General features: G+C 43.0%; 2 protein-coding genes across 2 annotated transcripts; both read left to right on the plus strand.

The window, feature by feature from the left end:
• The first annotated feature begins 5212 nt into the window (after window positions 1-5212).
• LOC133011487 (cathepsin Z-like) lies at window positions 5213-8210 on the plus strand. Its single transcript, XM_061079212.1, has 7 exons — window positions 5213-5292; window positions 6110-6238; window positions 6662-6825; window positions 7293-7472; window positions 7553-7703; window positions 7790-7952; window positions 8088-8210. The coding sequence occupies exons 1-7, from the start codon at window positions 5213-5215 to the stop codon at window positions 8208-8210; spliced, it is 990 nt and encodes a 329-aa protein (XP_060935195.1).
• Window positions 8211-14045: 5835 nt separating this feature from the next.
• nanos1 (nanos homolog 1) lies at window positions 14046-14803 on the plus strand. The gene has a single exon (XM_061080157.1). The coding sequence runs from the start codon at window positions 14120-14122 to the stop codon at window positions 14801-14803; it is 684 nt and encodes a 227-aa protein (XP_060936140.1). The 5' UTR covers window positions 14046-14119.
• The last annotated feature ends 57286 nt before the right edge of the window (window positions 14804-72089 follow it).

Below are 72089 nucleotides of genomic sequence, written 5' to 3' on the forward strand. Positions count from 1 at the left end.
AGCGACGAATAAACAGAACAACAGCGAGAGAGAGAGAACAGGAACAGAAAAGAGCGGCGCCGCCTGGATCTCAAACATCGTTGAGAGGAAATCCACAGGAAGACGTCAGTGTGCTGCTCCGACTGTTTGATGGATAAGTTCTCTCAGGGAAGTGCAGAGAAGAAACAACACAGCAACAGCGTGAAGATATGTCAAGAATTATTGCTAAAATAGGAAATGTAATGTCACATATCACAGGCTCATTGACAGTATGAAGGCTAAACTATTTGGCTTTAAAATGACTGGAACCATTTCAGGAAATAAGAAAACAAAAGCCAACAATAAATGCAAATAAACCCATCTGCAGGCCTGTGTGTAGCTTAAATACTGTGTGTGCATGTATGTGTCTTTTACCTCATGTTTTCCACCCTTCATGTCTTCACTTTGTCCAAACTTGGTCCCACGCTTGGAGGAAAAGTCCACATTCAGTCCTCCAACGATGAAGAAGAGTAAAACAGTCCTTTTAAGTTCTAATTGGTCATGAAGAAGAACACTGAGCCACAGGTTCCTGGTCACATGGTGCGATGTCTGGTGACGCTCTGTGAGGCCTCCATCGATACACCGTTAGCACCACACTAGCAGCGATGCTAACCGACAGCTACCCAGCAGGCTAACAGTTGTATACAGTTGTAAATCTGACTTTTTACAAATGAGTGAAGCTTCTTTAGTGACGTGAATATCATCATCTGGTTCACTTTGCTATCTGTTAGCTGTTGTTAGCATGAACACAAACACTGCTTCATCCACCAGGTGCAGCAGGTGAGACACTCTCCCGCTCTCTCTCTAAGCCCCGCCCCTTCACCAATCATATTGTTAGAAATGGATCGAGTCTGCCTCACTTCCTGTTGAGGGATGTGTCTTCAACCAAATTAAATTATGCTCACGTTCTTAAAGTAACAGATTTTACAGTGTCACAGTTTTTAGTGTAGAAATTAAGGATTTCTACTGATGTGTAAACATTAACTCTAGGACCCTAATACTATATATATATATATCCTAACTCTAGAGCATTTATACTTTATAAATCTTTCCTCAAGGGCTTATTATACTATGAATATTTTATCTCTGGGGTTTTTATGCTCCATACATCCTAACTCTGGCCCTTACTATTACTACTACAACTATTTAAATGGTACTTCCTCGGGCTATTTCCCGTTGTGCCACGAAGTTTCAATAAAGCCAGTGTAATTCTGCTAAATGACGTACAAACAGCAATGGAACTGTAGAGGTAAAAACTACATTTAAATCAAAATGAAAAATTAGGATGGGAAATAAAGCAGATAAAGCTTTTATCTAATTTGATAAAAAACTAAACTAACTTGAGTGTGAGTGGTGTATTTCTAAAGTGAATCCCTGAGCTCGAAGTCAGTTGTATTGAGTGAATACTTTTTTATAACTTGCTTGACTTGTTACTGTATTTCTTACATTAACCGCTCATGTTTCACCAATTGGATGTATATATGATGTAATATCAGGGTCCTCCGTCGTCCACTCTGCTTATCCTCTCTTATCCCCCTCACATCTCGGCCTCCACAGGGGCCGTCAACATTATCGGCTTTATGACATGACTGGTAAAGATCAGTGGGATTCCTTTTGAGCCCCCATTCCTCAGGTTTAAGTCCTCTGACCATAGTCCAACGTGCTATTAAAAACCATTTATGAGTGAAATGTACTTAACAAGTCTGTCATCGCTGCGGCTTTGTTATCGTCAGTTGAGCCAATAGAATGTGAAGTGGCTCACCGGGTGACGAAACCCCCGACGGTGAACTCTGAGGCCGGGGGATTTGGCGCTGGTGGACAAGTGGTTTCACTGGCGAGGCAGGAGCTCGGTACGGAGCCTTTGAAAACTCCTCGACTGGAAAATGTGGTCGCTTTGGAGGAGACGGGAGATCAGCACAACGAGCGATGACAGAGTCACTGGACATTGTGCAGGATCTTAAAATCTCATTTTTCAAGTGGTGAGATTTGCGCAACATATAATAAAATCAATGGCCCGGTTTCTAAAGGAGTTTGAGGATATTTTCCAGTTTAAAGATACCGGGAGATACACTGGATGACACAGCTTTCCCTGTGATCACAGACTTTTAATCAAGATGGATGACGTGTCTCTACTTCCCGGCGATGTAATGGAATGAAGCCAAAATATTTCATATAGAGGCAAAGTCTCCATATCTGGTCCTTATACAGATCTTTGGTCCTGCCGATACACAAGCTCAACTAAAAATCTCACTAAAAATCAACCATCAAAATACAATACTTAATAATAATAATCTTCTTTTCAACAAACTTACCTTCATGTTTGTTGCTTTTTATTCTTTACTGCAGCAATGTGACAATAGATAAATGTGAAGCTGATTTACATTTGAATCCCCTTTATATTTGGGAACTGAAGTTCATTCGTGACCTTGGATGCAACTGTTGACAAAACAAAGCCCCTTTAATAACTGTTGGAGCTTCACATTATATTACGTGATCTTGGAGATGAATGGAGTTGTCATGTATTTGTAGATGTTAATATTTCTACCTTCGGTCTGAATATATTATTGTGCGGCTCAAGAGGAAATGATTAACATAATATACAGTTTCCAAGAACATGAGAACGGTTGTAGAATAGATGTATGAATGCTAATATACAATGATACCAAGGACATTTTCTAAGTATTCCCTGTTGAAATAAAATGAATATTCACTGATTTGGCAACAGTTTTCCTTCTGATAATATACATAAATAATACGTAATTTCATAAAGAATGAATGAGCCATACATTTGTAGAAATTGCGACAAGTAAATCGTTTCAAATTGAAAAAGAAAAAACACAACTGTGGTGCAACTTCACCGCGATGCAACCACATGCATGGAAGTCGGGTGTAAGGTCAAAACATGGGATTTGTATTTGTGTATCATTATGAGAAAAATAAGCTGTTACCTCAACAGTAAATAGATATTTTTCTGTCTTAAATCTGACCCTGAACAACAAGCTGCGTTCGTTTCTCTGCTCCGTTCAATACTGTATCTGTAAAGTCTAAGGAAAAGCCTTGGGCTGCCTGTTTAAAGCTGCCTTCGGCTTTTCCTCTGAGTGAACCGTCCAGTTATTTGACGTCCGCTCCTTCCTGACAGTTGACAGGTGAGTGGAGAACATGTGGGGGGGGGGGGGGGGGGGGGAGGCTGAGGGATCTTCCTGAGGAAATGCCAGAAGAAACTCAACTGCCCTCCAACTTTCCCACGGATCAGCGGACACGGATATTATACACTCCGCTCTCCGCATGCACGCATAGAAATACTTACCAACTATTAAGTGTTCACATGCACACAAACTCACACACACACACACACACATAACACGCTCACTTATACACAAATCAATCACCTGGCTTGCGAGCTCGCTAATGATGTTGTTGACGTTAATGAGGAAGGGGACACGCTCATGAAAGCAGCTAACGATGCTAATCATGGAGATATCACACTGATGCCCCTGTAACAAGCCATCATGTCAGGGACTGAGTCATTGATTAACTAGGATCTGATGTGGTTTTTATGTGCGTGCATGTGGAGCACTGTTTGATTTAAGTACAAGAAACAGCAGATTTAAAAAAAGAATACCATCTGCAGCATGTGGAGGGTCTCTGAGGTTATTTACACCCTGAGGAGCGAGTTCGGAAAACACACCAATTATGAAAAGTAAACTTATCGCATACCCTTTTAGCCAAAATTAAGAAATATTCCTATCACATCCTGTCTGGTATGGTGGTGTCCTTTAGGCCACACATCCACGCTTTACCCATATTGTTTATCCTTTGACCAGGAAGGTCTTGGTCAAGCCGGGATTTGAACCTTCTTGCTGTGACGCGGTGGTCAAACCACTGCAACACTCCACCACCTATAAGCCAAACATATTCTGTAATTTATCAAAAGCAACCATTAATTTCCCTGCTCTGAGAAATCTATGACTCTCATATCTGAGAGCCTTGTATTCTTTGTTTTTATTTCTCAGTGAGTCATGCTCCACGTCATGAACGACCTCTCTCAGCCAGCTGTCTACCCAGTGTTGCATCCTGTACGATATGAAGAAGAGAATCACGTTGGATCAAACGTTTATGGCTACTGTGTGTGCTATGTGTTTCGTAACATTGAGCTTGAGAAGGTGCGGCTTTAACGCCTCATCAAAATAAAGTAGAATAAAATATCATGTTTCCATCGCTGCAGATCAGAGCTGGAGCCGATAAAAACCTGCAGAGTCATTTCACCCTGGAGAGAATGCTGATTGAATTCATTCCTATTGCAGACAAAAGCCAGATGTTAGTGGGTGTTAGTGGTTTTACCAGTGGAAAGAGGGGTTTCGTTTACCATAATGTTCCTGAGATGGGGGAAACACTTCGCCCTACATCCCCCAAAATGTTGGATTATTCTCGAAACACCTTCACTTGAAATTCAAAACATGGATTGATACATCTGAGGACAGACAGTCTGCTTGTTGAGAATCTCATTTAAAAACCATGCTCAATAATCTGCTGCTAACAGCCTCCAGTCTCATGGTTCTTCGGCTTCCCGCTGGATTTCTGATCCTTGCTGCTGGGATTTGCTCTCGTTCAGCCTCAAGAGCATTAGTGAGCTCCAACACCGGTGATGTTCGGTGATAAAGTCCGGCTCACACCCGGTGTTCCACTTCATCCCCTAGGTGTTTGATGGGGTTGAGGTCAAGGCTCACTTCCATTTCTCCCACACCGAACTGGGAAAGTAATTTCTATATTTTACCTGGGTTTGCACGTGAAGGTATTGTCATGTCGAACGGGTCTGAGCATGAACAGCATGCCTAACCTACTTTAGACCATGTTGTTTGTATAGCATCATCTCGTTGATAAAAATCAGATTTGATGATCATATGAACAAATAAATAAAACAAACGCTCATTGATGGGTGAGAAGAAAAGAAGAAACGTTAATTGGAGAGGAGTCAAACTTATTTGCATTTGAGCCTTTGGTTTCCAGCTCACTGGAACTAATATCATTTCACGTCCTCCAGTTGATTGCAAATCTGGGATCGGGTTTCCTTTCTATATCTAAATATTAATAGTCTCCATTACAGGAAAATTACTTTCATCTCCGACTCACATGGAGGGATTAGATTTTAATCAGCGCATTAAATATGACTTTCTATTCCTGCAGATGGGTGAGGATGGCGGGCGGGCAGTCAATTACCATCATGCTCTGTTTGCCTTCTCGCAGTGATAAAGTCTTTGTTGTCACACGGAGGCTGTGAGAGCATAAACAAAAAGACAAAGTGACGTGTGGGGATGAGGAGACATTCTGATGAGCTTCTGTCAGGGATCAACGCATCCAGATCACTCTGAATCTAAAAGCTTTTAAAGAGATTTAAAGCGTTGACTTTTGTTTCAATCCTCAATAACAGCTGCTTCAAAACATCCGGATTCTCACAATTAAACTGGATTGGATTAAATTTGTTGTATTTTTTTGTTGCTATTGTTATGGTGAGGAAATGAAACCACTTTCTTTTCTTCTTTTCACTTAATTTCACTTCACGTAATTTTATTGTTCTTACAGCAGACACTTGCATCATGTCGACCACTGACGGGAAATACAGAATATGTCTGGGTGATTCGGCAAAAGATTTTACGAAGATAAACATTTTAATTCCAATAATTGTCTGAATATATGTGACATTATTCATATTTTGGCTGCAGAGAGAAGGTTATTGTTTTAATCTCTTCTTTCATGGCAGAGAATGACAAACTCAATAATTTAACACCCCTCACTGCACTTACACTTGATTATATTGTGATAATTATTGAAACCCATAATAATCTATCTTCTGCAGTATGTACATATTATATTATATTCTCATTTCTATTCATTCTGTATTATTCCAGCAGATTTCGAAGGTCAAGATGGATGTCATCCTTCAAAGTGAGATTTTGATTTCCCACAATGCACGTGTGAGTGGCGCCCAGGTGAGATCAATGAAGCCTGATGTGCTCCTCCTCTGCTGGTGGTGCTGGTGAGGTATTTAAACCAGGACCCAAGTGATCTGTGGTTAGTGGTTCGATACCCTGAGATTCAACATGTCTCAGTTCGTCCTTTTTATTTGCGTGCTCATGACTCTGGCTGTTTCAGGACGACACTTTTCTAGAGAGAGGCCTAGTTGTTATCTGCCGGTGCCCAGGGAACCCGACTATGGAGTGAGGTGAGTTGACTGGTTTTTGACTGGAAGGCTCAACTTTGCACATTTAACTCTGCAAATTGAGTCAAAAATACTGGTTTCAAGTTTTTGCCTGTAATTCAGTTTGCCCCTTTACCCTGCAGACCTGCTCATTGTGATTTCATGTCATTAACAGCTTTCCTTCTAATGCTCCTCATTCACAAGTTGGCTGGGGTTCAGTTCAGACTTGGCTGAAACGTACACACTTGACCAAACATTCCTCAACTGCTACTTTATTTGTGACGAGACATGTCAGAGCGCTGTGCTGTGAGCTTTCTGTTTCTGCCTCACCATAGTAACCTTCCTGAGGCGTGTGCATGTACAAGCTGACAGGGTGTCAGTGGAAAGCTGCTGCTGCCCTTCAATCTCCAGGTTCATAAAAAAAAACACAAATCCTGTCTCTCCCAGAACTGCAGCTCGTCCTCATGAACTCCTGAACCTGGCTGTGATGCCAAAGTCCTGGGACTGGAGGAATGTAAATGGCGTCAACTACGTTAGTACGACTCGCAACCAGCACATCCCTCAGTACTGTGGCTCCTGCTGGGCTCACGGAAGCACCAGTGCCATGGCCGGTAGGTTTTATTTTACTTGCCCACTTAAAGATATCTAACATCCTGCCATCACCCTAATAAATGGATCTGATTTGAATTTGTTTGCTGTTTTTAAATTGATCTGCAACATCTCTTTAGAAGCTAAAATGTTAAAGAGGGGGTTTTCAAGATTTTGTTAGGAGCCAGAGGTGTAAACTACCACAACTACTTTCTGGAAAAGACATCGTCATTAACCTTTAAGAGTTTGGACGACTGTAACCTTCAAAGTTTACTGGAGTTTTTACTCTAACCAGCTCCTCATTATCTGAATTTGACGCTCACCCATTTGCACTGAAGTATTGCTGGGAGGAAGATGTCTGACAATGTCTCATAGTGTCAATTAGATCTTGTACCAACTGAACAGATGGGAATTCCACTGATATTAAATCACTCGTGCAAAAAAAACGAATATTTCATCTGTGTGGAACTTTACTCTGCCCTGTGTGTAGATCGCATTAACATCAAGCGGCGAGGAGTGTGGCCATCTGCGTATCTGTCCGTCCAGCATGTGGTCGACTGTGCCGACTCCGGCTCGTGTCATGGAGGCGACCACGGCGGCGTGTGGGAGTACGCCCACAAACATGGCATCCCCGACGAGACCTGCAACAACTACCAGGCCATTGACCAGAGTAGGAACCCAAACTGATTTTGTTTTTCATGACTCATTGGTGCATTAGAAAAGCTTTTAATTAAGTTTCTCTCTCTCCAGAATGCAAAGAATTCAATGCATGTGGCACTTGCACGACCTTTGGAAAGTGCAACACGGTGCAGAACTACACTTTGTGGAAGGTGGGAGACTTCGGAGTCATTAGTGGACGGGACAGCATGATGGCAGAGATCTACACTGGAGGGCCAATCAGGTTTTTAAAGCTTAAAAGTTTAATTTCCCTAAAGTGAGTTGAGGCTTTTCTAATTGCTTAACAACATGCATGCTTCCTCCCTCCAGCTGTGGAATCATGGCCACAGAGAAACTGGATGTGTACAGCGGGGGTCTGTACTCTGAGTTCGAGGAGTCTCCAGACATCAACCACATCGTGACAGTGTCGGGTTGGGGAGTCGAAAATGGAACCGAATACTGGATTGTGCGAAACTCCTGGGGAGAGCCATGGGTGAGTCATGACAGTGTCTTGAGTCCTGCATGGTTCAGTAGCTTTTTATGCAAACTGGCTGCTGGACTGAAATATATAAATATAGTTGGTGCTTTTTGATTTATAATCCACGTGCCCTTGCCTTTTTCCTCCCAGGGTGAGAAGGGCTGGCTCAGGATTGTGACAAGCGCCTACAAAGGAGGAAGTGGAAGCCAGTATAATCTTGCTTTGGAGGAAGACTGCATGTTCGGAGATATGATTGTACCCTCGGCTTATTAATGGAGCACCATGTATCTAAATAAACTATAAAACTGAATTTAAGATCTGTGGTATCGTGATTGTACTTTTTTGTCCTACATCAAGACTTTATGATCAAAGATTCAGTACTGACCCATCTCAAAGGTCAAATAACAGCTAGTGGTGTTTTCTAACAAGATTTCCCCGCAACAACAAGCGTATGAATATGCAGCTTTATTTAAGATTTTGTGGCCTGGCTCCAGACAAATTACATTTGAGCTGACTTTAGTTGCCTGCTAGAAAACATCTGAGCAGAACTTTTCTGGATCTAAAACTCAATCTGTTTTGAGGAATGTGAACAGCAAATAGAAGACTGAGTTTTGGCCTGTCTACGCTGGAAGCCCCAAAATATTGCCCCTGAAGATGATGGGTTCAGAGATGCAACTACTGTTCTATTCAGACAATTCAGCAGCTGCTCTTTCAAATCGAAAAATAAATATTTGTAGTAGAAGCTTTTGCTTTGCACAGTGATTCAAACCTTGTCCTTCAGGAAGCCCTTTTTAAATGTGGCTTTATTTGGGTGTAGATTTGGTAAAGGTCAATTTGTAAGTGCATCCAAATGGAGAAATGTTTAAAAGCAACATTTGTCCTTGAATGACACGGCCTCTCCTGTCTCTGAGGCATCCGGTCACAGGATGACTGAACCGAGCCGCTTGCTTTGAAAAGCCGAACAATATTTATTTGTTCTACATCTCTGAGCGTGATAAACAGCCCTCCTTTTATTGACTGACATGCTTTATTACCTTCAGTGCTGTCATGCCTCTGCACTAACGTTCAGTTTAATCGCCAGTTATCTCCAGTGGCACACGCCGCGGCACAATGGCATCCTCCGAGTTTATATGCAATTATGAGGAGCCCATTTTCTTGCCGTTCAGCTGGGGAACAAAAGAAAACACAGCACTCAGATATTAGGTTTCGTGGGACGTAACAATAATAAAAAATGAATAAACACAAGCGGTAGTGCTTTGCTGCTGATATGGAAATGCTTCCCATTAACTGCAGTTTCCAATCTTGGGGGGGGGACAAAGGATAATCAAACCTCACGCAGCACTGTTAGCTTCCAGCTCCAAACCAAAGCAAAACCTTAAGCCTATAAAGCTGTGGCGTGTCCGAGTGGAGGCCCACTGCAAAAACAAATATTAAACATAATTTGGCTCGCTCAAATATTACGTGATCAAGCGACCCCCCCCCCCACCCTTGAGCAATTGTTCACGTGAAATTAAATTTTTGCTCTGATTAAATTTCCTGCATGTCTCCTCATTTGCATAGTCACCAGCACAGCTCTAATGGCTGTGAATGGAAACACATGGAAATCTGTGGCTGAAGAAGAAGAAAAATGCAAGTTGCAACTGCACGTGAGCCGTTTTCATACCGAGTGATTCAGCATTCATCTTCATTAGAGCAATTGATATGGCGAAATGGATTTTTCAGCAATTCCTGCAAACCCCATTATGCATTGTTTCAGTGATCAATACGTTGTTCTGAAAACATGAGGATTGAGGGGCGGGGTGGGGGGGCGGTTGTTGTATGAAAAAGAGTTTTACTGATTACCGAGGCCCTTTGGTGCTGCCAAGGCCTGGATTATCATTTTAAATAGAACATCCCCTTCTAAATTATCATTAAGCAAGGCATTCTGATGATGATAATAAGAATGAAAGTTATTTCTAATCATGTCTCCATGGCAGCTGCCCGTAGCAGCAGAGGAAGGAATATGCAGAAAGCTTCCCTGAGTGTGGGCTTTGTGTAATCCTTCCCCTCGCATTCACTCTCCCAAGGCCACTGCTGAAACTTGCCTCCCCAATACAAGCAGCCGAGAACAAAGAATAACCAGACAGCCACAGAGCACATTCTGGTATTCCACGGAAAAAAAGAAAAAACCCGCTGTTCCCTGATTCCGCCTGTGAGGCAGCGAGACACCGAATCCGATGTTAAAGATTAAAAACACGCCCCAAAATGATACATGTAAATTATTGCTGGCGGTATACGAGCAGATGCGATGGCAGATTTATTTTCTTTGTGCGTTCCGCGATACCATCAATCATTCATTTATTGTGTCAGATATGAATAGAGCAGGCTTTTCAGCCCCCGAGTCTGACGAGTCTCGCTGTGTTTGTGCAGAACACGAGGACGGGAGCCCGGTGCCGAGCGGCTTGATCCCAGTGCAGGAAGCGTCAGAGGGAAATGAGCTTTGCACGAGGTGGTATAAATCACACACTATCACAACCCTCACCTCAGCACCGGGCTCGGCTGACCGGCTCTGCACTGCATAAAACATCTGAAGCACAAACAGCAGAAATTAGACTTACACACGTGTCATATATTTGCTAATGAGCCCGTCCAGGAAACACATCTGATCATTAAAAAATAAAGTATCTTCCTCAGTCAGCCGAAACTTTCCACGATGATCTGTGATTCTCCACCGTCAAGGGAATAAAGAAAAACACTCACACAACAATCACTTAGTCAGTGTGATCCCTAAATCGATTTACAGACCCCCCCCCTTGCTGATGTTATGCATCATCCCACTGCTAATCTCACTTCCTCGTCCAATATACTCATGCAACCTCAAGGCGGCTGCAGAATTAGCTTTGGTTAATGGACGAGTATTAATCCCTCTTAGTCACAACAAAATTAAGGAATAATGTGGCCATGAATATTTCAGCTACACTGCAGCAACACAGGAATCAGCTCGCACAATCTGCGCGTGCTTGCACGAAAATAATTGGCGATTACATATATTATTTAATGCTTCATCATAAAATTCATATTTTGCAGCGGCTGAACAGGGGCCGCGGAGTGAAAAAATCCAATGAGCAGTCAATACTATTTCAAACTAAGTTGCTGAACAGACGGAACGGGGGGGGGGGGAAACGGCCTCTGCAGCATCAGAGGTCGCAGAACCCGGGCTTTTGTTTCCGCTCGTATCTCTCCAAAGGTGCAGCATTCTTATTAGATCCCTTAAAAATAGATGCCAGCCTTCCAAGTCAGTGAGTTTGCGCAGCCTCCCCCTGGAAGTTTTAATTAGAACACCAGTCACTCGTGTTATCGTTGTTTCAAGAGGGCCGGCTTCCACATTCCTGAGCCGCTCTACTTCATCACAGGATCAGAGGCCCGGGGAGAGTGGACTGTTCGGGACAGCTGCTTCGAAAACGCTCCCTCTGGATTTCACCTCAACGAGTCAACATGGATGGATGGACGGGTGGATCATGTCTCTCGCTGATGGAGAGGCAGCGTGCTGTAATTTGACAGGATTATTACTGAGATGTATTGTGAAATTTATAGCCGCCTAACAGGTACTTCATAATGAAAACAAATGGTGCAAGACGTCCTAGGATCAGCAGATTATCTGAGCGCATGCAATGAGGTTTTTCCAGACATGTGCACATGGGACACAATGGAAACAGACATGAGAAAAGCTTGTAGGGACTGAAAAAAACACTTGATTGGACTGTGATTGGTTCTTCAATGTTAAAATTGATGTTTCTGATCAGGAGAAGATTGAAGCCACGATTCATAGTTTTCCTTTTTGAGATATTCACGCATCTTTGGCTTTGTTGACAGGAAAGTGCAACCAAGCTGAACCTGTGTCAAGCAAAACTACAGCAGTACACTATGTTTTTTAATGTTAGCATTTAGGCTACATCCACTACTATGTTTTGAAATGCCTTATACTGAGGTATTTGGAACCACTGCAGGTGCTGTTTTACTTTGAAAACTCGACAGCTGTGTTTTAGTCTGGAAGAGCAAACACTGAGATGTTTGGGAAAGAAAGGTGCTGTCATCCATGTTCACTTCCCGGTTCTGGTCAGCCACGACTTGGCTGCAGAACAAACCCTTTACAAACACTTACTGCCAGTAACATTTCCACCTCATCGTAGGTTCAAGACCCGAGAGTGTCCGCACACCAGGGACACACCCACACAACTAAGGGCGAGGACATTCTCGACCTTTCCTAAGAAAATGAATCCCTCATCTCACTCTTCACCATTGTTTAGATTTGTCTGCAGTGAAACCAGCTGCAGAGAAGACAATCTGATCGTTGTACAGTGTAAGTGAAGGGTCACGTGATCCCTGTTTTCAGGCCTGTTTGAATGAAATGAGGATTATTACAGATGTGGAGCTGGTGTGGACGCAGATTGTTGTGTTGTGCGACTGTAGCTTTACAAATCAAACAGTCCATTGGAGACACTGGAAACAGCTTTCTCACACTTTCTGGTCATATTTGTCTCCAGTTCTGATAAAACCTGACAAAATGCAGGAGAGATACGAGCAGAGGTAATTTAATGAACATAGTGATTTGTCATTGGGGTGAAATTACCTTTATACAACAAATAATTTGTTTCTACACAGACATTTTAATGGTTTAGCTCAGGATTCATAACAGATTCCTGATTAGACCTTAATCCAGATGTATTTTAATGAGATTTGAGGCTAAGGGAATTAAAATCCTTTAATATTGTGTGTGTGAAACCTCAAAAACTGGAATCCATTAGATTGGGATGTTTATATATTTTGTGTTATGTCTCTGGGATTAGGATCAGATGTATAATCACAGATTCTATGCTGTTCCTGAAATGAGTCTGAATCTCTGCAGTTCGGTCGTGTCCTCCTGTCTCTGATCCTCCTAACGACTTCTGAGGACCCATCCCGGTTGACTTTTGTCCTCCAGTCAGTGGACATCATCATTACTGTAGGTTTTTTTGTTTGTGTCCCCTCGTTCACTGAGGAAGGATGAGAGAAATGAACTGAGCCGTCACTGCACTATGCTGCCCCCTGTTGAAACCCTCCTCTGCATGTTTACACCCTGATGAGGGATCCATTATGGAGGGATGGGATGTTTTGTCTGGTGTTTTAACAGATTTCATTTCACACCAGGGCACAAATAACACAAGAACACGAATTCAAGACACACTGGGATGCTTTAAGATGTTTGTTTACTTCTATAATTGTGGCAGCGAACTAACAATTGATTCTAGATAGATTATACAAAGTGGTAAATGCATATTTCTAAGAGTTCTTGTGATTAAACATGTCCCTGTATTACACCTATCTATACTGGTGTGTGTATGTGTTGTGATATAGCAAAAAGCATAGATAATGAACCACCTTCTAACTTGTTTTTCTGAACCTGATTAGTAATGGAGCCATAAATCTCTTGTGCACCAGGAAACATGGAAACGTGAGGCTTTGTTTAATCTTATCGATTCAGCTCCAAAGTAATATGATGCATCAGCACAGATTATTTCTCCCAGGACAGTGAAGGGGAAGCCTGGCTGCATGGAACAAAGGGGCCTGGCTGCTGGCACACAAAGGGTTAATGTGTGTGTGTGTGTGTGTCTGTGTGTGTGTGTGTGCGGGAGTCGCATGTTGTGTTGATGTTATTCTCGTACAATGATTAACGATACTGAGCCACGAAACATGCGCAAGTGTAGTGTTTTGGCACCGAGGGAGGGACAAAGGACCGCGCTCTCCTCCTCCTCTGCCAGATTGGAACCGTGGCGCATGGAATTATGTAATTTAACCACATCCAGGCTGTTGTTCCTTCTCCAAATCATAAACTATTACAAAAAACTTCATAAAAACAACCAAATAGTCCAAAGGCCGGGACGATGACTGATGTCCACAGGGAGACAAACGTGAGGTTGTGGAGGAAAAGGCGCCTGCAGCTTTCAACCTGATCCCAAACTTGGATTTGAAGGGAGCGCGCCCCGCCCTCCTGCTCCTTATAACCAGAAAGCCTGTTTGCAGAAAGGCTCAAACACAAGAGGAACACAGGAGAAGTGTACATGTGCATGAACCTCTCCCGGAGAAGCACTCTGGCTACAAAGACTTTACGGATTACACTGGTTTGTTTCCAGCTCTCCAACAAAGAGACCAGAGGAGAACCAACCATGGATTTTCTCAACCACAACTACTTGAACGCGCGCAGCCCTTACGACTACACCTTCAATTTCTGGAACGACTATCTGGGTCTGACCACGCTGGTGACGAAGACCAACAAGCTGAGCATGCCCCAGAACCCCAACTCCATCACCGAGTCCCTGAAGGCGACCCTGGGCCTGGACGACTCCCCGCCGTGCCCGTGCGTAATCGCGTCCGGCGCCGGGGACGTGGTCGGGCACCTGGAGTGCTGCTGCGGGTCCGGGAGCCCCCCGCCGACCTCCATCCTGGACCTGAAGGAGCGCTTCTCCATCCTCAGCCCCTTCCAGAGCCAGCTGGGGGGGCAGCTGCCGGAGAGGGAGCTGGGCTTCGGGGGCAGCTTCGCCGGGTTCGACCTGTTCGGCGTGGAGAGGAAGATGCGTAAACCCGCGCCCCGGAGCAAGCAGGAGCCCAAGATCTGCGTCTTCTGCCGAAACAACGGAGCTCCGGAGGAGGTGTACGGCTCCCATGTGCTGAAGACCCCGGACGGCAGGGTGGTCTGCCCGATCCTCAGGGCTTACACCTGCCCCCTGTGCAGTGCCAACGGGGACAATGCCCACACCATCAAATACTGCCCACTGTCCAAAGACCAGCCATCCCAGCGACCGTTAAAGGGAGGGAGGGCAGTGGGTGGTAAGAGGATGAAAATATTCTAAACAAGACAAGACTATAAAAAAAAAGTAAATTTAATTGCACTGAACAATTTTCCAGATGACTGTTTTTAATTTCGGGCTCTAGGCTAGCCTCTTTATCCCAGTTTCACAAACATATTGATTTTATCCTTTTATTTCTCTAAGATCTCTTATATTTTTATAGTTCATTTATCCACATAGAATAATTTTATGCTTTATACATTGGATTTTTATTTTTCCTTTCTATAGTTTGTAGTCATTTGAGCGTGTGCATATGAATACACCTACGTATCAATAATCACAAAGTGTGAATACATTTTAAAAAAGAAAGTATTTTGGTCACGTAGGGAAACACACTGACATTGGCAAAGGGGATGAATGTCATATTTCTACCAAGTATTTTTGTACGGTGAGCCAAGCTCGCTGCGAATTTTCCTTTTCTCGTCTTAGAAAACCAAAGTTACGTTTGCCATTAAAGAAGCTGAAGAATGTGTCATTAGTGAGAACTTGTGTGTGCGTCTGACCGGGAGCTGTAGAGGAGGAGGTGCAGGAGGAGGCTCTCTCTGGTCCCATCTGCCTTGCCCAGAAAACTCCACAACATATTTTCCAACTTGCTTTTAAAAAGTTGACATTCAATCTGTGAGGCAGGGGAGACAAGGAGGGTAAAGACAATGTGGCCTCTGTTTAGGGCTCATATCCTCCAGGGACCATTATAATCAGTTGTTGAAAAAGCCAAACCCTCTTTTCCAGTCGTACGTGACGAGGAAGTTTTCTGACTTCACAAGCGGTCAGAGAGGAGAGAAGCTACATGTTCTTTATGTTTACATTCCCACACGAGGGCCGAACACACTGGATCTCCTTTCCTTTTTTCTTTTCTTGATTTGCCCCTGATGTTGTTTTCACTTTAGAGTCTCATGGGCAGGTCTGCTCTTTACAATATGAAAATGGAGCGAGTCCCTTTTACCCCCTGTCACGCTGAATGTGGAGAGGGGGGTGAGAAAGAACAAATGAATGTCAGTAAACAACAACAAACAACAAACCTGTTAACCCCATTATTTCCTTTTTATTCCCCTTAAAGAATCCAAAAAAAGATGCAAACATGTTGTGAATGTATGATTGAACGTGTCACTTGCAGGACTGCACATTTCTGACAGTTTTGTTTACCAAAGGAATTCAATTGCATTGAAGAGCGAAGAGAGATTTGCTGTATTGTACATAAAGTGATGTTTATCCAGTATTTTAACATTACAAGTGACTTCAGAGGGCGCTACCTCAACAGGATTTTGTACTTACATGTAAAATGTCAACAGCAGTTTATTGATATAGTGCTGCCATTTATAATAAGGGTTTTTTGATAGTATTTTTGATCTTTGTATAACATAATTGTATTTTCATTTTGTTGCATTTTAACATGACGGAAGTGAATTTCCAAGAAGCTATAAGCATCGCTCGCCACAAGGTGATTGTCTGTAAATAATGGTGACACCCATACTTTGGAAAGTTTAGTTGTTCGATGTTACAGTCTTGGCGGAGTGTGTGACCGAGTGGATTATTGAAAAAGGCTGACGAAAAAAATTTGCCACTTTTAACAGAGGTGTTGTTTTTTTTCTCCTTTGGATTAAATGAATAAGAGAAAAAAAGAGAAAACACTGTTGAACTTTGTTATTTATATTTTACCACAATTTTTCCTGTATGCTGCTGTGCAGAATAACAACATATGAATTCACTAGAGAAATAAAAACTTATCAAATATTTGCAGCTCCGTGGTCGTGTTCTTGTGTTGAGTCCACATGTTAGAGCCTCTTTTAAACACAGCAGCGGTGCCAGCGTCTCACGTTACACAGCCACTGAGTGATTTAGTGATCCGCAGATGGACTGATGAAACCTAGCAGGGGAAGTCCAGTAAAAACACATTTGCAGCGGTGCCTCTGCTTTCCCTAATTGGCCGAGCTAACTGACGGCCTCACTGATTAACTTAAAACACAGACTGTGTGTGGATCAGCTGTTAAAACCCTCCTGCTTTAAGAGTTACTCCAGAAGAGAAACTTTCCCTTTAATCTTCGGGAGCTTCTGGACAAACTGAGCTGATCTGCTGCTCTCGCATGTGGAGGATTTGTCTCTGAAGGACAAACACAGTGCAGCGGTTGTTCCAGCTCTGCCCACACTAACATATCTTGGCCTCGGCCGCAGCATTCAAACAGATCATGTTTGCACTGAGTTGGATTGAATGCCCCGGCCTGGCCTCTCCGCCTGCTGCCGACCGGGGCTCAGACACATCCAGGAAGCTTTGCTGCGGCTCCTTGCTTCTCTACAGTTGTGCTTTGGGGGCTCGTGCTCAAAACAGACTGCAGCCGGGTAAGAAAACAATGAATAGAGTCGAACCATGATGAGTCTGTGAAAGTCTTTTCTGTGTGAGGGCCCGTCTCACCGGAGGAAAACAACATCAGACGCTCGTAATTGCTGCTGACGCTGCGTATACGGCTCAAAAACACACATCTAGACGACTGTACATACATTAGCCTGAAGCATCCGGCTGGTGTCATCCACACCTCGGCTGTTCCTCCCTCCCTGCTCCCCCCCTCCCCCTCCTGTCTTCATGCATCTCTCCAGCTGAGGCTGTGGCATTAAAAATGGATGACTACTAAGTGCAACAGGGATTTATCTCTGCGAGGAACAGTGGTGAAAAGGCCTGGCGGGCTAGCATCCCAGGCAAACACAGCTAACAGGTCTTATTCCCTCTACGCCACAGCTTCCATTAGCCGCTCTGCAGACAGGCCCCATGTAATCTAGTTAGTTGCACCATTTATGAGATATGTATCTATCATGATCACATAATATGTCCTACCCTGGCTGGCTGGCTGTTTTTTTTTTATCAATACACAATTTGTGCTCACAACAGATCTCTCTGCAGAGCGTGATGGGTCAGGTTCATGTGAAGCAACAAACTCATTACTCTAAAAGTAAAAATGAGCAAGGGAAGAGTTTGAATTCAAAGGCAGCAGTAGTTATATTCTTTGCTTTGTTCCATGGCTGAACCTTTTTAATACAGGTTTATATGAATCGTCAATGTTTAGGGTTGCTCTTGTTTAATTTCTTTGTTTTTATTAGCACATTCGATCCAGGATTCCTCAAAAATGCAGAATTTAGAAATTTTTTATCTTGATGCACTCACTGTAGCAACACGTGTATTAGCAAACCATGATTTGTAACTTTCACAGCCACCCCCACAGTGTTTCCATGTTCCCCCTGCTTGTACTGTAATGATAGAGACGCCCTGTGGAGGACAACAGCCCCAAGCTGGGATTCACTGCAGTAGAAAACAAGATGACTTTTTAATATGTGTTTTTATTATATTGACCTTTTCTTGACCCCCTGGCATCAAATTGGAGAATCAAAGTTTTCTCATTATCTAGCAAGTGAAATGTCGGAGTGATCCATGTACTTTTTTTACAGGAAACTATATGTGTATGTAAGGAATATTCTCCATCTAGGCCATGTTCTCAAGTACAGGACACTATACAGGCCATTAACTAATGAAACTGGCTTTAAGCTGAATAAAACTACTACATGAAATCTTACTTCAAAAATCCCTGAACCTACTATAAAGCCGAACGGACTTGTTCTCTTTTATTCTCCGGGTGGAACCAACCCTGAGATGACTCGGCTCCATCGACCTAATGGACCATCCACATGGCATCCTTCACTTCCATTCACCCACATGGCATCAGTGTGTACGGCTGATAATACGTTAGAGAAGCCCTGAGTTCATTCATGGTCTCACCGTTTACCAGAATACATTTGTAATAAGAATGCTGCTGTTGCCTAGCAACACCCGGAGATGAAATTGGACAGCAGCTGAGCATGAAAGTCATTCCACACAGCGAGAGAAAGACGACGTCGTCTTTACTTCTCACATGAAACAGTTTTTATAGCTGAATTGGTGCGAATAGGATTTTAAATTGCAAGAAAAAAAATCTTAAAAAGATTTTTGGCCTTTGTTTAGATGTGTTAACTCTTTGCTGCCCCGTGTGGCGACAAACGGTATTACAAAAACACGGATACCTGCTTTGTGACACTTCTTCCAGTTGTTCAAAGCCGCCGGTGTGGAAGGAATCATAATGACGAGTATGGTGTTATTGAACTCTCTGTCAACATGGCTGCGGCGAGCGGGCTCCTCCATTAACAGCTCCGTCCCTGTGAGGGCAGATCACAGCTTTGATGCCCTAATTGAAATTTCACAAAGGATTTATTTGAAACCAGAACCCGCTGCTGTTTAAGTGAGGCCGACAGGTTATTAAGTTTCTCTCACAGCATGATGAGCTTATTTCTCAGTGGCCGTTTCGCTGGTGCAGATGCACTGTCACTTGAAATAATCCTCCCAGTCACTCGTGCACATCCCGCGGAGGAATCTGTGCAGCCGGAGCATCACTGAGTCGTGCTAACATTTGCTCAGTGAGTGCTCTGGAGTGTGTTTTCTTAAAGAGGCTGTTCTGCATTTTGAACCGGTGTCTGGCTTCACTCTCCGTCGGGCTCGGGGCGTCCTCAGCTCAGCGGGGGACATGTTTTCTGTTTACATCTCAGAGTTTGGGAATTTATAAATAGTTTCACGAATCCAGAATTCAATTTGCTCCAGACGCCATAGTGAAAAACATCGGCGTTGTGTTTGCACAACAGCTTCCTCCAGGCTGTGATGATGAATCCAGCTGAAAGGACGCAACAGGAAAGATTAAATTATTGATTACAGTTACTAGAACACATTTATTGATCAGTGAGGACCATTACCTTTAAATGAAGTTATAAAACTTACAGAGATTATCAAAACTTAGAGTCGCAGTTCTTCTGTGCAAGAAAACATCTTTTGTCAGACGACTGTAAAGATTATGAGAATCTTTTGATGATTTTTAGCTGCAAGATTCAAGGTTTCTTTACTCTTGTGCTGCAGGAACCACATATGGACAAACCACATGATGACGTAACATCGATCAACAATACAAATATATCACAGTGGGACACAGTAACGATTAAAGTACACAATCTGTTCCCACAACAAATATCTGCAGAGCTTAATGGGCAGATTGAGTAATAATGACGCTCAGTGGAGTTCATATCTCTGCTGAGGCCCGACAGCTCAAATCAAGCTGCAGCAAATTTCACACATATCATACACACTGGATTCTTTCATCTAGATTAAAATGCAAAATACGTTTTTCATGGTAATTTGTTGAGAAGTTTTTATGTTATATTGCTTCTAACCAACAAATAGACTAACAGACAGAAGTGGAGAGAATCTCCTTTTGCCTGAGTTAATAAAAGTTCCCTTGTCCATCTCGCCTTCAGTGTTTTAATAATTGGAAATGAAGATGAGGGAGCAAAACTTGATTTAATTAAAGGGCAGCGTTATCAGTCAGGTGTCTCCTCAGAGCAGTTATCTCCAGGACTGAGGCATCTGGATCCCGACTGACGGGCGATAAAGATCCAGCTAATGCTCTGCAGCAGCAACTGTTAATCTCTGCAGCCGATGGGACTCGGATGATTCATTAATTTACGCAGCAGCTCATCGGGGACGCCACATGAAATATCCTCTGGTTAATGTGCTGCGGTGCAAAATTAACTTTTCAGCCTCGGTTTTATTTGCTTGACTTTCCAGTGACATCAGGTATAAACTTTAAAATGAAAAAGGATCAAACTGCTCTTTCCCTCAAACCAACAACCCTCTGCTCTGTTGTCCTGCTGTGTGTCGTTAAACCCAAACAGCCCATTTACATCCTCGTCTTTATCCTTTGATAGCAATGATGAAAGGAGAGAATTCATTACAGATCTGGAGAATTTGTTTATTGCTCCAATCATTTCCCAGAATGCACTCGGAACGAGGACGGGTCCCGTCGCCTAGCAACTCCTGGGGATAAAAATCAGAAGGCAGCCAAGCATGAAAGTCATTCCTGAGAGTGAGGTAAAGAGGATGTCATCTCCAGCCCTCACTTTATGGCCTGGTGGTGATTTGGTGACGCTTATCTGCTCAAAACTGTCTGGAGAAAAAAGTTAATATTATTCAGAGACTGGTGATGGAGATGTGACTGATCCAGGGACAGTTGCTGCTGTTATCTGAACCGACCGAACCGGGAGCGAGGTGAGTTTAACCGGAGTTCAACGCTTTTCTGCACCGAGCCGTAAACATTTTATCACAAAGTGTGAAAAAGGGCGACATCAGCTCCGGAGATGTGCATTACTTATGAATGTGTGTTTACCCAGAAGCTCATTGTTTAACTGAGCAGCCGGATGTTCGTCCAATTGACTGCAAAGCTTTTTAAACTACACAAAAGTGAGTATAAATAAACTTAGGCTGCTAATAATCTCATTGATCAATCACATGAGTGAGGTCAGGACATTAGAGTCCCGGTTGTTTAGACCTCTGCACCTGTGAGGCATGAAAGTGAAGCCAAATCCTCCAGACTGCCCCCTGGTGGCTCGCTGCAGTATGGCTCATCAACCCCATCATTTTCAACCAAGTACAAGTACCTTGTGTTTTCTTGTATCAAAACTTCAAACCCTACATTCAACCCTACATTAGTTCACATGCTACAGATTACCTGATTTCTGAGTGTGCTGTTGTCATCAGCTGTTGATAATAGTGGTGTTGTTTTACAGTGTAATGGATACAGGAAGCTAATCTACATGAGTAAAGTAAAATATGTCAGTTTACATACATGTACAGTCAGATTTAGTTTGACAGCTCAGTCACTTTCCTTACAAACACGTCTTATCTTGGGTGGATCGCTTGGGTACTGTCTGGAAAAGGTTAGCACAGAAACATATACATTAGGATCCAGTACGGATGTAATTACAGCACATAGATGCAGAATCCATGGATTCATCTTGATTGTTTGAGTGGCTGATCTCCTGCAGACGCTTCACATCCATCACATCTCACACAAATAAACAGCTGTGCCACAAGTCAACTTCCACTGCCCAGTACGAACACTGACCTCGGCCCACTTGGCTTCTCCCACCAACACGATGCTGCAACTTTCATACATTTTTCCACTGCAATAATTCATATGTGATGTCTGTCTTCTTGGGGACATTTAGAAATATTTATGTATTTATAAGAATTTGCAATGGCAATAAAGGATGTCTAAGTGATGTAAACTAAATCTGGGGATATGCAGAGAGATATTCTTTCAACACGTTTCAATAATAATGTTTCAGGTGTCCGTTTAAAACCATGAGTCCACATGAGTCATGGAAGGACCCTGGAAGTAGCTCATCTAAATGGAATGTGGCACGTTGTTCACGTTATCATTTGTCACAGCTACAACCTGAGCACGGATCACACAGAGGGAAACTCTGGACAGTTTCAGATGGTTGTAAAAAGACAAAAACACACACAACAGTTTAGTTTGTTTGTGCTTTACTGTGAAGGAATCCACGTCAGAATGATTTGAGGTGAATCACTGTGTATATTCATATCAAAACACCCAGACACTGCATTTGTAAACACTTTCTGTAAGAATACAAACTATTTCACGCACCACAATCTGTCTCCATTCATATCGTCTTGATTCCAGTCGACCGAATGCTCATTAAAAATGGCCTGCGGTTGTTTTTTCTTCTTCTCCTTTGTGATCAAGTTGCTCAGCATCCAAGTCGTAAATTGATCTGTTTTCTATCTTCTCCTGTTATTAAATAATTCAGTGGATTAAACGTGCCAGAGGGTTGTCTCGTCCACTCGCTCCACAACAAATGAACACACAACTATAGGGTTTTTTGAAGGGAAACTTAAAAGATGTATTCCTCTGCAGGTTGGAGGAGCAGCAGCAAAGTGTAAACTGTCCTGCAGCTCTTTTGTTTCTGTGCATACTGTTGATCCCTGATGCTTTCAAACTGAGCCGTGCACCAACACAATATTCTGAAACATGAAACCACAGATGATACAATTGTGAATCACGAAAACTTTCACAAGTGAGTGTGACTTTTTCAGGATAAAGAGAAACAGCTGCTGCATCTTACAAATCTATATAATCTGTAATATGAACACAGGCATTTCTAACAAGTGATTTTCAAATAAGGAGAAGTTTGGGATGTTGGTGAAGCATCACAGACTCAGACTGAGACACAAAAAAAAGTTTTACAGCTCAAATAACAGGAACACTTGTAGAATATAAAACACTCAATTGTCGTTAAAGTTTACTGTAAGTGATAAAGTAGAAGAACAGACTCTGACGGACACGGCTCTTGGTTTTGCTCGTGTAAACACACGACAGGTGCTGCTAAGAAGAGGCTCATTCATGGCCCTCAGCAGCAGCTCGGCCCTGTGATCCCCTCAGTGTGGGAGCGGCTCTGCTCAGTTAATGTGTTTTCGTCAGTGGGAAAATTCCAGCACTGTACCGGCTCCCATGTGGTTGTGGTTTGGGGGGGGAGGCACAGTAATGCGTGTGACGCAAGAGGGAGGAAATTGCAGAAGCTTCCTGCACAACTGTGCTTTTTGTACCACTTCCAGGTGGAGACCAGTCCAGTCTGCAGGCAAACCAGGGCCGTGCAGCCCAGACTGAGGTGCGGCAGTGCAGCCTGGAGGCAGGGAGAGGTACTGCATTAGACCACATATTAATTCCATCACCTCACTGGTATTATTTTAAACTCTAGCACCATCTGGTGTTTAATTTTGGAAAGATAAAATGGTATTTTGTTCGTTAGATGAACTTGTATGTTAAACAATGTATGAGAGAGATTTAATGAATTAGAATTTGATTGAATATTAAAATTAAGAAGGATATTTACATGAGACATGTGAGTTTGACTTCACTTCAGTGTTTACAGCTCTGGGTCCATAAATAATCGACTAATTAGCATATATTTTAACTTAAGAGTATTCAGAATATTTAATACATTTTTATTGGATTTGCTTAAATTATCTAATAAGATATGATTCATTCTAAATGTTTAACTTCCTTTTGCAACAGCCATGTAAGGAGAGAGGCTACATCTGGTATTTTAGGAGGTTCTCTGTTTTTGTCCGGTGTCGAAAACTGGTTCTTCAGCTGTAACATGAAAGTGAGAATCATGGAAAATCATCCTGATGATAAACCAAATCATCCTGATTTGGTTTATTATTCATTATTAGTGAAATGAAATGAACAATGTCCCACCTGTTGTTATTAGAGAGAGAATAGTTGGTTTCTATGGTTTTGTCGGATCACTTTGAAGGATCCATGAAAGGAAACCAGGGACATGTTCCACCTTCCTCCACAACAAGCTGCTGAACCTCCAACTGCACATGATGTGAATATATTAAGGACGAAAGAGTCGTTGAGTAAAGTTAAAAACATGTTGGAGTTGAGCTCTGAATTAAAACCACGTCGTCCAGTGGTTGTTTGAAATGTAACAGCTGCGAGAAAATACACATGAGGAAGGAAATCTGTCTTTTCTTCTGTTTCTCTGCCAAAGTCTGACATCTGAACGCAGCAGGCGAATCACTTCACATAGCTCCGTGTGTGTGTGTGTGTGTGTGTGTGTGTGTGTGTGTGTGTGAGAGAGAGAGAGAGAGGGTGGGGGGGGGGGGGATGTATGTTAGAATGTGTGTTTATGTACTTTTCCTTGAAAGAAACATTGCTGACCCGTTCTTACAGTAAGTCTGGGGTCATACAATCTTTGATAACCTTTTTTAAAAGGTGTCTCTACTGTATTTCTGACAATTCTTTATATTAAACAAAAGACTAGTCCAATTAACCAGATATCAATGGTTTATAATTAGTTTTGTATTTAACAATTACTTCTCTGTGACATGTGTGAGACATCTTTTGATCAGAGTGAACAATGACACTGGAGAAATTGTACAAAGCCCCTGAGACCATTGATTTATTAATAAGAAATAAAAGAAAATTATGTTATGACAGTTATAAGGTTTCTCTGCAATACAATAAGAAATATCTATAAAGTCATAGAACAACATGTTTTTTGATCCCTTCCGGCTGTTTGTCTGAACACAGTTGCAACATCACATACATTCATCATGGTGAGAAATAAAAGAAAGCATAGCACTTTCCATCAGAAATCAGTTTTTTACAAGTTTGTTTGTTTTTAATAAAATAACCTGAGTGGATTCAGTTTGTTTCCAAGTCTCTGATTTCTGTTGTAAACTGTAATCTCACAAGCTGCCACCAGGTGTCAGTCCGACACAACCGTCGAGGTTGAAGCTGAACATGTTGAAGACGAGACGATGGTGGAAGAAGAAGAAGAGCTGCATCACAGACAGATGCTGACATGGAAATAACCTACTCTGCTCGTCACATATTTACACCTTAATATTAGCCAGATATTTAATATTATCTTGGGAGTGAGATCATCAGAGTCCATACGATGACAGGTGGATGTTACTGAATTAGAATGTTTCCTTTGCCAAATTTCATAAGATCAGATAAGATAAGATTTTAGAAAATAAAATCAGATGACACTTCACTTTATTATCTGAATGCTTTTTTCAAATTTGCTTTGTGTCCAAAGATGTTCACTGTTTAACATAAACGACAAAAACAAAAATAAAAACATAAAATCAAACACAGCAAATACAGCTACACACTCTTTATGAATAATAATAATGAATAATGCCATAATCAATATTATCACTCCCTCTAACATACTAACAGGTCAAACTTTGATTTGATTTGCTCAGAAATGAAAATTTATGTTCAAGACAAAATAATGCACACATTATTTTTACATTAAACTTTACTGAACTTTATACTCTCATATATAATTCAAAGTGTTTGGTTTACAGACTCAAAAATAACATGTTTTCTATACAATAAACTCCAACGTTAACCCCCCCACACCGTGTGTTTGTGAATGTTTTATAGATGATTATCTCAAAGGTTATATCATTTATTATTCACTACACACCTTCCCATATATAGTGGTTTACACACATCACATCATTTATTCTACATTTATTATGTTTTTATTGCTGATTTATCTGTCTGGAAATTAAACCTTGTTATCTCTTATCAGTATTTTCTTCCGATCTATGTTATTAAATAAAACTTGAATGTTAATCTGATTCTTCCAGGAAGAAATATTTGACAGATTTTCTTTGGACGCAGACCCATTTAAATAAAAATAAAAATAAAAAATCTATAAAAACTAAAATATATTAGTGTACGAGGGATTACCCCCCATGCAATAAAATTGTATTAAACATTTCCATGCCTTAATCCACACAAGTGAGAAAAAGTAATTTTCCCTAAAGCTGATACATCCTGTGTATTTCTATAAATAAATGTGTTGGAACGTCAAATTAAAAAGTGTCTGGTCTTTACCGGCTGAGTCCGAGCTCCTCACCATCTGGTGCCGTCTGCTTCATTCACCCTTAACTGGCTTGAGTTAACTCACCACGGCCGAGAGGATCCACTTCAGATTCTAAAGGAATTCAAGTATTAACAGCCTCGAAAAACTCCACCTACCTCTAAATAAAAGCAGTTTTTATAGCCGCACTCAGTCACACACACACACACACACACACACACACACACACACACACACACACACACAGACACACACACACCTTTCAATGCATGTTAATGCAATATGGTCGCAGCCTGGCCAGGGGTGGGGATTGACTTGTTTCCAAACACTTAATTCAATTTGTCATCGCCATTGAGGGAGGCTCAAGTGGTCTAATTTGTGTTAATGAGGGGTAATAAAGTCATAGCCCCCTATATTACTGCCAGGGGGGTGTAGGCGAGTGTGTGTTAAGTGTGTGTGTGTGTGTGTGTGTGTGTGTGTGTGTGTGTGTGTGTGTGTGTGTGTGTGTGTAGGGATGGGAGCTGTAGGTATTGACTTGCTTTGGTCTCAGGCGGCCTGCCTGGCTGTTCTCCGTCTTGACGACACCCCCCCCTCCCTTTCTCTCTATTGTACCCCTAATTAGATGGCCTTTGTTGGGTTAATGCTGCTGCCATCTGGTCGCCCGTCCGCCGGTGTCAGCCCCAGGGTTGAGGTGTGGGGGGGGGGGGACCCAGAAGGAAATGTCTCAGTGGTGGAGAGGCCCTTGTCCTCCCGTCCTCCTCCTCCTCCTCCTCCTCCTCCTCCCTGTCCTCCTCCTCTCATTCTACACCTCCGGCCCGGACCATCTTCCCCTCTGGCTGACACCACAAGGACCCTTTCACACTTGAAGGAATTAGTGAAAGATTGATGTCTCCCTCTGCCTCTGTCAGTGTGGGGGGGGGGGCGTAGCGACACGGCGGTGAGACTTTCCCCGTGCAGCCGTCGTTTTGTTTCCCCCCCCACACACACACACACACACACCCCTCCTGACCCCCTGCAGAGTGCTGGAGTGCAGGTTTCAGCAGGCAGATAAAATATCCGTCTGAGAGGTTACGACTCTGCACTATCGAGCGCGTTTGGTTGTAAAAACTGGCCAGAAGTAGAAAAGCTGCAGTCACACTGGGCCTGTGCCAGGTGTGGGGGGGTGGGGGGTGGGGGGGGGAGCCCATGTGCTGCAGGTGGCGTTGAAAACGTCAAGTGGATGGATTGAGTGGGAGTTTTATTGAACCGCAGATGAAAAACGTGCAGGTTTGGGTCGAATAATGCGGAGAATTGGATTTCCTCAGAATGATCAGTAGAGAATAAGTTTGTCTCTTCTGCAGTTTGTACAGATGACGAGTTAGTTCTTCATCTGAGGAAAGTCGTTCATCGAGAATAACACGTCAGCACCGAGCCCTGTTGGTCAGAAGGAGCTTGGGACCTTCACAGGACAATCAGGTGCAGTAGATTCTTGGATGGATTTTAGAACTTCTGAGATTCTGAGATTCTGTCTGGCAGGATTACACAAAAACTATTGAACAGATTTGACTAAAAACGCAATGTAACGGTCCAACAAAGAACCCATTAAAGGGTTAACCATTCTTTCTCGGGTTCCGGTCTACATATATGTCAATGCTTCCATTCACGCTCAGGACACAGTCACATATGTGTGAATATGGAGCAAATATCGCAGGTTAAAGTTCCTTAAAGATGAACTTCCTGTGAAGCAATGTCGAATAATGCGGAGAATTGGATCTCCTCAGAATGATCAGTATAAGTATAAGTTCGTCTCTGCTGCAGTTTGAACAGGAGATGTGTTAGTTCTTCTTCTGAGGAAAGTCGGTCATCGAGAATAACACGTCAGCACCGGACCCTGATGGTCAGAAGGAGCTTGGGACCTTCACAGGACAATCAGGTGCAGAGATACTTGGATGGATTTTACAACTTCTGAGATTCTCTCGACCGTTTCTGAGCCGTAGGAAATGGATTTCAACATCTGTGTCTGTTCACAGGATTACACAAAAACTACCGAACAGATTCATTAAAAACGCAGTGTAATGGTCCAACGAAGAACCCATTAAAGGGTTGACCATTCTTTCTTGTGTTCCGGTCTACGTACATGTCCGTGGTTGTATTCACGCTCAGGACACGGTCACATGTGTGCGAATGTGAAGCAAATATCGCAGGTCAAAGTTCCTTCAAGATGAACTTCCTGTGAAGCCATGCTGTGGATTTGCTTCTCCAATGTCTTAATTTTCCCTCTCGCTCGCCCCTAAATGAAGGTCAACATCGATCTGGTGTCGGCTCCATCCCTTTCCAGTGGATGGATATAATGGATATATTGATATCTGCATAGGGGTCCGTGCCATGTGTACCCTAGTGGACACGGGTGGATGACTTCACCTTAACATCTGGAGCAGATTCCATGACGGAGACGGATCCAGGACATTTTATTTGATTGAATCTTAAGCGGACGTGGTTGGGCTTTGGTGGAGGAACTCGCCCTTTGGATGTTAGAAATTCACAGATTCTCTCCACCGTTTCTAAGTAGTAGGAAAAAGATCAACTTTATTTGCCCTCTCGCTCGCCCCTAAATGAAGGTTGCCATCGATCCATATTCTGCTCCATCCCTTTCCAGTAGCTTGATATATTGCATATATTGATATCTGCATAGGGGTCCTTGTCGTGCGCACCCCAGTGGACATGGGTGGAAGACTTCACCTTAACATCTGGAGCAGATTCCATGAAAGAGACGGATCCAGGACATTTGTATTTCCTTTTCCTTTAACACTGCAAGGTCTTATATAAATAATGGAGAAATCTCGAAAAATCCGTCTTATCTATGGAACAATTTTGTGCAACTTGATTGAATCTAAAGCGATTGGTCTGTTGGGCTTTGGAGGAGGAACGCGCTCTGGACGACCTTCTAGTTGGTCAACGTGGAAGTGTCTGGAAAGTGAAACCCATTCTCCCATCTCCTCCTTCATCATGATTTTCTTTGGCTTTATGCGATGGCCTGAAATGATCCTTCATCAGATCCATGTCAGAGCCGCTCGGACACAGAAAGAGAAGAAACACTCGTCCTGTCAATCAGCCTGTTTGTGTTGTTAATAATGTTTGTGTTGGGGACTGTGCAAGTGTGTTTGTGGCTGTTATGTGTGAGTGTGAGTGTGATGGGGTGTGTGTGCTTGTGTTGTTCTGTTGTTGGTGTCACCCTGCCTCTCTCTCTCTCTCTCCCTCTCTCTCTCTCTCTCTCTGTCAAGAGGGGAGCACAACCCTTACATGACCCTGAGCAGTTGGCTGAGTGCGCCTCCTTCACGCCTCTTTCATCCCACCCAGAACAACATCGTCCATCTGGCCCCCCCTCCTCCCTCCTCCTCGCCATGACAGGCCGGGACCGGGACACAGGGCCGCCCGCCATCGCTGCCATCGCCGCCGCCATTTCCCCGAGGAGACAAAGTTTAGAGGTGAAAACTTTCGGGAACGGTTGCGACTTCTTACAAAATTGGTGAAAGGATATTTTGATATCACCTACAGCCAACCACTGCTACTACTACTTCTACTTAAACTACTACTACTACTACTACTACTACTACTACTACCATTAACACTACTAATACTATTACTAACAATAACTTATTGTCAACTTTACTGACGAATCCTTATTCTATGCTTCAGGCAGATTTGAAAGAAACAGCGCCACCTATAGAGAGCAGAATGACACTGCAGTCTGAGGGGGGGGGGGGGACACAGGTCACTGCTGCTCACCCCGACAAGTGGAAAATGGAAGAAGAGAAATTCAGCAGAGAGAGAGGATTTTGAGGATTACACATGTTACTGATATTATGATAAAAGACGAGGATATAAAGTCTTTCTACGAATACATCAGTGTTTTCAACCAAAGCCAGACTGATCTGTTTCTGCTGTTTTCATTTGTGAAAGTCGGCTTCAGCTCGATGTCTGGTGTTTAAGGGGTTTTATCAACAGTAGAACAGAAAAGAGAATTTAAAATATGGCAATTTCAAAGTATGTATAGAAATTAAAACAAGCTACTTTCCAGCAACACAAGCAGAATTACCTTGAAACACTCATGACTCCCCATTGGTTCGTATAACAGCTTCTTGCACAATGTTAATAATCTGTGTGTGTGTGTGTGTGTGTGTGTGTGTGTGTGTGAGGAAAACACCACATTCCGTTCATACCTTGTCGAACCCCGGAGTACGGTCCAGATTTTTTTTCTCCTGCGTCCTGTTGGAATCCACAGAACACGGCGGCCTGGATCTCCACCGGCGAGCGGCTTTGAAATGTATTATTGTAGCTGTGGAAGTTTTTCTTGGAATTGCAAACTGTGCATAACTTCAGAGCAACTTGGGCCTAAATTCCCTAATCCTGAGAGTCAAACTTCATTAGAGCGTCCGATTATCTTCCAACGCTCAGTCAAGTCTCTCTCCTCTTTTCCTCGTATTTCTTTTTTTGTTATCCCGGGCCACATGTGGAGCACACCCTTCGTGTAATGGGTCTTATTAAGAGGGAGTTGGTTTCCAGGCAAACTGGCCCGTGTCTCTCGCTGCTGAAATTAGGCTCCAACGAAATCAGATACGATTAAGGAACTTATTAGTTCTTGTCATGTTCTTGTGGGTAATACAATAAACATGGTGCTGGAATAATCACAACCAGAAGGGCTGCAATCATAAGAACACTGGATTCCCTTGAACGAGTCCCCCCCCCCGGTTACAGCACTTTGGTGCGGTGTTGTTTTAGGTGTCGTTCAGTCCACTCTCATCTGTTCCAGAGGTGTTAAACCAGGAAAACATTTTCATAGCCTCCGTGCAAACGACTTTCCTGCAGATAAACATCATGTCACCGGTGAACACGAGGATAAGTTATAAAAGTCAACTAAACAAGATCTTTAACTAAATGGAAATGAGTTTTTAATCCATGGTTTTTGGTCCTTTACAAGAAAGAAGTGATACTGAAGTGGAATCAGATGCAAGTGTGTGATATTTACCTCTGTTTGTTGTGTTGTGAGCGAGTTGACTCACAAACAACTCAACAGGCTTGTATGAAACTTGGAAGAAGATGCTGGATCCTTAAGGGCTGATGCCAGAACATGTTGGTGCAGATTTGGATCAGAGGGCAGATTTTTCCAATTTCTCACTGTCTTCCCAGCAAATAATTTATGATGAAATTGGATCTTAATGAAAATCATAAGTGAGTTCTAAGAGCGTGTGACTCTTAGATGTGGGCCTTTGTGAAGGTATCAGGTTTTATAATGCCTTTAATATTTTATCTCGATATTTACAGATTTTAGCACAACTGATGAATCATTTAATCGTCAATCGCCAAATAATCTATGGGTAACAATCTTGCTCCTCATTGTGAAAAATACACATCAAAAGCAAAATACTCAATTTTATTTGACCAAAAGTCCAAAACTTAAAAGTCTGAGTTTTAATCAAGGAAATAAATATTAAGTTTACAATAAAGCAGAAGATGATCATATTAATTACAGCCAGAAAGTGTTTAAAAATTTTGATTGAATAACAAAGTAAAGTGATCATCAAAATTGTTGATTTCTGTTGACTGAGTAATCATGTGGTGGACTAATTGTTTTAAATATTTAGACAAAAGTAGTTTTATTCATAACAAGTGTATTTATTTTAGTAAATGATCCTAATCTGCAAACTAGTCGTTGCCAAGTCATTGCTTCAAAGGGAAAGAAGTCAAAATTAAATTTCTCTCTAAAATCTTGCAGTGTAGTTCGTCCTTTTCATTGTAGAAGTATAAATACTCTCAATGTATTAAATGTATGCATACTTAGGTTAAAAGTATAAATTCTTTGATTCATTTAACTTTTAAGATAGTAGTTTGCATGCTAAGCATAAGAAACACGTATGTTAACATGTTGGTTCATTCCAAACTCTGCAGCTCAGATTTAAGTTTTCTCGCAAATTGTCTGCAAACAATGTTTTTTCTTCTGAGTGACACACACACATAGGCTGTAACACACAAACTGCAATAAAAGACCCACAACCATAAACAACACAGGAGACCTATGGACCAACAGAACCTGGTATCTCTGACATAATCACCAAGGAATCTTATCACAAAATGCTTTTGCCACCTATTACACCCGGTGGTGGCGTGAACCACTTCGCCCGAGACAAACGAGCCTGGGCCTCAAAAAGCCTCTTCACCCTCCAGCAGACACACACACACACACACACACACACACACACACACACACACACACACACACACACACGCCTCCACATGCAGACACTCTATCTCGGGGCCTTTACGCTCCTGCGACGCTCGCAGGGTTAAAATAAACGTTACCGCTGAACCATATTGTGCCCTCCCTCTCTCTCCATATCCTTTATTCACAGGCGCGTAATTGGTAGTCAATTTGAGCTCCCCTTTGCCTATTGTGGGCACATTTTGCTCTGACAGAGTGCGGAAGATTAATGGCCACGAGCAGCCGAGGGAGGCTCGCCTCAGCAAGCATGAGCGCCCTAAATTCATTACACCAATTTCCCCCTGTCCTGCGCTGCCCGACTCGCACCCACAAGAGAGGGAGGAAAAGGGGGGGAGAAATCAGGACTGAAAAGGGATAAAAGAGGGAAAAATGGTGGCGCTGAAAGAACGACAGGAGGAGGTGAAGAAACAAAGGATTAAAGAGGTGGCTGCACATTAGTGGTTGCACACACGGTCTGGAGCTGAGGAGAAAGAGAGAAAGAGAGAAAGAGCAGATTCGTGTTTTTTTTTTGTCGTAAATATCAGTTTGTTTTGACCGCTGAAGTAGTTAGAGAGTCGGGAACTCGTACACACACACACACACAGACACACACACACACACACACACACACACACACACACACACACACACACACACATTGATACCGTATACACATCCGAAAGACAGCTAACATCTTCAGAAGGTCACAGAATTTAACTGAATCCTACTTTTCTACATCATCCCTGCAAGCTTCAATGGAAGATTAACCAAAGCAGCTTCTATGATTATAATATTTCATCCCTTCTTCTATCGCCCGGCTCTGAAACCAACAATAAACCATCACAACCATCATCTCACTGCTCATGTCACTGCTGCAGCTTCCACTCTGCTGCCAAATCAGGATCTAGTCAGCATCAGAACGCCTGCTGGGCCGCAGCAGGCCGGCGAGCCGCGGCGTTGCCAAGATCTTCCCGAGCATCCCGAGCACTTTCAGATCTGTGTCACCGTCCGTGGGGGGGGTGGGTGGGTGGGGGGGGCTGGCAGCGACCAGAGGCCCGGCTGGCTCGGATGAGAAGGAAACACCTTGAACTTGGGGAATGATAAGGGTGACCTGTCCCCATTTACTTGGGCCGACCCATAATTGCGATGATTTATTTCTCCTGTCAAAGCCAAAGGGAATGCCCCCGGCCGCCCCCCCCCCTCTGCATTTAGTTCCCCCCCATCTTCCCCCCTTTCTCTCCCCCTTTTCTCTCCCTGACAAACCGTCTCTGGGTTTCTGCCTCTTGGCTGCGGTGGCGTCTCTCTGCTTGGACGGATATAAAAGTGCATTTCTACATGTGTGCTTCCTGGCCTCGGCAGCCAGTGGACACGTCTGTGTGTCTGACCGTCAGATGCTGCGTGCCCCCCCGGCGATGGCACCACGCCCCCCCGGCGATGGCACCGCGCCCCAAGGACTTGCACAGGCCGCTGGAAGAGGAATCCGTCTTGTGCCGGGGCCCGAGTCCCATTGTCCTGCAGGGACAGGCGGCGTGGAGGGACGCCACCGGGAGGCCCGGGTCCTGCAGCGCCACAATGAAGCTGCCTGACACAGTGTGCCCCCCCTGGCTGCCACACCACAGCCAAGAGCGACCCACCCCCCTTATGTCACTGACACTTCCTGTCTGCTGTTGGGCCCAAGGAAAAGATGGAGGTCATGGTTTTTTCGAGTGACATCACATGTTACTTCCAGGAGCCATGTTGGATCTGTTCCATTAAGAAACAATAAAACAAGATTCTTGCCAACTTCATACTGGGAACTTATGTAAAAGCCAAAGACTGTATATAAAGATGGACGACATGACGGATTCCAGAAGGTGGCGCCAAAGTGTCTTCAGCGCTCCCTGGTGGCAGGAAGCAGTAGAGGTCATAAACCCCACCTTCTCCATGTGAGTGGATGGGACGTGCCAAAAAAGACCAAATAAAAAGGATCGCAGAGATGTGTCCAGTCTGATGAATTATGATAAAATATGGATTTTTTAGTGCTTTGCTCAAGGGCAACATTAAGCTTTATTGAAGGGAACAGGTGGAAACAATCAGAGACAATCAGACCGGTGATACATGAGGAAGGGCAAGTGACCTGAAACGAGAGGAGAGTTAGGATTTCAAAATAAAACAGGAAGTTACGAGACAAAAACCCCAAGACAAGACAAACCTCACCGCGGTGTGACAGTAGGATAGGACATCTTTCCTCATTTCTCTTGATTTTTATTAGAATAATTAATCGATCTTGATGAAATCGGGAATACGCATCGGACTGATATTTAAGAGTTTGTTAAATTTGCTGCAGACCCAGATAAAAATCCTGATCTATTGAATTTAAATCCTCAATTCATCTTTGCACATTTAACGTCCATTAATGTCGACATCTCTCTATGAAATAGATCGATTTTCACGATATTCAAACTGTATTTTTATCACGTGAAGAGCAGATGGTTTCCAGCCACAGATCCTGTCATCAGTGATAATCTCTGAAGGTGGCCGTCCGGACCTTATCTTCTCTCCACGGGGTGAATCCACTTGTCCCGGCCTTCAGCGTTCTTGGCAGATTAACACGGGGACGGTGCTGTGAGATTCGCCTGCCTTGTAATTTATGAACCTTCCCCGGCTCTGGGTCTCCACTCTGCACCTGTTCAGACGCCACAAGAAGCACCGCCTCCATGCCAGGGTTAGGGTTAGGGTTAGAGAGAGCTTTACAGAGATGGTGACAGTGGACGGGGGGTGCACAGGTCACGGCTGCAGGCCAAAAAAAAAAAAATGAACGTCTCACCATTCTCTTGTTTTATTCTCGTTTGGACAAGAAAGGGAGAACTTCAGGGGGCTGGAGGCTTCGGGGGGGCACTTCCAGGGCAACTAGTAAATCAGTGGAGGCGAGATAGATTCATTGATAGGAGAGCAACATAAAAGGCCTCCACTGTGGTAATGTGGACAAGGTGTGCAGGTTCCTTCCTCCGCCGAGCACAAGATGGATACCGCTCACGTTTGCAAGGTTCTACTTAGCAGCGCCTTTCGCCAAAAGACCCGAGAGTCGGAAGACGCTCCGAATGTTTCGCATTAAGGTTCCACCGTCGCTGAAGCTCTCAGGTCGGGAACCAGGAGGCGGGTGAGGGAGGGATCAGCGCTGTGTGAGTTGTGGGATACGGCCCCCCCCCGGGGCGTTCAGCGGGTGTTGTGATCGGCAACAGCGAGTGTTCATAAAGATGTCACAGGGAAACTTCTGGAGACACAAAGTCTCAATTTCAGCCCAAGGTGCTGCCAGCCAGATGTGGAGGCACGGCCCGGGGAAAACACAACTGGAACACAACCTGCCCGTCCCTCCGTGCCAAATCCGCAGCTAACAGGCAGAACCTGAGGATCCCTTTGAAGCCGGTGCCAGGAGGTGTCCGGGCCCTTAACGACCCCGGGATTTATTACAGCACCGTCTCGCCGGGAGTGAGAGGTCGACGTCTGTCCGGTGAAACGTCTCTTCATCCCGTCTCCCTTCCCTTCCCTTCGCTCGCCCTCATTCCTCCCACTCCTTCGGCCTCTCTCGTCTCTTTCCCCTGCACCTGTTTAACACCTTGACTTCATTTATGACCTTTGTCGAGCTGCTGTTAAGTGTTTCATGTTACTGTTGCCGTCGCAGCGGCACAGCTGGCCGAGCAAACAAGTGTTGCATGTGATCTCGGGGCCCGCTGGACTTTTTCCTCTCTCTCTCTCTCTCTCTCTCTCTCTCTCTCTCTCTCTCTCCCAGAACACTTCTCCTCCCAATAAACAGTGTCAGAATCAGACGTTCACAGTTGGGAGCGAGAGCCAAACAATGCCTGAAAGCAGATAACAACAATATAACATGGTAGTTAGTGCGGGAACACAGCTGTGGTGCGGGGTTTGAATTATTCCACTCATGTAAGACAGATTGGGATTTATGGAGCAAAACCAGAACGACAACAGTGAAGTAACTGGAAGTTTAATTTATTTACGCAGACCGAGTTAATATTTCAGTCCTTTAATGGCTTAAAAGTGCAGCTCACTTGTTCACACTCGGACACTTTGTTATTTAAATGGGACGTTAAAGTTTTTCTGTGTAATTTAAAAGACCGAAAAGGCGGCTTATCCCCGACGCGGACGTGATAACATAAGGGATTATTAGCTTACACATATCTGTTATCACATCGTTTTATACTTTTTGAAATGTTCCCTTCACTTCACGGCTCATGTACAGAGACCAAAAAAAACCTTCTGTTAACGTTAAGTGAAAGCACTGTTTGACCCGGGAGTGACTGAGGCCGGGACCAGATGGCCCTGGTGAATTCATAATAAAAGAAAAGAAAAAAAGTGAAACAAAGCATATGGAAACTGGAAACGGGAAAGAGACAAGTGTGCAGCCGGGACGACTTACTCAAAGAAAATGTGAGCAAATTTTTTACCCGTAAAACGTGAAATTACTTCTGCTCATTTCAACCCCGGCTGCCAAATCATTCTGTGAAGCTTTGCACAGTTCGAGAGAGAAACAAGAGTGACGCATAAAGAGAGGGAAGGGCGGACGAGAGAGAGAGAGAGAGAGAGAGAGAGAGAGAGAGAGAGAGAGAGAGAGAGAGAGAGAGAGAGGGGGAGGGAGGGGAGGGGGGGAGGAAATAAAAGAGAAAATATCTGGCAGGGAGATTTACAACCCCGGCGAAATGTTTCCAATGCTGCTCGAGCAGAAGCAGCCGCAGTAAGTGCTCTGAACCCGAGGCCTGACAGGGGGGGGCGGCTGGCATGGGGGGGGGGGGGGTTGGGGGGCGAGGCGGGTGAGGCGGGTGAGGGGGGTGAGGTTAAAAATGGCTTTACGACCCTTGTTATCAGGTCTAAATAAATAAATAATAATCCCACTTAAAGGGGGCTCAGGAGGACGGGGGGGGGGGACGGGCTATGCATTTCTCCTCCTCAGCTGTTATTGATCACCCCCGGCCACATGGCCCGCCTGCAGTTTTATATTCTGAAAAGTCATGATGCTTCAATTTGTGTAGATATGCAGGTTGATGTGCTGCAGGTGCCGGGGTTTGATGTGTGAGGAGCGTGAACCTGTGGTGTGAACCGCGTGGAGAGCTGCCGCGGCCCCCTGTGGCAGCGGCCGCGGCCCCCTGTGGCAGCGGCAGGTTATTATTTGTAGAGTCCGTTATTTCTTCTGGCAGCGTTATATCTTGATCTGTTTCTAAGATGTTTTTTTTCTGTAGTTTCTCCGACAGAGAGGACGAGCCGAGGAGAGCAGGACGGATTTAAAACCCGGGCGCCGCAGTCACCAGGTGAGCACCGAGTGATTTCTTCTGCTTATCAGAAATCTACTCGTAAGCGTTTTAATGTTTTCTGTATTGTCACGACATCATCAGCATGGGGGTGTATATAAAGATATATAAAGATGGCCGACATGTCTCTGCTGCTTCCCGGGATGAATAAATCTGATGTAAGATACCAGTGCCGCCATCTTACGCCTTCAACGCCATTTTGAGCCAAAGTCTTTGCAGTAAACAAGTTCTCGACCAATCGTGAGTCAGTCTGAGCTGTCAATCATTTTGTTTCACCTAATTTTCCATAGCATCAATCAACTTAATAAACTCTTCTACTCTGCCCCTTACTTTGGACACATACATGAATAAGGTCTTTTTGAAAATGTCAGAAACTTTCTAGGTGATACGGAAACAGAGCAGTTGGCCTCTGAATCCGGTAAATATTTACAATTTTTCTCAACCTGAAATATACTTTTTAAGAATAATAAACTATCTGTGGCTTTATGTGGGCAGGTACAGGACAGGATGGGGCCTTCACCGCACTATCAGTAAACATCTGTCACAAAATTGAAAAGACAGCTCCGAGAATAACCATAACAATAAAATTGAACACACTCAACCAACAAGGAGGAGGGATTTATGACCTATCCTCCAGTCGGCCACCAGGGGTCAACCAAGAGGATTAGGCCTCATTTTTATGGAGTTCTGACATCGTCCATCTTTATACACAGTCCGGAATCCGTTGGACGCTGGATACAAAGATCCAAAGTTAGGAAAAAGTTGAGTAAATGAATTTGTTGGGTGCTTTATTTTGCAATAGTAGATTCTCCAGTTCCCAGTGAACAGATCTGAGATCTCGACGCTGATGAGTTTCTGCTGCTGTCACATGTGTTTCACTGTGTGAAGAATCCACTGATCTGATGTGTTGTGCGAGTGTGATGCTGTTAATGAGCAGAATGTTTGGCTGAACTTTTTGGAACGGATGGACATTTTTTCATCCGTTTAGTCGAACGAAAGAAGGAAGTGTTTTTTGTATCAGAGGGAATTTACAAATAAACAGAGACAGAGAAAAGTTCACCTTTGGCCCAAGTTGTGTCGAGCGGCATCAGGGACGTGGGTTTAAGAACAAACATGGAAATCAATGGAATTACACTGTTTGTTATGATCTGTGTAAAAGAATAAAAACATTTGAATGTGCACAGTGTCGACTGTGTGTGTCTGAAAACACTTTCATCTGCCTCCAGTCGAGCAGGAGATGTTCCTCTCATGTGTTTACTGTAAATCACCGAAGCATCGAGAAAAAAACAAAACAAAACCGAGGATTCGTCTTATTCCCCTTGTTAATTAATCGAAAAGCTCCATTGTTGAGTTGTTAGAAATATGCACAGACAATAAATTATGATCAATGACATTTTCCTGGAGCTCAATTTCAAAAAAACATAATTGATAACAAGCCATGAATACGGTTATAGAACCAGAAACCTCAGAGCAAACCTCCTGATGAGGAAACCAGCCAATGAGCCGAGGATGTGTGTTACGGATAGGGTTGCAAAGGGGCGGAAAGTTTCTGGTAAATTTCCTGAAACTTTCCGGAAACTTTCCATGGGAAGTTAAGCTCGGGAATTTTGGGAATTTTGAAAAAAAAAATAATAATAAGCAAATTAAATGTGAGCAATAAAAACATCATTCAAAACTCTATTTTAAAGATGTATGGAATGCAGCACACACTGTATGTTGAGTTTCAACCCGCCACTGTGCATTCTTCCATCACATGCACAGATAACTCCCAGCATCCTTCACTCTACAGCAGGGCTATTGAGGCCTGCTGTAGTGTGCAGGACTAGTCAGGTTAGTTTCCATGATATTACTGGGGAAAATATATTAGCATGCTGATTGAGGATTGTTCATCTGTTCATCTAGCCTATTTCCTTTCATTTATCCATCAATTGTGAAATATGTTTACAGACGATTCCAATTGTTTGGCTAACTATTTATATCTCTGGCATTGCATTAGTGTTTTTTTACAAACTTTTTTCTCATCTTATTCTACAGAACAATGCCACGTGCACTCTCTCATGTGTGGAGACATTTCACCTCATCCAATGTAGAAGGAAAGGCTGTGAACATTTGCAAATACTGTGCAAAGACCTATGTTAAGAATGACACAACGATGCAGAAGCATATAGTCAAGTGCCCAAAGTTTCCTTTAGGGCTCAAATCAGCCTATGACAAAACAAAATGTTTATATTTATGTCTGTATATGACAAGGTAAATACAGTTAGTATAAATTACCCACAACATTTCCAGTTATTCCCGTTAATTCCCATGGAAAGTTTCCAACTTTGAATATTCCCGGAATTTTGCAACCCTAGTTACGGAGCTGTGCTGACATGCGTGTGTTGAGTTTCATGTGTGTGTGTCTGGCTGCTGGACGTGTGTGTCTGCATGTGTGTGTGTGTAACGTGGGCCGAGTTGTCCCGTCCTGGTATCCTATAAATTACAGCGTGTAGTTGTGTTAGGACACACTGTGGACGATACTAGAGACAAGATTACTGGAATATGGCGGTTTCGGAGGGGGGATGGGCGGCCATGCTTCCCACTCATGCCTCCCACCCCCCCATGCCTGGCACGGCGGGGGGGTCCTGGATGGCACTGTCGCCCATATGGCCGATCACTCAGCCGAGGCCGAGGTGTTTTCAAAGAGCCGCGGCAGCAACTGTCTCCACAGGGGTCAGCGGCCGTCTGGGCAGCAGAGGCCAGTCTCCTGCTGGCCGAGGGAGAGACAGACGTATCAACTCCTGAGTTGTGACCCCCCCCACCGCCCTCCACCCTCCCCTACCTCTCTTTAACCCCCCCGCCCTCCTCCCATGCATGCACACACCGCCATCAACCCCTTCTCCATGTATAGCACACAGGGCAGCGCTGCTCTGCTAATGGGCCGGCAGGGACATTGACCTTGGGAGGTGGACAAACAAACTGGGGGGGGGGGGGAGTTGGACAGACTAACCAGCCTCTTATTTACGACCTGGTTTTTACTGTTTCAGGCTTTTTTTTTTCACGGCCTGTTTGCATCAGACTGGATTTTCTGTGCAAAAATATAGAAGGAAATATATAAACCTTGTTTTTCAAATCGACATTTTCTCGAGTCTGGAAAACAGCTAGTTTGGATTTAAGAAAATTAGCCACTGCTAATAATTATGTAATATTTAGTGTATTATAAGTTATTTCTAAGTTTTCAGGATATACTAGTCTTAATCAATTAGAACTTTCCAATGCATCACCCAAAAACTGACCTAGAACCAGTCGCTGGAGCACAAACCTCCTCCTCCGAGGCCCAACAGCCCTTTAGTAAAATCATATTTGAAATCCCTATATTCAGATTTTGATCTGCACCAAACTGCACATGCTCATAAATATAATTCCTATACACATGTCCGATTTATTTTATCTTGAAAATCCAATAATTCTCTGAGAAATCAAGGAAAATGTAGATTTAACAAATAAACAAAAACAAAAAGTTGCGTTATCCTGCTATATAACACAATCAAAAACACATCTTATCATTAGCAGAGGTAATAACTTATTTTTCAATAGTGTAGAATTACTTTGTGCATGTTTATCTAATAAGCTGGTTAGTTATAAACACACAAACTTCAGTCCAACTCATAAAACTGTGTCTCTCCAGCTCCACTCACTTAAAAACACTAATAACTGTTGATGTTGTTATTTCAGCCTCCGAGGAACCTGTTGGTCTTTGTCATGTGATTTAATCCGTCCGTGCTCGAGGTATTAAGATGATCCTGCTGACATGGAGGAGTGTGTGAAATATCATAACCACAACTGAACCTGGGTCTGAGGTCGGCTCGGCATCATGTGGCCGAGTGCTGCCGCTGAACCGTGCCAGGAAATGTAATGAAGCTTAAGGAGCTTTTATGGACTGTAAGGTTAGTAAACACCCAAGGTTATGGATTATCAGGTGATGCTTTTGTTACCTCTGCCAGGGAGGTTAGGTTTTCATCTGCTGGTTGTTTGTTTGTTTATTTGTTTAATAGTTAGAAGGTTTATACAAAAACTACCCAAATATTGTCCTTGAACCCGAGAGGTTGAATCAGGTGGAAAGTGGATGTTGGATGTTTTTTGAACTTTTCATTTGTTTCTCAGAGAATTAATTCATGGATCTTGATGCTAAATATGATATAAGTCTGCAGTTTAGTGCTGATCCAAATTAATATCAAATTAATTTAAATGTGGTACTATTAGGAGACTGTTTTTATTTTGTTTGTTTGTTTGAAAACTACTGAACCAATATTACTCAAACTTGATGTAAGGGTCGTCTATGTACGGAAGAGGATTAGGGCCACTGTGGAAAAAACAAGTGAGTTCTGAGTTTAAACTAAGAATTCTGACTTTTTTCTAGGAATTCTGACATTTTTCTCAGAATTCTGAGATAAGATAACCTCAGAATTCTGACTTTAAACTCAAAATTCTGAGATTAAACTCAGAACTCACTTGTTTTTTCCACAGTGGCCCTAATCCTCTTCCGTATCTATGGGTCAAAGATCAACCCATTGACTTTTGGGGCGGATTCGATCAAGAAGGCAGAATTCATATTTCACATTATTGTCAGTTACTTAAAAAATATTTCAGGGATCTAAAGAAATAATAAAAACTTAGAGGCCTGATATCTATTAAATCTAAATAATATCAACACACCACAACAAGACGAGCGGCTCAACTTGTAAAATTTGAAACCAACACCAAATTTAAAGTCAAACAATAAAATATAACTAACATTTTAGTAAGTTGTTGTGAATGAGGACATTGTTTCTCAACAAGTCCAAAGTCTTTTTTTGGGGGTCTGGTCTCTGTGGCTGTGGAAAGGTCAGGGGATGAATACCTCCCAGAATGCCGTGGGAGGGACTATAGATTCAATTTCTCCGTCTCAGGCCGGCGTTTACGAGTCGGTGACATTATCCACAGCGACAAAGTCTCACATCTGCACAGATTTTCAGCTGTTACAGTCATTCACGTGGGGGGGGGGGGGGCGGCAGGCGGGGGTTCGGCCTTGAGTTATGAAACGCTGCGGCGGCGCTAAAACCTGGCGTATTCGGTGACATCACGAGCGATTATTAAATGAGCGACCTCGGATCAACCTGGACGAGTTGTTTGCCTCGACAGCAGCGTGAGAAGTAAAAGAAAAGCTCCTGCAGTGAAAACGTCAGGAGAAAGTAATGAGCGGTGTTTTGTAAATCTGGAGCTTTTCCTGCTCACGAGATGTGATGGATTGATGGGTCAGGATTTCGCAGACTTCCCCCCCCCCTCTCCCCTCCCTCCTCTCCGTGGAGGATTCAGTCGTTCGACAGGAATCTCACAGTTTCCCAAAGGCAGGAAAAATATATAAACCCCGGGTTTTACAAGGATAACACGGTTCACAGGGAGTGTGTCCTTTACTCAGATGTCTGGCCTGATACCACACATGGAATCAAAACCTGGTCCGGTTTGAACCAACGCCAAGTCTGACTCGAACTTCATTCTCTTAAAATATTTTTTACACACAGTGAGGGAGTATTTTAGCGCTAAAAGAAGTGTTTCCAACTTCATCACACCGGAGTGAATCTAGAGTTGACCTATTGACCTCTGGTTACAATCCCATCATATCCGAACAGAAGTTACACGGAAAGTTTTATCAACCTTCACACGTCTTGTTCCCCTTTCCCATGCTGTGTTTACAGTTTAAATCTATTTGCACATGATAGTTGTGTTTATTTTGCTAGTTTCTTGTGGTCTGTTTGTATTTGTATGTTTTTATCTTTGTAAATACACCGAGCTCAATTACACCACAGTCAAATTCCTAGTATGTGTGAGGATCCAGGAATTATCTCTCACTTTCTGTAACACTGTTTTTCAATTATGTGTAAATCTTGATTCTAAAAAATGTATATTTTGTGAGCTGGTATATATGAGTTTGTGCAATTTTGTGCAGATCTAAGTTCAAATCTGGATTAGTGGATTTAAATGTGGTTTCAAAGGAGTGTAGTTTTTAAGTTTAGCTTAACTAATGGGGCTAGAAACCTGAATAATATAATATAAATACAAGGAAATATAAAAATAATATAAAAATAATATAAACAATGTTAACAGAAAACACAGTGTTTGTGTGTAACCGAATTAAAACTAAAATAGTTAAAATGAAAAGCAAATGTAGAATATTATGAAAAATGGCAAACGTATCTCAAACCTTAAGTTAGTGTGTTTGTGCATTTGAGCAAAGATAAATGTTATAAAAACATAAATAGAGAAGTGCCATGTTAGATAATATGAAGGATTTATATCAGTGTTCAGTGTAACATGAACATGACTGAAACCAGGAAACCGAGCAGCAAACTGGACATTAAACGACTCTTGTTTTAATATTTCTTTGACGGCGCAGAGTTGATTCCCCCCCCCCCCCCCCCTCAGGTTCACAGCTGTCACTGCTGCAGAACACAGACGTCATCACTGTAACATCAGACCAGCGTTTCCGGCCTCCTCTCGCTCCGAGCCGCGGCCTCGCCACCGCTCCGCTCGCCGCTCGATGCGTCGAGTCGAGTTTAATAGGAAACTTCTGTGCGGTCGGCTGCAGAATCACAAGCACAGAGAGAGAAGTTCAGCTGGTTCTCTGTATCCGAGTCTTCATGAATCTGGATGTGAATCACTGTGAGCTCCCGGGAACTCTGAGGTTTCCACCGAAGAGAGAATCTCCCCCATCAAGGAGGCGAGAGTTTCTCAGCGTCGTCGTGTATCTCTGAAGATCTGAGGAACAGGAGGAGCACAGCCGCAGAAGCAGAGTGTCTCCACTGCTATACAAGGCCGTGGTCTGTGACTATGCTGTCAGCATTCCCCCGCCCCCCCGCTCTCCTCTTTCAGCTGCCCTCCTTTTCGGGGGCGATCATGAATCATGGAAATTGATTATGCTGTCACAACTCAAATCCCTCTGCCCAGGGCTTGACCGCAGTGTGTGTGACTGCAGGTCGGTCAAGCCTGCTTAAGGGAGGCACTGCCCCGGAGAAGGGCCGGTGGGCCGCGTCGCCCCCCCCCCCCCACCGCCGGGGTCACGCAGCCTCCCGGCGTGGCGAATGGGAGGAGATCACTCACGTCGGCAGGAAGGAATGAAGACGTCCCGTTGAAAATGCCGAACCCTGCCGCCGCTGCACGTCCCGGCTCCTGATTGTCTCCAAACCCGTCCAGCTCCTCGTCACCACTCGTCCCCGGGTCATCCGTCTTTATCAGCTCGCCACGCTAATGACTCCATCGCCGACTCCAGGCCGCTCCCACGCCAACTCCTCCGAATTCCTGAAGAAGTCTTGAGTAACTTCATGAGACGCGAGCCGAGTTCTTGCAAGGGTTTTGAATATCTTCCCCTCATCACGTGGAAGAGTGATTCAAGGAAAGAGAAGAAAGACGTTTAATCTTCTCCAGAATTGTGTAGAAAGCAATTGCTCTAGATCTTAAATATGCAGAATCAGGTTTGTTTAGCACGACAGTAGAAAGTTACGACGCAGAATAAGAAGTTAAATCTGCTTCAGAAATAAAAAAGGATCAGAAGTTTACCTCTTTAATCTGGAGGAAACTTTGTTTTCCTCTCGGGCTCGTCTCTCCAGGGAAGCAGTTAAACGTTGTAGTTGCTTTCCAAGAGTGTTTTTTCTTCCAAGTGTTTGTAGTTTATTATATGAACGTGATTTCTCAGCTTCTTCTGGCGCACCTTTACCTTTTAACCCAGAGTTTCCAGCAGACGGCCCGTAATGATTTCTGCAGATTGTTGTTCTTTTTTATTGTGAAGATAAATCTGCTGTAACAAGCTGAAAACACCCGTAAATCTGGGCCCGCGCTCGGGTTGCAATGAGACTTTAAGGGTCAGTGTTGCCATGACGACACATCAATCCTTCCAGGGGCTCAAGGCGTGCGCTATAAAAAGAGGTGAGTGTCCGTGGCCCTGCCGTTAACATGCGTCCCGGGTGATGCGTTCACAAGTTGGACGGCTTCACGTCTCCTCACACCTGGCAGCAGAGTGCGTCTCCACATGAGTCTCCAGTGTTCACTTCTGACTTTCACACTTTCCACACACGTTCACTAAACATGAAGCAAAGTCGTTTCTGTTGGAAAAGACCAAGTGTGTTGTTGTTTTTAGACTGTGACAGTGGATCTGTTGTCAGTATGTGTGTGTTTGTGTTGCATAAGTGTGTGTGTGTGTGTGTGTTTTGAGAAAAGGAGAGAGAAAATCTATGCAGTGTTGTTGTTGATATTGTTTTTGACATAAACCAATGGATGGGAAACACTGAGAACTGAAGAAATATTGTTAACTATAGCCAGGGGTGGATCCAAGGGTGGGGCCAGGGGGGCTCCTATTGGCCCCTGAAGTACCCCTGTCCTGTCAGTAGTCTTTATTATTATTTTTTATAGCTTTTAAAAAACAAATGACCCACTTATTAATAATTCTAACAGTACTCACATGAGAATTTGTTAAGGATAATAATTTTCTAAGCTTTTTGTTTTTGGAAGTACAATAGTAATATATTCATAAAAAATGCACCAAATATTAGAAGTGTCATTCCCGTAAATTAAATATCCAGTGCATCATGGGTAATTGACACCAACCCTTGTCTACTTAAGTTCCCCCTTGTCGTCGGTTTCTGTAACAAAGCAACCAAATAGATTTAGACAATCTACTTCCTGTTTACAGCGGCAGACGCATGACCAGTGTTTGTGAATGGTAACATGATAATCAGAATGTTAGTATGATCAGAGGTTATTGGTTATACTGAGTTAAAATTCCTTTCTCACACCTGGCACCAGAGTGCGTCTCCACATGAGTTTCCAGTGTTCACTTCTGACTTCCACACTTTGTTATAAAAGGTGAAAGTCAGAATAATCAAATAAACATGTAGAGACGTCGTTTCTGTGGGAAAGACCAAGTTGCTTTTAGACTGTGACAGTGGATCTGTTGTCAGTATGTGTGTGTGTGTTTTAAGAGAAGGAGAGAGAAAATCAATGCAGTGTTGTTGTTGACATAAACCAATGAATGGGAAACACTGAGAACTGAAGAAATATTGTTAACTATAGCCAGGGGTGGATCCTATTGGCCCCTGAGGTACCCCTGTCCTGTCAGTAGTCTTTATTATTATTTCTTATAGCTTTTAAAAAACAAATGACCCACTTACTAACAATTATAACAGTACTCACATGACAATTTGAAAAGGATATTTATTTTCAAAGCTTTTTTTTTTGGAAGTACAATAGTAACATATTCATTAAAAATGCACCAAATAAATATTATAGTGTCATTCTCTCATTTAAATATCCAGTGCATCATGGGTAACTGACACCAGCCACTTGAGTTCCACCTTGTCATAGATTTCTGTAACCAAGCAACCAAATACGGATTAGACGATCTGCTTCCTGTTTACACCGGGAGATGCTTGACCAGTGTTTGTGAATGGTAACATGATAATCAGTATGTTAGTATGATCAGAGATTATTGGTTGTACTGAGTTAAAATTCCTTTTTACCATTTAAAGTGAAAACACAAGAGCAGCCTCATTGAACTCTGAACTGCTGAACTTCAATAATTAATTTATAACTACTTCAAACGGTAAAATCAGAATATCAGTATTATTATGTAAAAACGCAGACATCCTCGTTGAACCCAGGCCAGGTTCTCTGGGATCATCAAGGTGTTTGAGTCATTTGCATTGGGTTTTTAAAATGAAACGTTTATGTGCGTGGAGACAAAAGACAGAGCAGACGTGCGTCGGCAGATCAAAGCCCGACGCTCAGTCATCATCTGCTCGGCCGCTCGTTGTTTCTTCGGCTTCCAGCGGCAGCGTCCGCTCGCTGGTGTCCCAGCAGAGAGCCAGAGCCCGTGCTGAAAGACGCAGCTCACACTCAGACTTCACTCGGTCCCTCGGTCGTTTATCTTTCCAGGGACAGTTCGCTCTCTCCTTCACGTTAATGAATGCCAGTTGTTTCCTCGTGGTTCACAATCAGCGGTTCACTTCATATTTGGGCCGAAGATCAATCGAATGCAAAACGGCTTCGCAGGAACTGGGTTCGTGTTCTGGCTGATCGATCATTTCTTCCACTTATATTCCGGAATAAAGAAATCCAAATTCATCACACTGATGAAGGGATCCAGCGAGGTTAGATCCTGGCTTCATGAGCATGTTGATTGTGTGCAGAAAATGCTATATATTGATTATAATTTAATAAAGGCTTTACGACAATCAATCAATCAAACAAAATGTATTAAAAAATCACAATTTGTCTCACAGGGCTTCAGAAAAGGCGTCATCCTCTCTTCTTAGTCCTCTATTACTTATTATTGATAATCATTATTAGCATTGCCAATGATGGTAGTATATGTGATTGTATATCTAAGCAATCTAGTTGTAATCATAATTCACGGTCAGCTGCCACCACGATCCTGGATCTGCCACGATGAAGCTCAAAGACCCCGGAGAAAGCTTCCAGTGAGTAATAAGCGTTGATGAGACATTAACGTGATGAAGGAGAGGAGGAAGGTATCCAGCAAGGTTAGATATTGGCTTCATGATCATGCTATACAAAAATACTACATATTGATTATAATTCAATAAAGGCTTTATTTCAATCAATCAATCAATCAATCATATATCGTTTGTATTGAAAAATCACAATTTGTCTCACAGGGTTTAAGAAAAGGCGACATCCTCTCTTCTTTATCATCAGTAAGAGTGAGGGAAAACTATTTGTTATTATTATTAATCATTATTAGTATTGCTAATATATGTGATTGTTTATCTAAGCAATCTAGTTGTAATCATAATCCACAAACCTGGATCTGCCACCATAAAGCTCAAAGACACCGGAGAAAGACGTCCAGTGAGTAATAAGCATCGATGAGACATTAATGTGATGGAAGGAGAGGAGGGAGGTGAAGCTACCTCACAGAGTGAAACTGTTTTCCATGATTTCATTTAACATTCCAGTGCAGCAGCTTCCAGCATCTGTTTGAAACGCACAACACTTAGTTATTATTCCAGCTGTGCAACACAGCAACACATCCACACTCAGGCACCGAGACGTTTCCATTCAGGAGAAAGCAGCTCGTTCCCCTTTCACACTCACCTGCTTCTCATCACCTGCTCGTCACTAATGCTTCCCCCATTGTTCAGTGTCAGTACTGCATGTTCATACAATGTAATTATTTATATATTATCAGGAGGACATGCCGTGTATTACTGCTCAAGTAGCATACATTTCAGTCAAAGGATTTAGATTTGTTTAGTAGCACCTGAGACAAATCCCCTGGAAGAGTCATTCCCGATGTTTTCCTCTTCTAAGACGGCTCAAACAGAAAAGATAGTGCTGTTTGCTTCGTGGAAATTTTGTAATCTGACCCTTTTGACTTCCTCACATTCACTGGTGGGAAGTACTTTTGCTTTATTACTGAACTTAAGTAAATTGTTCATGAATTTGTACTTTAGTTAAGTAGATTTATTTCCAGGTGACTCCAGGACATGTATCAGCAAATATCTGTACTTTCTACTCCACAAAGTCCTACAGTGCCTCATATTACATGTTTATATCGTTTTTTATATTTTTAAAAGTAATTTCAATAACGAGTGGGGAAGTGGTCCAGCAATATCCAATAAGAAAATATAACACTAAACCTGACAGTCGTATAAACCAAATATACAGCAGGTACAGTTAATGATGTAGCAGGGGATTTGAAAATATCCTACACTCAGCAAGTACTTTTACTTTCAAGCAAAAGCATGTACTTACTTTTACTGAAGTAGAAAAGTACATGTGGTACTTTTACCTGAGTACAGACACCTACTGAGTTTTATCGATTCACAGCCTGAAAATACATGGAAAATTCAGTTTTAAGGTTGGTTTCTTGTTTTCTTCTTCTACCTTCATGATCAACAAAGCAGCCAAATGTATGACTCTCTTCATATCTGTTACAAAAAACAGAGTTTAGGGTTTAGCCTGAAACAAAATCAGCGGTCCGGTGGTTTTGCGTGAACACGGCGTCCGAGGATCGGAGTCGAACTTCCAGCCTGAAATACCGTTTCAGTCGACCACTGCTCACGACGATGGTCTATATTTAAAGAATTGAGTTCTGTCGAGTTTCTTATTGAACCTCTTGTGTTTTATGCGACCACACTGCAGGTCTTTGTGTGTTCTTCTGCCCTTGTGATGCATTGCTCTCACTGATTAGAGGCTGTTGGGTTCAGGCCCAAGACGTTTTGTGTCCGTCCTCCCGCTGGAGACGGACTCATGAACCAAACCACGACCACAGCCCCTCGCTCTGCATGTCACTGTCTCAGATCCCGAGCAGCTCGCCACATCAAAATATTATTGCTCTTCAAATACTTTAACCCAATGATGACAACGGACCCTTGCAACCATTGAGCGTCTGGGTAAACACACGACAAATCCCAGATCAGCAGCGCCACGCTCGATGACAGCTGGGCCAAACACACATCCCCGAGCATTAGAGGGAGGGTAAGGGGAAATAAATAATGAATTCAAAATAGCCGCGGCCGTGTGCCTTCCCACCAGAGCATCTGTTTGGAATCTGCTCTTATTTTTTGCTCATTAGATCCTCCTTCACATTTGAGTTCAGGCTAATCTTCTCTCAGAAGCTCATCGGCCGCTGCAGAACGCTACAGGAGACGTTGATTCGTCAGACGGCTGCCAGAGCTAGTTATCGCTCCAATCAAGCTTTCGTCAGTTCCTTAGTTTCCTCGTGACCACGCAGATCAAACGCCGCGGCCGATCTCCTCCGGTTGGCGTTTCACTCCGGACCGTTGTGTCTGCAACACGAGCGAGAGCCTGCAGAGGAGGAAGCAGAGGAGTGGACGCAGCGGATTAATAGAAACCATTCAAAAATGCAGCCATAAATTGTAATCATATGTGAAATGTCTTTGTCATCATGTGTTGCTAAGAAGAAACATACACATACAAGCTCACAGGGAGGAAGGATCCGCACGGAAGAGTTGGATTTCTGTCCATATGGTGAAGCGCTCCTGAATTCCTTCAAATCAAATCGTAAAAGCTGTTTCTTACCGAGCAGAGGTTCAACGCTGATTATACGACCGTTACAGAATCAAAAAACTACAGAGATAATTTGTATTTTACTGTTATTTTTATTTTATAATCTGCAAGCAAAATGTAAATTACTGTACAAAAGAAAACTACATTAGGACACAAGTGTTTTACACAAAGATTTACTGAATCTCATCAAAAAACACACAGGCAGAAAGGTGTAATGATGCCCTTGTAATCTGCCTCTAATGATCGCTAATGAAACAGTCATCTGACAATGTGTTGTTGAGCAGAGTGTGTATGTGTGTGTGTGTGTGTGTGTGTGTGTGTGTGTGTGTGTGTGTGTGTGTGTGTGTGTGTGTTTGTGTGTGTGTTGGGAGAGTGGTTTGTAATTGGCTGCATGGAAACAGTTTCCCAGGAGGCCGATCCTTCACGTAATCTTGTTATTGCCTGAAAGATGAGAAATGTGTTTTGCTATATTGTCATTCTCCCTCCCAGAAAAAAAAAAAAAAAATTGTCTCTGCAGGAATGCAAACGTCCCTCGTCAGCCACGAGGTAAATAAACACAACGCAGCGCTGATTTGTTGTTTAATAAAAGAGGGATTAAAAAGAAACTCAGATCACAATCCCAAGTGGGTGTCTCTGCGCTGATCTAATTATCATGATTGTTCACAAACAAGTATTGAAACACAATGGGTGTAATACAACCTCATCTTTGTTAATTACCAACAGTGTGAACATCGTCTTTCTTCTTGAGTTTAGCTGGAAACAAAACATCAACAGGACCTGATAAGATAAAACAAAATGATGCTTTTTCGAGACCCAGGGGAGGAATCAGGGTGTTGGAAATGTGTATATGTGATAAAACACTATTTATATTTTGTAATTTCTGTAAATGTTCTGTATTTAAATAAGGTTTTTTGTATATTTGATGACCACTCACCCATTTAAACAGTGCATCTATGTGCAGCACTTTCTCTATCACACATCTCTATTCTGCCCATATACACCTTAGCATGAGGACTGTGGGAATCAAACCAGCGACCTTCTGATCAGTGGACGACCCGCTACACCTCCTGATCCACATCCTCCCACTCTAACGTATAAAGCCCAAATCCCAGTCTGACTCATGAGCTTAAAACCCTGTAGAAGGTGGAACATCCTCTGTCCTGATCCCTCAGGGAGAATCTGAGGGATCGTGTCTCTAAAAGCTCTTATGCAAAAAATATCAAAATTATGAACATATTTCATAATTTCTCACATTTTCACCGTCACTCAACTCAACAAATCGGAGAATCTCCTCTTTAAAGAACGTCTGCTCCCACTTCAGTCTGCACCGTCCTGCTGTGGAAGCCCAGAATGAATTTATGTTCCGCTGGGAGCTCGATCGCAAACAGACGACTCACATGTGTCTTTGCACTGATCCCCCCCCCCCCTCTCTACCCCCCCACCCCCCCGCCCGCGGCCTCTCTTAAAGGCATTCTGAACTGATTTGAGGGATATCGTAAAGCAAATGATAAATTTGTACCCCTGTCAAGTGCAGGAACGCCATATATCCCCCGACTGATTGCTGCTCCCTGCGAGCTGATGGCGACGTACATTACATCATTAAAGGTATCGGAGGAAATAACTTAGGCTTTGTTCCCCCCCCCGCGCTCTGACATGGAACAGGCCGTTTGATGTAATAAAGATCTATGCTGAGAGACAGACACTGAACATGTGTCTCTCCCCAGTGAAAACAAATACATATTCATTCTGTCCCGGGCTTCTCCCTGTTTTCCTCTAAAGCCTCAAACATCTTGCACATTGTTTCTGGCACGTGCACATTCCAGATCTGCCACTGTGCCACGGCCCGAGACTGCAGTTAGCTAAACACATCCTTTTAGTTTCATCTCATCCTTTGCACGTCTTGAACTGGACACAACACATTCTTTAACCATCAGAAAGATGCAGTTTAGAAGCAGGAGGAGTGAAATTCTTCATTTCTAAAATATGTCACATCCTCTGTGGTGCAGAAGCACATAGTCAAGTGCCCAAAGTTTCCTCAGGGCTCAAATCAGCCTATGACAAAACAAAATGTTTATATTTATGTCTGTATATGACAGGGTAAATACAGTTAGTATAAATTACCCACAACATTTCCAGTTTATTCCCGTTTATTCCCGTTAATTCCCGTATATTCCCGTTAATTCACATGGAAAGTTTCCAACTTTGAATATTCCCGGAATTTTGCAACCCTAGGTGTAATACAACCTCATCTTTGTTTAATACCAACAGAGTGAATATCGTCTTTCTTCTTGAGTTTAGCTGGAAAAAACTGATAAGATAAAACAAAATGATGCTTTATCGAGACCCAAGGGAGAAATCAGGGTATTTGAAATGTGTATATGTGATAAAATACTATACATATTATGTGATTTCTGTAAGTGTTCTGTATTTAAATAGATCTTTTGCACATTGTTTCTGGCACGTGCACATTCCAGATCTGCCACTGTGCCGCGGCCCGAGACTGCAGTTAGCATAACACATCCTTTTAGTTTCATCTCGTCCTTATGCACGTCTTTAACTGGACTCCGGCTGGACACGACACATTGTATAATCATCAGAAAGATGCAGTTCATGAGCAGAACAAGTGAACTTCTTCATTTCTAAAATATGTCATATCCTCTGTGGTGCAATGAATCAATTAACTCTGTAACAGGCCACTGCAGTAAACGATATACCACCCTGGATCTCTTTGTATTCGGAGGAGATTAGCACGATTTGAGCCGTGGTTTCACATTAGGTGGCGTGAGAAATGCAGCCTGAGGGTTCAAGGGAGCGATGGATGGGGGGGGGCCTGCCGCCGCCTTGGCTGCCCTGTTCCTGCTGCTGGGGTGGCGGGTAATCCCCCCCCCGGGCCAGGGGCAATAAAACTCCAATTTCTACTGTACCTGCCAGCTGAGCGTCTCAGTCTGCCCAGAACACGGAGAGCATGAAATTCCCGAGGAGACAAATCCAAGAGCCGGCCCCCTTCATTATGACATCAGAGCCCTCTGAAGTCTACAGGCATGAAGGCAGGCTGGAGCGCCGTGTGGGTTCACAGCCTTGAAGGGGGGGGTCCGTCGCTGGTGAGGGCCGTGGGGGGGGGGAGAAGGAGGATCACATCCATCAGCATGCATATGGGCTCCCATCTAAAAAGACCCGTCGGCCATTTTTCTTGCCCCCAGTGAGTCCCAGAGACTGTTATGATAGCCGAGACGGTAATAAAGGTTTTGGCGGTATCATAAACACAGCGTGACGTCGGGTATCAGACACTTAAGGGCCCGTGACGAAGATCTGTGGAGGGGCCCAGGACGCTGGTGGAAGTGGAAACACAGCGATGGTGATAAGCGCCGCTCGTTGCGGGACGTGATCCATTTGTCATCTTAATAAACGCCTCTTTAAACCGTGACGTGAAGCTGGAGAGCGAGAGAAACGTTGAGTCATCGGGAGAAGGTTTCAACGCAGAAATACAAGGTCTTTTCCTTTTAAATATTTTTTGGCATAATTTGTTTTTTGGACAGGCAGCGAAGAGTGAAAGGAAACACTGCAGAAGAACAAGAGAAAGTATTTTTCTTTGCATTTTCCCAACTGAAAGTCAAACTCAGCTTCATGTTTTTGTTACTTTGTTTAAATTGAATCCATTTAGTTATTGTTTTCATGCATTTTATTGAGCCCACTCAGGTACTTTTCATGATAAAGGTTAGTCCTGGTTTCATCAGCTACCTGGGCTGCGTCCACCTGTGTGTCTGACGTCGCTGTGTTGTCAATACAGCAGGAAAAATTACAGCGAGTGTGTGTGTTGATGATGTTTCAACACTTGATGGATGCAAAATTTAAAAACACAAAAACAACATTAATACAAATATCAAAGGATGAAAAAGAGCTGCAAGACAACAAGAACGCACCGAAGAAGAAGACGTCAACAGGGAAACACAATGAGATTCGGGAGATTTCGGCGATAAGAACGACGCTGTTATAGATGTTTAAATAGAAAGACTCTTCCCATGTTACTGTGAACGTGTCAGACCTGACAAAGCAAACTTCGGAAAACGTCTGAACCCAAATCTTACAGAAGGTCATGTCTGAAAACAGCTTAATTACCAATTGTGTAGCTGTGGATTAGATTCATTCATCTCAGGATCAAAAAGTGGGACTTTATAATTAAAAAAAAGATCCTTAAAGACTTGATAAGCACAAATAAAACTACACCTCAACAGGCATAATATTTAGTTCACTATCTTTATTTGTGTGAAGACTTGACTGTGATTCAGAGTTTTCTTGTGAAACAAAACGTTAGATTTCCGAGGAATGTGTCTCCTGACAAATATGATAATTTATTAAAGCGCTCATCAAAGCTGAGCACTTCATTTCTTCTGCGGCCTGGGCCGAGTGGACACACATGTTAATAATCCAAACTGTTTCCACAATTGTTTAAAAAGGAAATATTGGAGACATTTAAAACCAGGATCCAGTCGGGAGAGGAATGTGCTTTAATTGCCGTCCTTGGCAAAGGAAGCCGACCGGAGTATTTGATCTTGCCCAGTGTTGGCACCGATCGGGGGAGCACGCCTCCATCTCAAACATGGCCAGTCTCTCCGTTCCTGCCAAATCAATGAAAGACAATAGTGGTTGATGATAACAATGAGTGAACAGGCTCGGCCCTCGGTCCAATCTGGACGAATTCTGAGCATTTCTGCGGCTTCCAGAACAACATGTAGCCCACGGTAAGGAGCCAAATGAAACTCCTGGTGATGGATGGGTTTCGGCGGATGGTCGGTCCAGCGCTGGGACGAGCTCCCACTTCTCTGCATAACGGCCTAAGCTGCCTTGTCACTCACCTGAGCCCTCCCTGCTTTTTAATCCAGCCGCCAGTAATGAGTCGGTCAAACACGACCTGACAAATTGATTTGGACTCTCCTCCGATGAGGCCTTCCACCGAACTGTCCCCGTGTGCGTGGAGCCAAACGCTGTCACGGAGAGAAATGAAATGAAGAAATGCAATAAACTGAGATGCAATAAAGATCCACACAGAGATCTGATCAATAGAGGACGAGCAGGAAGATGATGGTGAAGTGTCGGATTTAAACGGACACTTGATCCAATTTAGCTGCAGTGTTGACACAAAAAAACCCTAAAACTGGTATTGTATGAATTGATTGAACTTTACAAGAACATGCAGCAAAAAAATGAACTCTTATTCATGCTCATGCATCTGTAATTGCAGCCTCATGCATGTGCAAACACGCTCATCAAAAACACATGTTCTCTTACTCGCATGGCAAAAGAAACATACATTATTTAAGATGCTTCCGGACGGATTCTCTTTCCTGTACTTTGTTTGCTTTGTTATTCTACAGTTGTAAAAAAAATGCTCAGCGTCAAACTCAAAGATAAATGAACGTAACGTAAGAAATAATCACGAAAAGGAATAAAAGAGATTTGCTCAGATTAAAGCTTACAGGCCTCCCGAGCGTTTTATGTTTACACGAGATAATGCTTCATTTCAGTTTTCTGTAAGTTTTCCGCTGCGTGACCGAGTCAGGCCGAGGCTTCCGGTGGTTTTAATAAATCGCACGGAGCAAATGAGGCTCCAGACCTGTCCTGCTGAGTCTGAGGAGCCAGTGGGGGGGCCGGGCTGGGACTGGGGGGGTTCACTTGGGAGACATTTCCCTGTCACCGACACACAGACTCTTTATCAAACTGTGCAGATCCTCCAGGCTCCCACAGACTCCCCAGAGGAAATGTCTTGATGTCCTATCTGCCTCCCTGAATGATGATAACTAAATCCCGGAGCAGCTGCTGAGCCCAAAACACAGAGAGGAGTCGAGGGGACGAGGATCAGGAGCCGGGCAGAGACGTGTGGGGGGGGTGGGGGGGACACTCGAAAGACTGGAGACGGACCCGAGCAAATAGGGAACAGGGGAACTGGTGCAAAGTCTGAAAGGACACTGTACTTCAGCACGAGAGGAAATTACTGCAGATGAGAATAGGCAGTAATCCCCTTAAAAGTCAATCCAACATTACACTCATTCATAAATATCAGTCTACTAAATATGACTCACTGGATTATTTATTTAAAAATTCACAAACAAGGCAAATCAAAATCTTGCAATGTTAAAGAAAGTAAAAGAACTAAAATCCTGGATCTGCCTTCTGATCTGGATCAGCACCAAAAAAAAAAAGTTCTTTACTGATCCAAAACACATCCGTCTGCCAGGTTTAATCCTGCTAAATATCAAACAAACACAGATGAAAACCAAACCTCCTCAGTGAAGGAAAAACTGAATGGATCCCACAACATTTAACCCAACATGATGTGTGTTATAAAATACAATATTCACCCTAAAAACAGATTTAGTCAATATATATATAAACTTTAATACAGGCTCAAGGCCCACAGAGAAACAAAACCCAACAACAATACATACAATCAATACATTACATAAACAGGGAAAGAAGGGCTAAAAAAGGCACTCATGCCAGTGTTCCCAGATCTTGGATGTGTATTTGACAGAGCTGCGGCCAGGGTCTGTCATAAGATCAATGATAAAAATTTGTCGAGCGGTCCAGCCGACTCATAAACTTAAACGCTAGGTTCCTCAGCAAGGCCATGAAGGTGGTTCGACCCATATTACAAAACAACTCACTGGCTCTCGTACTCCTGGGTTTCTTCAGGAGTATCCTAAGACAGTCATTATAGGCTACTTTCAACCTAGGCTATGTTTCATATCTGTAAGATATTGACTGGTTTGTTTTCACTTTGCAAAACAGTGAAACACACACACACCCATGTAGAAAATACAGTTTATTTTACTAAACATGCTTCGCTTCAAGCCGATATTAAGTAAGACCTGGCTCAGGAGAGATCTGTGGAGACTTTTCTCGTTCAGACGTCTCCCTGAAGTTGAGAGACGTCTCTCTCCTGCGTCTCCCCGCTGGGCGAGTGGAGGTGAAAACCCCCCCGACCGCCACTGGGAAGCTAATTAACCGGGCGGGTGTGAATCAGCTCCTGCTCCTGGTTGTTTTTACCCCCTGATGGGAAACACCTCCTCAGAGTGTGCCTGTTACTGACAGAGAGGAAGTTGGATGTGTTTTCCTAAACTACTACCCCCCCCCCTCCAGAGCTCTTGCCAGTGAGTAATCCCACATTGGACACTCATGCACACACGTATATTATTTGCATGCTTATACAACTCTTCTATATACTCATACATGAATACCTTTGCAATTTGGTATAAAAAGGCATCAGAGGTACAAAACAACAGTGGATGATAATATTCTCACCTCGGACGTGTCTGTGTTTTCTTTTAATTTAAAACGCCTTCGTGATTTCACCCCCCGGCCGGTTTGTTTGTTTGTGCGTCAGCAGGATTACACAGAAAACACACAACTGATCTTCCAGGAAGCGAAGAAGAAAGGAAATGATTGTTCCTCCGTGGAGATTATCATCATGCGTATGATAATGAAAACACACTGATTTGAACCTCATGTTAAGTATTGATGATAAGAAAGTGACCTACTTAAGTTCTGATTTAATAATATCAATTAAGTAGATATATAGATATAAGTATTTTTACAAGTTTTTGTGGTATTTCACTGGCAGACAATGGTTTTAGTTTTTGGTAAAAGACGATGCTTTCTTATATCTACACATTTTGACCTTGATTTTGACGGAACATTCATGTGTTACACAGACCTACAAATATTTTAAACTGAACCTTGTGAATATCGGAGCTTCCAGCTTCCAGGTTATGACACTGAGGCGTCATCTGACTGTCGAGCTTCCGCTGCATTAACCACGTCTCCGTCTCTCCTCCGTCCCCCCCTCTCTCCCTCCCTCTCTCCCTGCTCGATGTCCAGGATTTGACTCATGTGCCGTCCTCCTGTTTCTCTTGGCACCTTATTAGCACCCAACTGTTCTTAAAGAGCACATCTGGACCCGGATTCCTGAGGCAAATTCTCAAGAGCAAATGGCCGTGACTTTTGCTGAGAGCTCCCTCTCTCTCTCTATACATATATATATATATATAAACTTACAGTCCTTGTAATTTGAAGTCTATTAATAACACACAGTAGGTTTGATCTATAAATTGTCTTCCACTCTTGAAGTCGCTGCCTGTTTGAAATGCCTCCTCGTGAAGGAGTCGATGATTTTATACCTTGCTCCTGCCAGATGGAAACAGAAGGCTCTTTGGCTTCACTTCCCTCTCAGCTTGATTACGTGGAAGTATTTAGATTTTTTTTTTTGCTCCATCTTGACTCAGTTATTGGTTTTTATAGACTCTTGTTCAATTCGTTGTAAAATCAGGGCACAGACTGAGTCTATATCCACACTGAGATGTTTTAGCTTTAAAGGGCATTTGCTTCATGTGGCGTTCGCAGGTTTCCAGCCCCTGAACCCGAGACTTCAGGAAACGGAGGAGATTTATAACTTCAGGGCGGCGTTCAGGACTAGCAGAATCTTTTAGACTTGTAGAAACGATTATACCGGCTTCAACCATCCTCCTTCTTTTAGATATTTTTGATATTTTTGGGCATTTTGGCCTTATTGACACGACAGTAAAAGCCTTAAATGAGGAGCGAGTCGATAGCCGAGAGAATTACAGCTCAGAAGACACATGCAGATAGAAAAAAAACACTTGCGAATTATGAAAACAACTTCATAAGGTTGACAACACATGTCGACGTATGGACATTAAGAAGCTGAAAATACGTTTAAACTGTAGCAGGTCAGAGACGTGTTCTGAGGTCGAAAGAGAGAAAAGTGAGCGAGTCAGGATGGACAGAACGAATGAATGAATTAATATATATAATATGCAACAAGTGGCTGTTCCTAGGTTTATTGGTTATAGAATAGATGGAGGCAGATCATTATATTACCAAATAAAACAAACGACCAAACACGAGACACAACCTACAATGACTCCAGTGGCCCACAGACGATATACTCGTCCAATCAGCTGGCCCCACTTCTGCTCTACCCAACATCCACCGCTCTCTCTATGAAAAACAATATAATTCATCGGGTTCATGTTGAACTAATTTGGAATGAGCGGATCTCATGTTTGCAACATTCCGACGTAAGAAACCGAACAGAGCTCAGACTGTTTCATTCCTGTATCGCTCACAGCTCGGGCTGCAGAGCTGCTGCTTATTGTACGAAATGTAAAAAAAAACAAAAAAAAACTAATCACCTCTCTCTCCGCCCTCGCTCGCTCGCTCATTCTGTGTGTGTCTTTAATGGGAAATTTGAGACACTAGCGAGTCCAGAGCTTAGTCTGTCACATCACATGACGCGCTGCAACTAATGCAGCCGACAAATGGGCATATCACAGATCCCAGTTCTGTGAGCGATCCCTCCTCGGGAACAGGTGGCGGCCGCCGTAACACCAGATGTCCCAGTGCAGTCCTGGTAAGACACGGGTGGGGTGGGGGGGGTGGACTGGGGTTCTGTCGCGGTGCAGCGGTGAACAATGCGTGACGGGGGGCCGAAGGTGGTCCCGGGCTGGTGTTCAAACCCCAGGAGGGACAACAATGGAGCTGGACTCTCCCAGAATGCCCCAGTTGTGCCCAGTGCTCGGGGGGGAATGGAGAGAAATGAGCAATCCCAAGCTCCAGTGAGAGGAAGTGGACGCTTTTTTTTTAACAACGCAGAAGTCATCTCAAACATCCCACCCCCCCACCCCCCCGACACATAGCCCTGTCAATCCCTCGGTTGCTTTGTTCGGACACTTCTGCTTGTTAAAGCCACGCTACAAAACCCGCTATGGCCATTTGCTCGCACGGTATATAAATAGACAGCGAGCGTTACCGGTGCGATGGAAGTCCGAGTCGTGGACGGGAGCCAACCTCCGCTCCGAGCTGTCGCCAGGTGCCAGGGGATCACAGCGGGGGGGAACAACACGGGGGACAGAATTAGCCTCGACACTTCTCTGTTCCCTGTTCACCGGGAGCTTGAACCCGGTGTTGTGACACGTTGTTAGTGTTTCACAAACATGATGAGAAGATTCGTCCGGAAAAATAAGAAACAAAACGAACGTGATTGAGACTTCAATAGGAAAGTTTTCTCACGATTATGTTTTAGGAAATAATCGTGTTTTCTCTGGGCCTTGTTCTTCCAACAGTCTAATTACACGTGTTAGGTTAATTGGTGACTTGGAGGTGTAAATGTGTTTGTCTCTGATTGTTCACCCTGTGTCCGACCTTGTGCTCCATGTCAGCTGGGGTTGAAACCACAAAGGAAAAGTATAAAGTTTGGTTTAGCCAATGGACGATAGAAGTTTGAGTATAAAGCTTGTTTTGTTATGAACTCAAGAAAATACCCGGACAATAGGGGTCCGAACCTTTTCCGGAGTTTTTCTTTCACGTGTGAAGAACGTGTATCAGACATTTACAGAGTGTGACAGTAATTTCAATCAGGGTAATAGACTAGTATGAATCAGAGGATTGAGAGGAAATTAAACCTTACGCCAGCAATTAAGGAAAAAAATAAATAAATATATAGTGTTTTTGATAAAACTTCGCCCACAGTTCATCTGAAAATATGCAGAACCCTGAAACATCACATATTAGCAGCAGCAGTAGGTTGTCCAGGTCAGGCGTGTTTATAACAATAGGAAACTTTCCGAAATTATATTATTAAAAAAAATTATATTTATGTGCCACTTTTCACACATAAAATGCAGCTAAAAGTGCTTTATAATAAAGTAACATGATAAGATTACAAGGATTAATAAAAACCCGGTAGCAACAAAACATAGACTTAGAATAAAAGCATTAAACTTGCAAAAGGTATAAAAATAAGTAAAAATAAAGACAATGGTGTTAAAAAAAAGATAAAATTAATTAAAAGCAAGATCATAGAAACAGCTCTTGAGTTGTTTTTTAAACTATCAACAGAAGTAACTTGTCTAATGTCCCGTTTTGCCTAAAAAACATCTAGAACAACTGACTCAGACTTTTACATTCTTGTTTACAGCCCCTACTGGAACATTTCAGAAAACTCTCTGGACTTTACAGCAGGTCTGAGAGCAGCTGAAATTTCAGCCTGTGAGAATCAATTAAAATGTCCAAAGTAAAATTATTGTAACGGTGACATTGTCGTCTCAAATTCACAGCACATGTTCCTAACAGATATATTGAGATAGATGATTAAAGTTAAATATTTATGCCAGGAAAGTAACTAGAACAGAGATATCCGTGTTATGTCCATGTAATTGACTCCACCATGCAGTACAACATACTGGTGGTACACAGGGAAATGTGACTGAGCTCTCTGCTAAGCTCATTGTGTATTTCTAATGGACGTGCTTGTAATTCATGTCATAGTATTCAGACAAATCAAAAGGACACGTATTTAATAGAGCTGCCACTGGCACGGCTTGAAAGGCCGGATCATTCTCCAGCGGCTGCTCATGTCTATTTGTAAAGACGAGTGTGACATAGCTTCAGGTGCACGGAGGCCACAGGGGAACGTTATCCCCACTGGGACCAGAGCAAATATTGACCTGGGTCCTTCCTCATAAATAAACCCACTTAAAATATTAGCATTTACTATTATTACTTTTACTGCACTGTTGGAAATGCTGTGTTATAGTAGTCCTGATACTTTTACACAGAGGTAACTTATAGATGGCCACAGGGATCATGAGAGTGATAAATGAGTGAAATAGGCTGATGAGAATTTCACTTCCTTTGCAGAATATTTGCAGACATATTTTAATCCTGGGGGGCTGTTTATTTATAAAATATCATGGCAATGAATTGAGTAATAAAAAACACTCCAGCTCCAGCGGTGACACAGGAAAAGTCAGAGGATCAATAAAATCTTTAGAATAATCTGACAGGACTAATTTATGTTTAAAATTGAAGCTTTTTATTTTAGTTCCTTCATTTTTTGCAATGTATTTTCATGAAGCACTTCTTAACCTTGTTTAGATAAGTGCTATAAAAATAAAGTTATTATTATTGTAGTAATTTGCAGGAGAAGTGTCATAGTGTGTATTAGTTGTTTTGTACGTAACATTCTCCAATAAACACTTTGGTCCGATCTGGTTCATTAATCATGGAGCTGTCTCACCCCTGAACTCGAGCATGATAATATTACAAGATATGAATTTTGGTTCTTCATCAGGATTGACTTCATCCCAGTCACAGCGTGAATCTGGGAAACTATTCCAAACACTGGTTGTGTGGATCATAAATTAATGGAATGTTAGAGGCCTGATCTCTAACGAGTGAGAGCAGCTCATGCTGTGTTTGGCCGAGACGAAATTGTAAAAAGCCAAATAATAATTAACACCGGGCTCGACCATCACACGGCAAATCATCTGAGGCCTGCGTGAAGAAGTGGAGCAGAGACGTGTGTCACTTGGCTTGTGATCAGTGCTCGAGGTCCCATTTTATGTTTGTCACGTTAAAGACCTGCCTGCTTGCCAGAGTGAGACTGGACCATGAAGCAGTGAAGGAGACGTCTCTTTTCTCTGTCTGTCCTCTCCTCTCCTCCGTCCTCTGTCTTCTCATGTCCTCGCTGCCTCTCTGTGGGGCTTCTCTCTCCAGCAGGTGGCTGGTCACACTTCTTACTGTCCGACACCATGGCAACACAACACAAGCAAACATACATACACGTATACATGTATGTGTGCTCTCAGAATGTCCACATACATTAAAATGAGCGTGTTATGCCCTCACACAGTTGCTCACACGCACACACACACACACACACACACACACACACACACACACACACACACACACACACACACACACACACACACACACACACACACACACACACACACACACACACAGACTCACACTTCCGATCAGTTAACAACACCATATTTTTTTTAATCCCTCTCATAACGGCAACATTTTTCAGAGCAATAACCAATTTAGCACTTCATGCTGGATCAGGCAGACTGTATCTAACCGGCTGCAGTTGGACCCGAGACGCTGATGTTTCCTGTAAGACCCCAGCAACAGGTCTTAGATACAAACCTCATTTCTGTCAGCAGGGGTCAGACCTCGGCCTGGTGTCCGTCCCGGCTCGAGCTGCCAGCAGCAGCGGCAGCGGCAGCAGCACAGGACGCATGGAAAGGAAAGCAGCAGACAGGATTGGGGTCACGACAAACGTACGGAGCAGAACTGTGACATCTTGCCAAGTGGAGACAGCACATTACAAGCTTCTTTTTTCTTTTTTCCACATGTGTAAGCTTAACTTTTCCTCAGAGTGTCGGCCTTGTGATGGACACTTCTCTTCAAAGTGAACACTGAGGGCATTCTGTGCACTTGTAAAGTAAAGCAACAGCTGAAGTTGGCAGCTCCACCAGTTCCATGCAAACGTTATCACACGCAATCCTTCAGCGGGGCCCATTAATGCAGAGGTGTTGATTGGAAATTATGCAGAATTGAGTGAGTGTGTCTTTGTTTAGATTTAATCGACGACCAGTCAAATCCAAACCTGGGCTTATGAAGTTAATTTGGTAAAATACAAATAGGAAGATTGAGTTTCCTTCATTTAAAGATATAAAATGCAATTTTAACATTATTAACTGTTTGTGATTCTATAGATGCAACTCTTTCAACTTTTTATAGATTTCAAGTTTGCATATTAATGAGATAAAGGCATAAAAATCACTATTCTGGTCACTTGCACTAGAACGAATGTGCAATATTATTGTGTATAACAACATTAATAGCAAGAATAATCATAACAATTGAATCTACACATCATAAAACAGCACTTTTCATGTAACTCCTTTAAATCCTTTTAAGAAATTTCAAGTTTGCATATTAATGAGATAAAGGAATAAATATCACGTTTCAGTTCACTTGCACTAACACAGATCTGCAATATTAATACACATAACAACATCAATAGCAACAACAATCTTAATAATTTAATCTACTCACTAGGAAACAGCACTTTTCATGTAAATAAAAACAAATTTAGCTCAGCATTAGGAGAAACGGATCAGGTTTGACACATGAGGAACACAATGACAGCTGGAGCCCATGATATGTACATTATATGTCACATGTAGTTTCAAGAGGTGATTTGCTCCAGAGCTCCATTAGGAAGCAGCTTGACTTTACCTCCTGCCGCCCCCCCCTCTCAGATTCCCACTGGGGAGGAATCACCGAGCGTCAGAGTTTCTTAAGTCTCGTCTACGTGAGGATCCTTCGAGTATAAGCACGGAAAAATGGGCGGCTAGTTCATTCATAAACCCCGTGGTGACAGGACGCCAATCAATCAGGAGGTGGCAACTTCCACACTCAGCAAGAAGAGTAACACGACACTTACTAATTGGGGGATAATAACGTGGTGTCCCGCATCCCCATAAAAAAATCAACTTAACATTGAGGAGCAATGAAAGAGAAGGACCACTGTCAAAACATCCCATTATGGTTTTATGAGGAAGAGTGATGAGGAGGTGGATGGAGTCGTTCAGGTGATTAGAGACGTGAGTGCCGAGGCTGCATGTGGAAAAACAAACACAATAATGTACTATTACATGATGCAAATGTCTGCTGTCTCCACACACATACTTTTATATTAATAATGTCCTGTTCAGTGCAAGTAGGAGCATGAAGCACTTTCCTGTTACTGTTTGTTAAAGGACTAACAACCTGATTTCCTATTATTAATAAAACCTATTTAGCCATGAACATTTGAAAACATATATATCAGCAAACATGTTTAAGCAGGAGAATATGATTAAGAAATTAATAGATCATTAGTCAAGAGAAGGTAAAGAGTTTACTTAAAAAATAAGTTGGTAAAGATTTCCTTGTTTTGTTTTTGTAAACAGAACATTGACCAAAAATATGTTAGCGTCTGCAAGAGGAAACATACTCCTGAAGAAAAGTCTCATTAAAGGTTTGGAGTGGCCGCAACAAATTCACCAAAAGTGAACCTTGACCTTTCTCCGACCCGATGTCCAACTCTCCCCCTAAAAAAAAATAAAGTCCCATAACGTCAGGTTAACTGTGATTAATGTCTGCACCATGAGGCCGAGTCTTTTCTGTGAACAATACCCAGAGCCTCGGTACAGTTCACAGCATTTCACATGTGATCTGAAGCATTTATAGACACATGTGAAGAGGCCTAACCCAAGTCTGCACGGGACATGTGTGTTTATATAACGTTACGTAAAAGCTCTTCAGTCCCAGTTGTTAAATTGGGGCAGAACCAGTCTATAAAAAGCAGCATTTAATCACATAGGACCCTGTGCTGCCTTGTGCTCCTGGAAAAGTGGCATCGTTTATTTTCATTTTGTGTTATTGATCATTGTGTCGGAGCCGCTGTCACTTTTCCGAGCGACCGGTGTCTTATTTCTGCAGCTGAATCTCTTCATTCCCGTCCACCTCACACGTTTATTGGCTAATGCGAGAGCGTCGCTGTCAGAGTGACACTCGCGGCAGGGGAGAGTTTATCATTCTGCTGACAGGCTAAATAACTTGTGCTGAGGCGAGAGATAACAAATGGGCTCAAGTTGTAGCTTGAGTATCTGTGTGTTAAAGACGAGAACAACTGGGCTCAAGCAGAAATAAATGATCTCTTACTTTCTTCTTCTTCTTCTTGGAGTTTGGCCATTATCCCCCCCGAGGCACCTGAAGAACATAAAAGAAGAAGAAGATTAATATTTGCTAGAGTGTGTGAGCATGTTGACACGTTCAAAGTGTAAACTGTGACGCCACAGTGGTGAAGATGAACCAATGTTATTAGATACTTGATAAATAATAAAACCTCATCCGGTACAAAAGTGAGATTCGTATTTGAAAGTTGGAAAAAACGTTTAAAATCGGACAAAATTGAAATATGAATAAAATTTTGTGGAGGTGAATAATGGAAATGTGTATTTCTTATTTGGGGTATAACACAATAATTATTATTATGATGTCATGAGTATAATTCAAGTTTAAAGGCTCATGAATGCTCCTGAGTGAAGGTGAAGGTCTTAATCGGTTCTTTATGGGAAAATAACACATTCAAAACATCAAAACATTTCTTAAAGGGTTTTATCATGTTTATATTTATTGAGCTTCTGTTAAATTGCCATTGATTAAACTGTAATTGTGATAATAATTGTTGTTTTTTGTATTTTCCGGCCTATTAGTGTTGAAATGAGGTATATTCACCCATTCACCATCTTCAATATGTCCATGTACCAGCTCCTTTACTGTATTTCTTTCATTTGTCCTTCACATAATTTAAATTTAGACACATCATGCTGACTGAGGTTTCATGAGACAGTTCTGGATTTGATTTATTCTGCCTCACATTATTCATCCCTCATAATAAGGCTTCAGGATCTCGTGTCAGAGCTGAGCGCTAAGAAGCTAAGGCTGTTGATGGCGCCACACTTGCCGTTCACCTTTCGCCTCGTAGGTGTCAAACTGTCAGTAAGAACCCCCCCCCTCTTGAAACTGTGGCACGACACAAACAAATCAATTCCCCCCCCATAAATAAAAGTGTAGGCATGTTCCTGGGAGCGTTTGGAAGATGCTGCAGTTATTGTAGATGTGTCAGAGCTTTGTTGCTCTCGTGCTCAGGTTTCTATTTACAGCTGTTTCCTGCCCGTACAATAAGTGAGACGCAGCCGCGGTGCCGTCTTAAGCCGGTGAATATGCGCCGCAAGAGATGAATTCCAAGATGTCAGAGGAGCTGTCAGTGTGAAAGAATACTGCGGTCATTACCACCTTCACATCCAGCTTGCATGAGAACCCTTCCCCTTGCTCAGCCGGACCCCTGCTGAGGATGAGCCAAACTTTCCCACAGTGATAAACCTGCGTTGTATTACGCACTCACACAGTTTTTATTTCGTTATTTTTTTAAATGCAAGATTAAATTCCACTTTGAATACCTGTATTGCCAGTGGATATTCATTTTCAATGTTGCAGGTCAATGTGCAAACCAGTTGGTCAAGATTGGTTCACAGAAAAAGTGAGTAAATAAGAAGTAAATAGTGAGTAAATATATATTGGTTTTTTTATCATTATTATTGTTTTTCTTATGTGTGCTGTATTTATTGTGTTTTTATGTTTCTATGTTCATTGTATGCACCAATAACCAGAGCAAATTCCAGGTAGGTGTTAACCTACTTGGCAATAAATACCTTCTGATTCTGATTCTGATATGCAACAAATATTCCAAGAATGTGCGTGCTGGTGTCTGCTAAATCATTTCTGGCTGTGTTGTGTTGTTGTGCTTTCACATGCTTACTTTAAAAAAAAGGACTCATTCTCCCAGTGACCCCTCCACCGATGGAAACACTTTCATTAATGCAACCTGAAAGCAGCCAGCTCATCAGAATGTTAAAACCCTACATCGGCGAGGTTGGAGAAGAACTTGCCTCAGCTGTCAGATGTCCTTATTAAGGCTGTCTAATAAGCCCGGGTTACAAGACGGTTCTGAGAAGTAAATGATATCCGTGCAGCGACCCACACATACAATAAGGCACCGAGCCTTAGTGTGGATTTCATACTTAGGGCTGAGCATACTCGCAGCCTATTTTTGTTGTCCTGATCTCAGGCAACCCTGGAGCCCGTCCAGGATGCTTCAAGTAATATCCACGGGTAATTCTGCCCGGTGCTGTTGACTCCACAAGGACCTGCAGGCTGAGGGACCAGGGTTCAGGAGGGACGGGTCAAAACCGGTTATGGATTCCCTCCTGAGCTCAATTTATATCAAATCGAAGTGTGAGGAGAATGCAGTACTTTTTTACGATGTCCTTCACTTGTCTTTGCAAGTCTTGCTCAACCGGAGAAGGAATGTGTTCTCCTTTTATAGACCCCCACAACACCCCTCAACATAAAGATACAAAATACTCCACGCTTCTAAAGTCCTGTGTCAAACTGGAACACCCGATAAAGACCGAGGCCGATTGAAACTCCGGGAGCGTCACGACCGAGCGCTCTGTCCGCAGAGGAGGCCACGCGTTTGGGCCAGTGTCCTGTGAATTTATGACCCCCTATTTCCACCCCTTCTCCCATGGAGATAAGGGCTGTTTTTCTTCTGAAAATCTGCAGGGGGCTGGGGTGTAGTTAAAGGACACACTCAGCTGCTAGATTAACTCATCAACGCCGCATTGCAGGGTGTCAACAGAAATGTTTCACACACAAGACCGACAAGGAATGAATACCATTTGGAGGTCACGAGTGGCAACCCCTCAGTCCTTCAGGCCTTTTAAATGTTAGTGTCTGCCGTTGGAGAGCAAGGATGTAACCTCTAAACCTTTGAGAGGAAAAGAGATACGGCTCGGACTTCCCCGACTTGTGACAGTTACAACTGTAGATGTGATAAAGCTCAGAGAGATTTATACCAAATAAATCCTTGGGGATGAATTGCTTGTTGTCCTTTCACTCCGCTAGGTTATATATTTAAACTCTGGACGTCATTCACACAACTGAATATTTAATCATAAATCAACGAGACAGTTTAGAGATGGTCAACGTGTAAATCTACGAGGATACACGTATAAGCTATCACTGGAAAATGAGCTTCACATTAATTCTTTCCATGTCTGAAAATACTCCAAATACCATGTCAAGCTCAATAAACAATCCTGAAATACACCAACAGTTACGTACGTTTCCTGTTTCAGCACCAGAAACATGATTCAAATATCTTTAGGAAGCCGGGGTCCTCCTCCTTAACTACCTTTGAAGAGCATCTACTCAGGGAACCAAAAGACAACTGACAGCCGGAGACACGGGATCATCTTCAAAAGAAAGACGCATGTCTGTGGCATGCTGTCTTTTAGCCGCCTGAGCGATGCCATTCCTTGTCGTCGGAGTCATCGAAAACTCGTTCAAATTTAGATGACAGTGCCAGTTTTGAAAAGCTCTGGTTGTTGAGAAGCTCTGGTTGGAGCGGTTCAAGGTCTGGAAAACAGGACGACCGGTGCCTGGGAGCCGGCCAGGATCCTCGCCCTCTACGAGCGCCGTGGATTGTGAGGCCTTTGCACTTGGCGGGCGGCAAAGCTCCGATAGCCGCTCGGGGAAAGTCACTGTTTTCTCTCTAAGGCTGCCGTGTGCTGGTGTGGCATGATTGTCATGTTGAGCCTGTTTGCTTTAGATCTGAGGAAGATCAAGCTACACGGCCTTTGTTAAGCTGTGGCCCAGCGGGCGGCGGCTGCTCTGCACAACGTGACGGGCGATCTAAGTACCATCGAGAGGTGTTTTCATATCTGGGATATTTAAAGAAGGCTGTTTGAGGAGAATGGAAGTCATCCCAAGAAACTAGTGTGAACAACTAGGCTAAAGAAGTCCTCTACATGTCTATAAGTGTAAAATAAACTGTAGATATATATTCCTTAAGCAATACATACAGCCTCATGCATCATTTAACACAGTCTATGCACGTCGAAAGTCTGAACTTCACATCCTCACCAATGCTAGCTACAAGAGTTCTTATTCTTGTAGCTAGCCTCAGAGTTGCAGCGTACCCTCAAGTTCGTAGATTCCATTACTTTTACATTACATTTCATTTAGCCGACGCTTTTATCCAAAGCGACTTCAATAAGTGCATTCAAGCCCCAAGAGAACAAACCAAGAACAACAAGAATCAAGAAAGTACAATTTCTTCAAAAAATAAAGCAAAACTACAAAATCTTGAGTAATTGCCATTTAAGTGCTACTAAATTGTTAGTTTCAAAAATTGTAAGTATATATTATTTATTTTTATTTTTTATTTAAAAAAAAAAAATTATTCAAGGCCAAAACACTTGATGGCGCAAAGGTGCACAACTGAAGTTTATCCCTTAACATTCTATGGCGGATGCTAACACCTGCTAACACCTGCTAACATCTTATGGCTGTCGGTAACTTCAATTGTGCAGAAGACCTTCAAACGTACGAAGGATATTCACCATCTTGTCCTTTATTCTAACATTTGGATTCCAATCAGATCCTTTTAGCCTGTTTGCTAAGTCAGAAGAAACAGAAGCTACTACTGTAGATATTGACCTGGTTGACACAAGGTTCTCACTTCTACTCGACTATCACCCTCCAACTCTCCCACATCTGAGATCTGTCTCCTTTAACTCAAATCTCAAGATATTTTCCTTATTCCTCTCTGGCGATGGTGGACGCCATGACAGTGTTTTCAGTGTTGGGTTCCGTTTGCCGTTTGGCATCAGAAGGGGCGTGGGAGGTTAAGGGTCGAATGGCAGCACTGGCCCTGTCAGCCCCCCTAGATCACCAGGTCCCAGGGGCTGGCGCCAGGTTAGCCTCGCTAGCAGCCGGGGCAGAAAATAACCCCGCTGCAGTTGTTGGGCAGGGGAGAGTGACGGGGGGAGCATGTCACACCGGGGTCTCGGGTTTCAGCGGCTGTCATCAGAGAGCAGTCATTACTTCTGGGCTAATTATCTCAGGCCACGCGTAAACAAACAACCTGCCAGCGTGAAGACGACATTGTAGTCACAGCTCTGGGATTTGTGTTTTGACTCATTTGCTTGTTTGACGTTGGCTGATGAGTTTGTTCCTCATAGTCCAGCTCAGTTCAGACGTCTGGATTGTTACAGTAGTGAGTCAAAATAAGTGAAGTGCATTTCTTCCTTCTCCTCTGCCTCTTCTTGTTTACCTCAGACAGACAGTAAATCTCTTTGATTTGATCACACTGTTGCAGACATAAAAACATAAGCCTCTAAAAGAGAGATTAAACGTTTTCATAGAGTCCCTTGGCTTCAAATGTACGACTTTATATGTTGTAACTTAAATGACTGCAAGTTACAGTATAAGTATCAAGACAATCTTGAAATAAACTCTTTTAAAAACTCCTTAGATTAAGATAAAATGGAGTAAAATCTCTGTCTTAGATGTAGTTTCTTTAAACTTTCTTCCTACTGTATCATATGTTAAAGTTCTCCTGCTATATTTATCATCTCTGAGATCAAGCACATCTAAAGAAAAATAAGACTAATCATCATTATATATTTAAACTGTCCTTGGTCTTGATTTTACTTCACAACTTGGACCCTGACAGGATTTCATGAACGCCCCCCCTCTGACTGAAAACTCAATCTCGAGCTCGGCCCGGCACTTGAACATTCCCGAGCCTTCATGGCACGTTTACGGTCCGGGCTCATGTTTCTATCACACGCTTGCCATACCATACCTGTGTACTGCGCCCACAGCCGGAGAGAGAGCTGTCTTCATCTGTCCAGGCCGGAGCTGCGCCCTTAAAGAGCAGAGTCGTAAACACGACGACTTAAGTAGAGGAGATAGAGCAGTGGGTTATTTTAAAAGAAAGTATAAAGTTCTGCTCCGTTCTCCCATTAGATCATTAATTAGAATCAGAATCAGAATCAGAATTCTTTTATTTGCCAAGTATGTTTGCACACACAGGAAATTGTCTTGGTGTCATTGGTGCACTGAACATAAAACAACAATATAAAAA

Source organism: Limanda limanda, chromosome 10 (assembly GCF_963576545.1).
Source record: "Limanda limanda chromosome 10, fLimLim1.1, whole genome shotgun sequence".
Taxonomy (NCBI): domain Eukaryota; kingdom Metazoa; phylum Chordata; class Actinopteri; order Pleuronectiformes; family Pleuronectidae; genus Limanda; species Limanda limanda.

Bases quoted from the DNA above. Each gene is read 5' to 3' on its own strand.
- LOC133011487 (XM_061079212.1), top strand. From the start codon at position 5,213: ATGGCGGGCGGGCAGTCAATTACCATCATGCTCTGTTTGCCTTCTCGC. The intron at 5,293-6,109 runs GTGAGAGCATAA...CGATACCCTGAG, and splicing joins TTTGTTGTCACACGGAGGCT to ATTCAACATGTCTCAGTTCG. The intron at 7,953-8,087 runs GTGAGTCATGAC...TTTTCCTCCCAG, and splicing joins ACTCCTGGGGAGAGCCATGG to GGTGAGAAGGGCTGGCTCAG.
- nanos1 (XM_061080157.1), top strand. From the start codon at position 14,120: ATGGATTTTCTCAACCACAACTACTTGAACGCGCGCAGCCCTTACGAC.